Source organism: Nansenia antarctica (genome assembly GCF_963989245.1).
Source record: "Nansenia antarctica genome assembly, chromosome: 3".
NCBI lineage: Eukaryota > Metazoa > Chordata > Actinopteri > Argentiniformes > Microstomatidae > Nansenia > Nansenia antarctica.
In genome coordinates, this window is record NC_137688.1 from 49,065,270 (window position 1) to 49,137,358 (window position 72,089).

The 72,089-nt window shown below is 44.0% G+C and overlaps 3 protein-coding genes across 4 annotated transcripts; all 3 read left to right on the forward strand.

Annotated features, from left to right (window-relative positions):
• The first annotated feature begins 4,965 nt into the window (after positions 1–4,965).
• On the forward strand, positions 4,966–9,278 carry tmem106bb (transmembrane protein 106Bb). Its single transcript, XM_080526830.1, has 8 exons — positions 4,966–5,055; positions 5,651–5,860; positions 6,137–6,200; positions 6,291–6,450; positions 6,673–6,813; positions 7,006–7,055; positions 7,243–7,296; positions 7,418–9,278. The coding sequence occupies exons 2-8, from the start codon at positions 5,659–5,661 to the stop codon at positions 7,554–7,556; spliced, it is 810 nt and encodes a 269-aa protein (XP_080382956.1). The 5' UTR covers positions 4,966–5,055; positions 5,651–5,658; the 3' UTR covers positions 7,557–9,278.
• An 11,695-nt stretch (positions 9,279–20,973) lies between these two features.
• Positions 20,974–37,443, forward strand: scin (scinderin; the record flags this gene model as incomplete). Its single annotated transcript, XM_080527349.1, has 16 exons — positions 20,974–21,166; positions 25,523–25,677; positions 26,810–26,971; positions 27,707–27,856; positions 29,729–29,821; positions 29,960–30,092; positions 30,394–30,482; positions 30,785–31,000; positions 33,858–33,979; positions 34,167–34,257; positions 35,109–35,279; positions 35,540–35,717; positions 35,983–36,104; positions 36,489–36,566; positions 36,661–36,721; positions 37,271–37,443. 16 exons carry the CDS (start codon positions 20,974–20,976, stop codon positions 37,441–37,443), a joined length of 2,187 nt encoding a protein of 728 aa, XP_080383475.1.
• A 1,738-nt stretch (positions 37,444–39,181) lies between these two features.
• arl4ab (ADP-ribosylation factor-like 4ab) lies at positions 39,182–41,944 on the forward strand. Of its 2 annotated transcripts, XR_013937364.1 has the most exons (3): positions 39,182–39,277; positions 40,046–41,333; positions 41,644–41,944. XR_013937364.1 is itself a non-coding variant. In XM_080526507.1 (2 exons), the coding sequence occupies exon 2, from the start codon at positions 40,161–40,163 to the stop codon at positions 40,764–40,766; it is 606 nt and encodes a 201-aa protein (XP_080382633.1). In that variant the 5' UTR covers positions 39,182–39,277; positions 40,046–40,160; the 3' UTR covers positions 40,767–41,944. The 2 variants fall into 2 exon arrangements, 1 of the variants encoding a protein (XP_080382633.1); XM_080526507.1 differs by having other exon boundaries at positions 40,046–41,944.
• The last annotated feature ends 30,145 nt before the right edge of the window (positions 41,945–72,089 follow it).

A 72,089-nucleotide genomic window follows, 5' to 3' on the forward strand; every position in this document is an offset into this window, starting at 1 on the left:
CGTAATGTATGGTGAACACATTGGGAGCGGTGTCCTGAAGAAGCTCGATAACCCAGAGTTTCAGGGTTATTTTGCATGAAGCATAATTTACTTTTACACATTTTCCCCTTGTCATTTCTCACTTAATAGAGGGTGGAGTGTGGAGAGAGAGAACAGATAACCTGCTCTTCACTCGATCCCTTCTCTCCAATCCAAAACTGGTTTTGATGTCCTGCCACTCATCCTCTTCACAAATTAATTAATTAATTAGCAATGCAGGATATGTTTAATCATCAAAAAAGCAAAGGGCAGGAAACACAATGTGGTGTCAATGTGACATGGACTCTGTGTGTGTGTGTGTGTGTGTGTGTGTGTGTGTGTGTGTGTGTGTGTGTGTGTGTTTCCACATCAATGTCTGTTTATGACTCCTTGTTGAGACTGAATGTGTGTGTCCCAGGTGTTGTCATTATGGCCTGCTCTACAATGGAAGGTCCTGGTCCCCTTCCTCCGCTCCCGAATCACAAAACATCCCAAAGGAAGAGCCCAACAAAAGAGATGCATGTCATCCTTCGCCACCATGGCGACCACCCTATTCACAGCAGCATGGCTTTACACTGACAGAGCATGACAGACTCAGAGAGAGAGTGAGAGAGAGAGAGAACGTCTGTCAGTCATTAACCTCTCCCAGCTGCTAATTGCACTACAGCGCCAATACTCATTGAAGATAGGGGGAGTCAAACAAAGAGGAGCAAGCTCGGGTAGTTAGCTCAACCTGAGAAAAAGCACAAAACATCCACCCACACCCACCCACACCCACCCACACACACACACACACACACACACACACACACACACACACACACACACACACACACACACACACACACACACACACACAGAGACACACACACACAGAGACACACACACAGAGACACACACTGACACACCCACCCACACCCACCCACACCCACCCACACACACTGACACACACACACACACACACACACACACACACACACACACACACACACACACACACACACACACACACACACATACCCTCTGTTCCTTTCTCCCCTCCCCCACAATGGGAATTGTCATTGTGTCCCACCTCTAGCTTGTGAAGGTGAGAAAATATCTGCTGCCGTGGCATTTTCAGCGTTGGTCCCCTTGAGCGCGAGCCAGAGTGCTCTCCAAGGTCCTGATTTAATGATTTAACCAAACGCTCCGTCTTTCAATCACAATAGCTGTGTATGGTAAACGTTATTTTTTCCAAAGTGGCCTCTCAACATGAACTCTAATCAGTTGGAGTTTGCGCTTGACTCTGATTGGAACCCATCAGGGCCACTTTCTGTAATATGAGGGTTGTGCAGCTTAATAGGGCTGAACAGAGCAAAGTATCTGTGTCTACGTCCCCCAGAGGTCTTCCTGGTCACTCCTTTGCCATGTCACATGTTCCATCATAGCACTCTCCCTGGAGAGACAGAACAGGCTCTCCTCTGGCCTAGGCTGACATCTAACACAGACCACCAGACCACCACAACAACACCTACACACATAACCACACACACACACACACACACAAATATATATAACCCCCACACACTCACACACACACACAAACTTCATATCTTTCCACAAAAAGAGACAGAATGAACAGCGGGAACACATCATCGCCAATGCAGCAAACACAAAATCATCCATGTGCATCCAATACTGGACAGGGCTCCGTTTTCCTCCCCAATCTCACTAGTGCACATGGAGGGCTGATCCAAATAAACAGTGCAAGAGAGAGGTGGAGGAAGGAGGAAGGGAGAGAGAGAGAGAGTGAGAGAGACAAAGGGTGGAAAGTCAGTCCACACAAAGAGCACAAACTTTAGCTTGACACAGCAAAAACCTTTTAAGATGAATGCTCCATTCTCCACATGTGGGTTGAGAGAATGACCTTGGACATGTTAGAAATACCCAAAATATCATCATTATTTATTTAGCATGCCTTGAATTCAAATTCAAATTCCATCTATTATACTAATAGCTCGGTGACTACCCCTCGGTCTAACCAAGCCAGTGGTGACACTCTTGTCTCAAAAACTGTTTTGAAATAGACATTGTTACTTTTATTAAGTTTATTTAGAATCTATTGTTATGGAGGGACTGAGCTTGTGGATAGAGCTGGTCCTACTGTATACTCCTGATGGTCCACCAGTCTCTTGGTAGACACAGACACAACATGCTAGAGCAGCAATTAATCATAGTCCTACAGAACAGAATGATCGGCCAGTGGATTAACCGCATGAGCAATTACACTTGACCGCCATCACGGTTGAAAACACAGTAATGACAGAAAAACCACATTTCAGAATTGGTTTGTTAGACAGTGACACGTGCCAAAACAGCTGCTTTTTTTCCTCAGCATGACAAGTGTGTGTATGTTATATGACAGCTCTCTGTAGTGAAGGGAAGGTTGCGACCTGCACGTTGATTTGATACGAAGTGAGCATCCTGTCATGAACGGCGGTATGAAATATGACAGCTTTCCACTGCAGAGCATAACAGAAATCAAATCTCCACTCGTGCTCTGTTTGGACAACCGGTAACCTATGGTGCTCATACCAAATGCAGCTTTGCTAGCCATAATAGAGGGGAAAGCGAGTGGAATAATCTCTCTCTCTCTCTCCCTCTCTCTCTCTGGCGGTTTATCGTTTCCATTACCACCATGTTTGTCATGCATCACTCTCTCCAGTCTCCACCAAATAATCCATGGACACCATTTGGACCCAAGTCTTCCTAACATATTTTCAACTGACCAAGTTGCCATAGACCTTCAATGGCCGGGGTTTGGCAGAGGCATTGACCTGAGGGTGCACCGAGGCCCTGTGCTGACTGCAGCCCATAATGAGCTCCTACCACACAGCTGAGTCACTCCCTTCATTAAGAGCCGACTATCCCTCTGCCCAGAGCACTAGGGGAATTACCAACCAGACAGCCAAACCATCTTGGAGATGTGCATTAATTTAACTTTAATCATTCTGCTTAACACAGCTGGTATGGTGTAGCACCTGGCTATGCAGGTATGGACATGGGAAAGCTGTTTCTTGACTATTCTTTGGTTTGGTCTGCGTTTTTCCAAACCAGTATAGATAATTAAACCAACACTGCACACCAAGCACATAAATATGCATTAATTCCAAAGGTTGTGCTCTTACTTTCCTCTGACTTGGTCTCAATTACAAATTCATGTAAACTCTTTGACTCCATTTTGCAATGGGAAAACAATTAAATATTTCATGCTAGTTAGATACACAAGTCTTGAAGATGACACAATTAAAACAAAAAACAGGTGTGTGGATGTTTACTTAAAGGGTTTGTTTAGTATTTGGACAACAATTAGAAGCCAAGATCAAACCAGGATGAAAGGTCTGATTGAATATAAAGACATTCAGTCCGTTTGTAAAGGCTACTTGTCTACAGTAACATGGCTGTATTAGGTCTTGTTTATATATCTTGTGTATAACCGAACAAGTTTAACTTCCTATAGAATTATATCATCTCCCTCTTTTACAACCATACATTGCACTAAACCAATCCTGACCTGGAAACACCATGACAGGGCTAAAGTCCAGGACCACATGATACAATGCAGATTAGCAATCTGGATTAAATGTTTTGTCACGTTCTCTTTGTCTCAGTGACAGATGATAAAAAGACTAACCTGCCGTTATGCAGAGCGAAAATGAGGACAGGAATAAAAAATATATATATACAAAAAATGAAAAATAAACAATATGACAGACTGAGTAGACTAATTAGCTGCTGCTCTTAATGCATTGGAAAAGAGAACTTCATGATGAAAGTGTTTCACCAGCACCGAGCCACCATCACAACACGACAAAAACACATCTATCAGTGGGACAAATGAGGGCGGAGAAAGCATGCAAACAGAAATGGAGAAATGGTAATATTTGTGCACCAACAAACACTGTTATTACCAAGGCTGTTATACCTCTTGCTGGTGCATAATTGCATGTCAATTGATTATATTTGGGGTGAATGGGGCGCCATGGGTCTGGCCACTCCCAGTTCCCCTCTGTGTGCCTTAGCTAAGACACTGCTTTATTTATGTCCCTCCATAGGGGATACCCCATTCATAAGCATGTATGGAATAGATTAGCCTAAATGTAAATTCTGTAAACTAATAATAAACTTGATTTTCCTGTGGTATTTGACTATGGCACAACAGCATTATTTTGATTTGATACATGGTTAAGTGGTAAAAAAAAATTAAAAAAAATAATATTATAATAATATGGCAAGAGCCTAGTTACTGTACATCTCTTTTTGAGGGTGTGGCTGTTCAATAACAACTGTTCTGCAGTGAAATATGGGTGATTTTGTTCAGCAGATAACCGTGGGAGAAAGGGCTGGGTAAACATTGATATAACAGGGATTAATACCCACATGTTTTCATATGATTATTTATATCACAAATGACAAATCACACAGATGGGATTCTGCAATTTGGAAGAAGGATGTCAAACACTAAATACTACCACCATCATGTGGCCGAATACAGAACTGCACCCAATATTTTTTTCTGTGGGTATTGTCTCTCCAAAAAATAAAATAGCTTAAGGTGAAATAACGTTTATGTAACGGTAATCTCATGCGCACACGAACATAATACAAGGCTACTATTGAGCCCTTAAAAATGACATTCATTGCTATTAACAAAAGTGTTCTTGACTTTATAGCCGATGTTACCTCTCAGTGACATTTCTGATTCTTCTTCCTGGGATAGGATAGTTCAAAATTACTTCTAAACATATGATACGTTGACAATGCTAAAAACTATTTGTTTAAATCATTCGTGGTTGTTTACTTTCATGTTGACAGGCGCCTCGATAAACACGATGCTGATGATGAGATGATTCACAGGACGAACCTCCACTAAAACATGAGGCGTTTTTTATGAACTGCGCATGCGTACGTTCTATCAGTTTGTTTTGTTGGAGAGAAGATCAGCAAGAACTGGGGAAATTGCTAAGAAACAAAAAAACATCGTTGTCTCGTATTCTGGTAAGACATTTACTGTTGCATAGATATCCATAATCAAAATACTGTGATGAATATGTTAGAGATAGTTACGCTCGGTCTGTCTTTCATTTCATAAATTACCTAACTAGCAACATGTTAGCGACGGTTAGCCGGTGCCTGCTGCTGGGATGCTGCTGCTGCTGCTAGTTAAATACTTTAGCTTCTTGCTGCCATTTTGCGCCATCAGTTTGGTCGCTTGTTTCCTGTGTTCTGCTCTTACAAATAGGCAATACGAGTAAACTGGGTTAGCTAGTCTCATCCATCCAGTATCTATCTCATATCAAGTTGTGCAAAGACAGATGCGTTTCTCCCGGCCTCTCTTCTTGAGCACTACAGGACGTTAGTTAGAACTAACTTCAGACGTGACGTTAACAATCTATTCATGTGTACCTGCATTCATGTCGATACATGTGACTCATTTGCCTGACTTTTGTCATGCCCAACTCCACCCAAATGAGGCATTAGCAACGACCTACTTATACCTTGTATGTAATATGTACATTCATGTACCTACTTCTGCAAATCTTCTAATAAAGTTTTCAATCAATCAATCAATACCTGTCGTCTCTTGTACCAGGCGTGACCATGGGGAAATCCCTCTCCCACCTGCCTAAGCAGGCATGCCATGATGAGTGCCAGGATGGCCTGATGTCTCCTCCGGAGTGCAACGGCGTACAGGGCGAGGATGGGAAGGGTGGCGATGTGTCCCAGTTCCCCTATGTGGAGTTCACAGGCAGGGACAGCGTCACATGTCCTACTTGCCAGGGTACAGGGAGAATCCCCAGAGGTGAGTTTCAAGTAATTAAACGTATGTACACTAATGCTGGCTTTGCCCCTCTTCAGCTCAAACACAAAATAACCTTTTTTGACAGAATTATCTCTTGAACTAATTCCCATTTTCTAAAACTAACTGTGTGTGACCGTGACTCACTGTGAGTCAGCTGAACTGGGGGCTTGAGTTCATCAAAGAATGTCAAATGTCAAATGACCCATGCTGTCCATATGCGCACTTTGGAAACTAGTTTTGGCTGATGAAGTAGGTGAAATGTTTCCATGCATACAGGCCAAGAAAACCAGCTAGTGGCTTTGATCCCATACAGTGACCAGAGGCTGAGGCCCAGAAGAACGTAAGTGTTTCATGTTTGTTTATTCTGACCCTCCACTGAATGTACTGAGGCGAATTTGTTCTGACCCTCCCTTGCACCTGTCATCCCCAGAAAGCTGTATGTCACCGCCTCAGTCATCGTCTGCCTGCTGCTGTCCAGCCTGGCTGTGTTCTTCCTGTTCCCTCGCACCATCGACGTGTCCTACGTGGGCGTGAAGTCTGTCTTTGTCACCTACGACCAAGACAAGCGCATTGTCTATCTTAACGTCACGGTGAGCTCCCTGGTCTCGCCCCACCTTGGTGTCTGAATCCAGGTTCATGGGTTGGCTGTACGGACACAGGGGAAAACTCTTCTTCTCCTAATCGACCTGCCGTTAAAGTTGACAATCAGTAGACCCATTTTGATCGTTGGCTGAACATGTTTTGGGTTGCGCTGCAATGGGTAGACATGTTTAATAACTGCGTCAATGGTGTCATGATCTTGTTGTCTCCAGAACACTATGAACATCACCAATAACAACTACTACTCGGTGGAGGTGGCCAACATCACAGCGCAGGTGCAGTTCTCTAAGACTGTGATCGGGAAGACCCGCATCAACAATATCACTGCCATCAGTCCACTGGACATGCAACAAGTACGACCAAAGCTTCTCTTTGTATACCCTGTTCCCCAAGTCTCTCTCTCTCTCTCTCTCTCTCTCTCTCAATCTCAATAATTAGATGGCCACCTTACTAAACACCATGTAATGTATTAAGGTTGACTTCTCTCTCTCTCCAGAATGTATAATCATAACCCTGACTCTTTTCATTTGTTTGTTTGTTTACAGATTGACTACATGGTGCCCACCATCATAGCAGATGAGATGAGCTACATGTAGTAAGTAGAACTCATAGTAAAGTATCAAGGTCTCACTTACTATGTCATGTTTAAAATATGTTTCATAATAATTCTAAGGCAACATTAAAACCATGCCATATGCTTGGTATAAGCTATGCTGGTGGTTTTATGCGAAGTGATTATAATAGAAAGGTCTGACTGAAATGTCTATCCTTTTATCTTCCAGTGATTACTGCACCCTTCAGACAATTAAGGTGCACAACATTGTGGTCATGATGCAGTAAGTACAGTTCACCTTCATCTAATTACACACACATACACTCATGTACACAGTGTATTTACAACACCCTCTGAACCTATTTCCTTTATCATTTATGACCTCACCATATTGTTATCTCCAGGGTGACTGTCACAACGACTTACTTCGGGCATGCAGAGCAGGTGTCTCAGGAGATGTACCAGTATGTGGACTGTGGGGGGAACACCACCTCCGTTCGAGGGCAAGCCAAGCCATCCAATGTCCTGCTCCCCCCAGAGTAACTACCCACCTTGGAAGCTAGCCTTAGATGGTTCACTGTGTTCCCCCCCTCCTTTTCCTCCTCCTCTTTCTTCACTCATCTTATGGAAGATCCCACTCCAAATGTCATGCATTTCTGTGTGGTAGGTGACCCTGGTGGTGGATGTAAATGCCTAGTGGGCAGTGTACACTGTCATGCACAAAGCAAATATGAAGTGGAAGGAAGAATGGGGTCGTCGTTAGCAATAATGACTGAAAACTAAGTATACAGTAAACGTGTTTTACTACCAAACCTTGATGCACTTTATCAACGAATTTCAAATGCACACCTCATTATCGAAACGAGACGAAGAGGGTCTTGTGTCCATGTTGTTACTTCATGCCCCTCCAGACTTTTTCAGAACCACTTTTTGGCACTAAACATGAACAAGAGTAGTATCACTTTCCTCTCACAGTCCTCTACACTTGGAAGTTTACACCCAGACAATATCAAGCTATTATGATGCAGCAAGAGCGTGGATTATGACAAATTGATCTATTAAGTTACCCTGCTGTTGCCTCAACCACAGCTCCGAGAGGTTGTGTCGTCGCGATCTGTGTCAGCTTGGATTTGTTGATGATTGGGTCTCTAGGGGGCGCCACACTGTACAATCTGATTTTCTACCTATTTGCGTTCCCATAGTTGTTTTGGTGATTCATCTCAGTGTTGAAGTTTGTGAGCTGTTATTTATGCACTCAAAAGGCTCATGTCCCTGAAATATAATTATTTTATTTATTGAAATTCTGTTCTAACATGCATTAAATGCTGTCATATTTATCAATTTGTTTGACCTCTGATTCTGCGACCACCAGGGACTTGACATTAGATCACATTCTCTAAATATTATCATAGCTCTGTAGTCTTAGAAATACTAAGATACGTGGCTGGCACTGAGATACCAAATGCTTATTTGGATTTGACCAACATATTTGTTCATGAGATTAATAACATTACAACCTTCAAGGAACTTTGTACGTTTTTGATAAAATACTTATTGGCATCTCAAACCATGTTTTTTTGTTTGTTTGTTTTTTCCCCATATTAACATGATTTATACCTACATTGTGGAGAACTTTTGAAACATTGTCAGTTGTATACTAAGTACCTTGAATCTAATACTATGAAATGTGCAGTTTTTGACATGAATCCTTTTCAAGACAGCAGTATCACTAAATTACCCAGCTAACTTGGAAAGAAATCCAATATTTCACATGATTTTCTGTTTTGACAAGATACTTAAACTTGAGTTGTTGAGAGTCTAGTAATGAATTAAAGTAAAGTATCTTTATTCACTTTTTTTCAAGATATTTGGTAGTTAGCTGGCTTTCTCATTGATCCTGCTTTTCTAACAGCCCCTTGGTTTGGTTTGTCCTGAGCTGTATGTATAGAGCACAATTCTTAACATGTGTAAAGTGATTTGACCCTAATAAGCACCATAACCATGTGTGAAATATTTCAGACCTTGAGAATGTTAGGATTGAATTAAGTCGCAATACTACCATCAACTAGAATGGTTTGCTGCTCTGAAGAGATTTCCAAATATCTACTTTTGCTGTGGGTACAAGAAGTTTTCATTACCAACTCTATTTGACTAGATGTAAATACAAGCTATTTTTTAAAGAGTATAACAAGGTTTTTTTTGTCATTTGTTTGGGGTTTGCGTCTCATCATTATTCAAAATGGTTGGATCCCAGTTGTATGTGTTGTGCTGTTCCCTTTCTTCTGGAAAGCATGAATAAAGTTTTAAACCCAACATTTGTTTGGCCCTTTTTAATAAATAAAATTATTATTAATTGAATAAACCTTTTACTACAGAGACAATGCTTTGCCACATAAACCAGTTTTATGACATAACCCCTTTATGACATCATAATCACCTACCAGTATAAATAGCCTGTTTTCACAGTTTTTTTGCAGTATTTTATTTCCATTGGTGGCTGAAGGTGCATTAGTAAATATGAACTTTCAGCACAATTTGGAAGGTAATCTTATAAAGAAGAGGAGGCGAAATAGGAAACGCTACCTGCCGAAGAACAGAGGTAGGAAGAGGTGGCGGTTTTGGATAGCGAGGAGGAAGGACCTTGAGGATGTCGCCCGGTCCCAATCTTTGGTCACAAAGACCTTTGGCTCACAGCAAGATGTGGTTAGCATTCCAGTGGTGAGGCCAGCAAAAGAAGAAGAACATCACCATGACACTGACTGGGGGACATTTCCCCTCCAGGTAGACGCTGAGCTGGATGACATTCTCTCCACGCCAGTAGAGGGTGAGGCAGAGGAGGCAGGGAGGCTCTCAAGCCTCTGTCAACAACTCTCAGAGGTTCTCATCTACCCAGACCTCTATAAGTTGCTCTACGGAGGCCTACAGGGTATAGCCCTCTCTCCCTCCCAACCTGGACAACAGTCAGAGTCAAGCCAGGAGTCTATGAGCGACTTAACCCTTTCTCTCACAAACCTGTTCCTCTCACAAACACCTCAGTGTTTACCCCTAGCCCTCCACCCACTTCAGCTGACGCCAGACTTTGGCCCAGTTGATGTAGACAGTCTAGACGCATCCACAACATCCAACCATTGTGACTGGGTGTCCAAAGACTACCTCACTGATGACCTCCTCACCAATGCGTTCGGCCATGTGGACAACCACCATGCTGCTTCCCAAGAGCCCCAGAGGACAGAGCTCAGTGACTCGAGGGAGGAGATGAGGAGGGAGAGCCAGCGGCAGCGAGAGCAGATGGCCAGGGTTACGTCAATGGGTGTGGACAACAACATACTGGCTGACAGGGAGCGGTATTCACTGAAGGCATACCTGGACTCGCTGGACTTGTCTGAATAATGACCTCAAACATTTTACTTGGCATGTTTAGTATGTTTCTAGAAATTATTTCCATCAGGCATCAATCATGACAGACAGTTCTACTGGACAGAGAGAGTGACATACCAACACACACACACACACACACACACACACACACACACATTCAGGCTGATGGTCAATGTATTGGAGAAACTGGGGTTATTTTTTGGAGCAGCACTTCCTTCCTCACCAAAAGCAGAATAAGACACGTCATGGCAGGGTCCTCATGGAAACCAGATATTTATCTGATGCAATCAAACAAATGATAAATCACATGAAACATCATCATGGGATAGGTTTCATTATTATTTATTATTTAATTATTTATTTTAATGCAATCACTTTGCCAATGTGATGTTTGGAATGTTGATCATTTAGTTCTATTATGAAGCCATAACCATACCATATTCCCATAACAAAAACATCATCCAGAGATCTTTTCCCAGTTTGCAAGTTAGATGTCTGACAATGTTTCTAAACAAGGGATTAGTGGGCTTGCTTCAGCAATTTATTTAAAATGTATTTATTTTATTTTATTTTATTTATTTTATTTTGTGCCTCACATGATTTAAATTATCTTAGTTAAATTAAAGAAATATTCGAAGAAAAACGTTTTGGTGTTATAATCACCAAAACTCTGAGAAACAAGACACTGTAGTTGCAATTACATTTGATACAACACAAGTTACAATAAAGGTGCACTTTGTTAACCAAGTCATTCTTTAACAAAGACAAAACTTTTTGCAGATACTGTACAATAAGTATTCAACAATTTACATTATTGTATTGTACTGAATGTGTGACGCATGTGACAACCATACTAAAGATAATGATGAATATTAGTATAACCCGTAGGAAACACTAGTGTTCCTGTTACTGATATACTGTGACAACGCCACTCCCAAAGGTAGGGTGGGAGACCCTAGATAAAATCTATTCGTTGACTTCCCCAGAAGTGTTCAGTTTGAATTTGAATTGAATTTCTTTTTAATTTTGAGTTTTCAAAATTAAACGTTACAAAACTATTTATTTGCCTGTTTGCTATGGAGAACAATACAGAGCATTCAAGACAGTTAAACAGATTTAATTAAAGTAACCTAATCAAAGAAAAGAAAAGAAAAAAACAGACAAAACTCGTCCGGTTATCCAATGTTAAATAGGACTAAAACGGGACCACTAAAGGTAAACATGAGGTAGTTCAGATGAATGCATTGTTGGCTGTGCCCAGAATAGCAGTGGACCTTTCACACACAGTGTTGGAAATCACAGCAAAATAAACAAGGGGCATATAATCACACACATAGGAGTTTGAAGACTCTAGAGACAACTGCACATACAGCCAATCAGGACTAAGGTCCATATCACACACGCATAAGGTAGAGCAATTAAACACAGCAACTAAACAAATGCCCTAGTCAATGGGCCTGGTTTCATGCCAATGTTATTATGGGCCAGCTTTATACAAATATACTTAAAAACACATTAGCAGCATTAGAATCAAACACTACTAGCAGCATAAAAGTAACCCGTATCATAAAAATAAAAACTGTCAATGAACAGCACTGTGCAAAGATGCAATATCTGTAGGGAAACATTCCATTAGTCTCCTTATCAACCACATTACAGTTTCCATTGTGCAATGATTGGCCAGAAGAGTCACATGCTTTAACAGGAGCTGCAGGGAATACACAGGTTGGTAAAAACGTTCAGTCGTAGTGTGGGCTAAACAGTAAAGACATTGCAGAGTTATATTACTCTTCTTGCTACGTTTCAGTCATAGAAAGGCCGGCAGTTGAAAGCAAACCTACCTTCATTCGTTCATTGCACCAGTGCAAACATTCGTTGGCACGACTAGAATTCCACCGGATACCAAAACGCATCTCTACCAAAAATATAGCAAATATGCTGTACATCTGAATCATTTGGACTAAAAGCAGATAACAGTGCATCATTAAAACGAATGTTTGCTAACGTAACCAGGAAGCAGTGGGAGGATTCAGCAAAAAGTGTTTATGCTATGCCTGACTGAATCTTATGTAAGCGCAAGTAGCCTTCATTGGTCGCACCGGCTTCATTCGCCCCCCCAAATGCATCTGCACCCCGACGATGAGCTAACTGAGAACAGCCATGGTAGGGCCTATTAAAGTGGACTACCTGCCTGAGGCTAGCAGCCACCTCATCTCCCCCTGGTGCTAGTGACCCATGGGTTATCCTCTGGTATAGCAACCGTGATTCTCAGTGTCTGGTGTCTGTACTACTTCTTCTTCTTCTTCTTCTTCTTCTTCAATGTCCTATGATGCAAACCATGCTCCAATTGCCGCCGAACATGATTGTGCACCACCCTTAAGGATTTCTGATGTTATCGTATCCATTCCTCAGGGGTCTCCTCGCCGGGATCTTCTTTGAAGAAAAGAAAATCCACCAGAAGCTGGGATTCATGGCCAAACATGATATAGTGTGGGGCCAAGCCAGTATTGTGATGGGCAGTGGTGTTATAGGAGTATGTTACGTAAGACAGATACTGAGGCCAGTGTTACTTCTTGGCCGGGTGGTATGGTGTGGAGGAGGTCGTGGAGTGTGCGGTTGAACAGCTCACACTGCAAATGGTAAATGGGCTGACTTATATAGCGCCTTATTCCAAAGCGCTTTACAATGACCTCTCATTCACCCATTCACATACACATTCCCACACCAATGGCGACAAGCTATCATGCAAGGCGCCGGTCCGCTCATTGGGAGCAATTTTGGAGTTAAGTGTCTTGCCCAAGGACACTTCAACATGTGGCCAGCCGGGACACGAACAGCCGATCTGCCAACCTTGCGATCATTAGACCCCAGCTCTTTACCTTCAGGGTGGTAGGGGGTTGTTCTGGCTTTCTTGATGCCATAGGTGTCCCACAACTGCTTTATTATCTTGCTTTAAAAATTCCGACCTTGATCTGAATGAATACAGCTCGGGTGACTGAACAGGTAGAACCATTGTTTCGCCAGCACATCTGCCACCATGCTGGCCCGCTGGTCTCATGTTGGTAGGCCCTGTGTAAACTTTGAAAACACATCAGTGAGCACTAGTACACTTTCTCTCCCATCACTGGCCGGTTCTATTATGGTGAAATCTATTGCCAGGATCTCATTGGGTCGAGATGCCTGTGGACTTCCCCAATATGATCAAACCCTAGGGCCTTCCTTTGTCAGGATCTTTCACACAAAGTGTTGGAAATCACAGCAAAGTAAACAAAATCAAGGTCCATATCACACACGCATAAGGTAGAGCAATTAAACACAGCAACTAAACAAATGTGAATCTAAAACTACTACTTTTCCCTGCCCTAGCCTGGTTTCATGCCAAAGTTATTATGGGTCAGCTTTATACAAAAGAAAATATTTAAAAACACATTAGCAGCATTAGAATCAAACACTAGTAGCAGCATAAAAGTAACCCGTATCATAAAAGTAAAAACTGTCAAAGAAAAGCGGCTGAACAGCACTGTGCAAAGATGCAATATCTGTAGGGAAACATACCATTAGCATTAGTCTCCTTATCAACCACATTACAGTTTCCATTGTGCAATGATTGGCCAGAAGAGTCACATACTGGTTTTAACAGGAGCTACAGGGAATACATGGGTTGGTAAAAACGTTCAGTCGTAGCGTGGCCTAAAGAGTAAAGACATTGCAGAGTTATATTCAGGGGTGCACATAACTGGTGCGCCAGTGCGCATGCGTCGCCAAAATGCATGCTGCGCGGCAGATCAGCTGCATGAAGGCGCTCTTGCGCACCAACAGCTGAGAGCGCTGGGAGAGGAATTTACTTCCTCAAAATCCACCTGCTGACTGCTGACTGCTGCATCACTGAGGCACCCGACGAGCCGTCAAAATGTCCAAGAAGCAAGCCCCACTAAGTAACTATTTGCCGGCGCTTCCCCTCACGAAAACATTCGGAAAGTATCGTAACTCGTACTTTCATTCCGCGTATCGCACGGTTATCACGCCGACACGTGAACATTCAGTCCCGAACGACTCGTCGCTAAAAGGAAAAACAACACCAAGGGACTTCACGTTTCTTTACTCTGAAGCTTTCAAACGTTCAGACATTTGTTTTACAGCGTCATTATCGCACCTAGACCCCTGACCCAGGGAATATGGTTGGGAATTCTATTAGAAAAAGAAGAAAAAAAGACTTCGTTGCACAATCAAAATAATGAGCTATTTAAAGTGATAGCCTACAACATCCTCTACCATGGTTGAAATTGAGGACAGTGATAACTTACAGCAGTCAAGAGAGCAGTGATGATGATGATTAAGCTTGTAGCATAAATAAATGCTTAGGCTGTAACTTTTTGTTGAAAAGTTGATTTCAGTGTTTACAGAACAGAACAGAGCAGTGCTTAAAGAGATGTCAGTTGATTTCATTGTGTTTAAAGGAGTCTGACAGACTTTCATGCTTAAAGAGCAGTCATTTGATTTTGCATTTGTTTCTTTTGTTTTGCACACAATAATTTGTTCGTTCATCTTTATTTATGAATAAATGTCGTTTTGCTAATATAAGTTATCCATGTATCCCTTTTTCATCCATCCTGTGGGACGGGTCGTGACTCGCAAGCTCGGGGAGCACCAAGCAGCATCCCTAGGTGCTCCTCTGAGCACTGGCCCCAAAAAGTTATGTGCACCCCTGGTTATATTACTCTTCTCGTTACGTTTCAGTCATAGAATGGGCGGCAGTTCAAAGCAAACCTACCTTCATTCATTCGTTCATTGCACATTCTCACAAGTGCAAACGTTCGTTGGCACGACTAGAATTCCTCCAGATCCCAAAACGCTTCTCTACTAAAAATATAGCAAACACGCCATACATTTGAATAATTTGAACTAAAAGCAGATAACAGTGCATCATTAAAACGAACCTAGGCTTACCTTGAAACTACACTTCAAATCTTCTAATGTGTCACGGCTTGGTGAAAAGGTCCACATGTTCCGAATTGTGAAACCTTGCAATCGAATCGATTTTTTTTCCAGTTTTTTGGGATATGACGAAAATGGTGATGAAGAACCCACTCAATATCATAACCAACAGTTTTACATTCACTAATTACCTACAATTTGTTACCAAACTCGGGTGGGGGGGGGGGGGGGGGGGTAGTACCGGTATTTGTATTTGTGTGAGGGCATATCCCCTTCGGTACAGCCAACCCACATCCTCATAAATAGCCATGTGCGTGTGTGTCTGTTTGTTGACAAGACTGACGCTGCCATCAAGGACTATTATCCACAAGGACATTTTTGTCGATCAACATACTATTCACGGGACTGTGGTCTGTCGACATACCTTAGCTTTGTTTTTGGTAAGTGTGAGTTACATGCGTTATTTACTACGCTGTGTGTATGCCTTCTAGGCTAGCCAAGCAGGTGTTAGCTTGTTAGCTAGTTAGCTTTGTTAGAGAGCTGGGGGCCGTTCCACTAAAGTGGATTAGTATATAGGCGATTGAAATAAATCAGGCGATCAGGCAACTCAGGATTGGAATTCAAGCCTCAGGTGATTCCTCAAACGAGGATCAGGCTCAGGGCTGCCAAGTTTCACCAAAAGTTTGGAGTGAGATTTTTTGGCGGTGGAGCGACCCAAAACTGTGCACGTTTTGGCAGCGGCGGCCCCTCTCTCCCACCCAATTATTTGTGCTAGTTTCCTGCAATTTTACATGTTGTTCATAATAAACCAGCACAAGAAATGAAAATAATAACTAATAAATAATAACATTTTATAAAACAAGAACAAAATTCAGACAATATATCATATTTATGAAATCTTAATAAACAAATACAGTAGCCTACAGACTCTAAAATAAAAATTGGCCCCATCAACAGGACTCAGCCCCTTGTTCAGCAGCAGAAAGACCCGTGGTCATCATCTTATATACAGTGCATTGCTCATAGATGGCTATCATGTTATACAGTACATACCAGGGTTTTTCCTGGGTCAGAATGAGGGCTTTGTGGGTGATTTTGTGCGCGCGCAGCGCACCCACATTTTTTTTGAAGGACCCCCAATTGTTGTATTTGTATTGTAAATTGGTGACACGATCTGGTGGAATGATCAAGGAGGGGGCAAAGTAATTTTTCTGTTTTTTACATATTCTTAAACTACAGATTGTAAGCTTTCAAATGATGTGTCATACATAGACATCGGGAAAAAATGTAAGACAACATGAGTATTTGAAACTTGTTAACCCTGAAAACTAAATCCTGAGGAAACGGCCTTCAAAGATTTCGTACTTTTTCACACCTTCACACAGGCAGGTAATGGGCGGTAACAATAGCTGGTCAACCCCACCCCCAACCACTCCCCCTCCGCTATCAGCTGTCAATACTGGTCACTGGGTCAGACAGCTATAGTTATACAGCTATAACATTATTACCTAGCAAGGTATTACCTAAGCTAATTACCCAGCTTATTATTATTCATGGTTGTTGTAACTGTTATTGTTAGTCTTTTAATGGTACAAAAAAGTCTTCAATCAGAATCAGAATTTATTTTACAGTACACAAGAATAAAAATATTTCGCTTTGGTTCTTCAACAAGGTACATAGTCACAATAATAAGTAATAAAGTGATAAGTATAAGTGATGGTAGTCGCACTACAGCAGAACAATGGTGCGACAAGCTGTGAAAAGTACAATCAGTGTGCAAACATTAGTGTTAGTCACTGGGTCAGATAGACTTTTCAAAGAGAACTTTACAGTACTTAGCTAGATATTGCTAACATTATCACCTAACAATGTTATTACTGTAGCTATTTAGCCAGCTTATTATTATGGAGGCATTAAGAGTAATTTGCTGATGTCTTGTGCTGGAAATAGTGTAGTGCTCAGTAGTCAATGTCCAGCCTTATAGTTCAGTTTCAAGTTTCAAGTATAGTTGGAACTGAGAACATACAACAGACTATACACAGGTAAGCATGCAAGGTCTGTGAATTGACTATCAATAGATAATAAACCATGACACAGTTCAAAATGCTGTATCTATGCCCAACTGTTCTTGTTATTCAACAAAATATTGCCAGAGTGTGTGGTGTACTTCAATGAGCCAGTGAGATGTTGAGCTGCTGTGTCTGGTGGGGTGGGGGGCATCAAAGCTGCAACAAAAGGAAGATAGTACATAAAAATATTGCCTACAGTTACTGGCACTCCATGTTCATACAATACTACCATATAAAATAGCTAGCCTAATATATGACAATGATAATTACCTAGTGCTCAGAGTAGTGTTAGCGGCTAGCGGCTAGCTCGTTCATAACAAACAAAGGAACACATGTTTTTAAACTTTTAACATTTCTGTAATCTATTACACTTGACATGTTACAGTATTCCAGTATTACACACTGAACATGAGTCTAAAGCCCAATGCACACAGCGTGCGATTTCTGTTGCACGACAACATTCCATTTTGAAGTTTGAATGGAAGTCTATGAGAACATCGCATCCCAACACACACGGCCCCGATTTTAATCGCACGCGAAAATTTGATTCCATTCATTTTGAATGGGACAAAGCACACGGCGTGCGAGTTTTGTCGCACTGCCAATAAGTGTAATGCGGGAGTGGTTGTCCTGGGGGAGTGAAACTTAACTTTGAACTTTTGTTCCCAGCTATTGTTCCCACCCATTACCTGTGTGAAAAGTGTCTGTGAAAACTTTGAGGCTGAACTTCTCTGTTTGTTGATTTGGGGGGTATCAACATTCAAATATGCATAACTTCTACTTCTTTAATTGTCGTTGTATGACACATCATTTGAAAGTTTACAATCTGCCCTTTCATAATCTGTAGAAAAACTGAAAAATGACCTTGCCCTACTTTTTCATCAGACCCTGTCACTGGTTGCTAACGTAACCAGGAAGCAGTGGGAGGACGCGGCGAGAGGTGTCTCATGCTATATCTGACTGAGACTTATGTAAGTGCAAGTTGCCTGCCATTGGTCGCAACGGCTACATTAGTTAATATTAGGTTAGGTTTCCCTTTATAGATAGCCCTGAGAGTTTAGGTGACTTCCACAGAGACAGAATTGTTGCACAAAGCCACATTGCATCCCCTTTGCTGAACTCACTTCAGTGATCGACTTCCTGTAAACTCATACTGAAACTCTCAGACACATAGAGGCTAATTCAACTATTAATCTCCTACAGATATAGTGACCTAGCTCACAATAAACCGAAATGATCTACTTCCATAGAACACCACCTGAACTTGTCCACACCTTTATCTCCTCAAGACTGGACTACTGCAATGCGCTCTTCATCGGGATTCCTGGCAAAAGCATACAGAAGCTGAAATACATCCAGAACAGCGCTGCCAGGATCCTGATGAGAGTCCGCAAATACGAGCACATAACCCCCGTTCTACACTTACTACATTGGCTCCCTGTCTCATTCAGGGTTGACTACAAAGTCCTGCTTCTCACCCACAAATGCATCAATGGACACGCACCTCCCTATCTACAAGAACTCCACAAACCTCAACCTGCACCCTCAGGTCTTCAAACAGTTTGCTCCTCCAGGTCCCCAATACCAGGCTCCGCACCATGGGGGACCGCGCCTTCTGCTCGGTTGCGCCACGCCTGTGGAACAGCCTTCCTAGCCAGCAAAGGGCAGTATAGAGCCTGGACTCTTTTAAGACAGGCCTAAAAATATTTTTATTCAAAAAGGCCTTTGACTGTTGAACCTGTGTTCATTCTTCATTCTCTGTGTTTTTTACTATGTTTTTAACTCATAATATTTTAGGCAGTGTTTTTGTTTTACTCTGTAGCCCACTGAGATTCTTTTGAATGAAAAGTGCAATACAAAAAAAAATGCATTATTATTTATTATTGTTACCACCTAGGGGGGATAACACACATGAAGCTAAAGAGACATACTGTATACATACAGCTTCTGTAAATTATTTTTCAGAAGACCAACATAGGACAGATAGGTTGAAGAAATTCATGATAGAATAGATACGCCTCACTCGCGTTTTGATACGATATCTGCCAACAGGATGTCCTATGATGCAATGTTTGTAATGCAAAGCAGCAGTTGTGTGGTTACTTTTTGTTCGTTTTCTTTACAAGGTTTCTTCATTTTCTGAAATGAAGGTCCCTTGCAATGCTTTTTCTCAAAACATGAGGAAGTCTATTTAATACATGTTGTTGTCCTTCTCAGTCAATTCAGATAGAAAGGAAAGGTCTGGTGTTATTTGCTGGTTGTGCAGAATGTACATTGTCTTCAGAACAAAACCAGCTCCCCCAGCTCCATGCCCCAGCAATAGACCTTCCTCTTATAGTGATGAGCCCAAATCAATTTACAAGTGAAAACTGGTGACATGAATCACGGATGGAACCGAAGGACAGCTTTGAAGACTTCTGGGAAGAAACCATCTACTCTATATGTATGTCTATAAGTATGTCTGCAGAATGAACCGCTGTGTTGATAATCCAATGCTTTTTCAAAACATGTTTGAGATTCTTTGGCACCCCATATTTAGCCATAAGCTAGGGTGTACACAAATGAAACTGGTTTGATTACAGTGGTGAGAATTTTATTCAACTTGAAATGCCCTTAAACCTTAGCTGTTGTTTTAGCCTTGAAGTATCATTAGAGCCTCGCCCACATTTGGGAAATAATCAACCAAGGGAACTTAAAAAGCCTGTCTCATAGGTATGTCTCATGTTTAAAACGTGTCTCATGTTTAGAAGAAGTCTCATGAATTCTGAACTAATGCAACATTTTGGTGCTCGGTATATTTATAGGTGCAGAGGAAATAGCACATACTGCCAAATAATTTCCTGTATTTTCATTATACTGTGTGTTACGTTGGAATTACAAAATAAACATCTCTATAAACGTATTAACAACATGAATAGCAAAGTTTTATTTATTTAGGGCTACAGTGGTGGTCACTGTTTTGGAGAAACTGGTCTTCTTTTGGAGAAGCCTACCTCCATTCTCCTGAGGCAGAACCACACAAAGCAGAACAAGACACAACAGGATCCTCATAGAAACCTAGCGAGTGGTGTGGGGAAGGTAATATAACTTTGAATTACAAAATAAACATTTCTATAAATGTCTAAACAACATGAAGGGTAAATATAGCCTAATTTTAGTGATTCCATAGTCAACTTACAGTGACTGCATAAACGCGAATCTTGGAAATACTGAATGCAGACTGAAGTGAGTTAGTGTGTGTGTGTGTGTGTGTGTGTGTGTGTGTGTGTGTGTGTGTGTGTGTGTGTGTGTATGCTTGTGCCTGTATGTGTAAGCCAGTGTGTGTGTGTGTGTGTGTGTGTGTGTGTGTGTGTGTGTGTGTGTGTGTACTTTGGCTATGTTTAGCCACACCCACCCACTCTCAGCCTCAGCAATAAAGGGCTTTGGCTGCACAGAACTGCTATTGACTCAGTCTTCCTCAGGAACAGAGCACCACTCTGTTCCTCTCTCTGCAGCCTCTCTCCTCCTCTCTACCCAGTCTCTGCTCACCACTCCTGGGATCCAGATCCATCTGCTTCCCCCCTCAGCCCAGCAGCAACATGGTGCTCTACCACAAGGAGTTTGAGAATGCGGGCAAAACTGCTGGTCTCCAGATCTGGAGGATTGAAAACATGGACCTGTCCCTTGTGCCTAACAGTCTGCATGGGAACTTCTACGTGGGGGACGCCTATGTGATCCTCTCCACCGTCAAACAAAAAAACACATACTTCTACGTCCTGCACTTCTGGCTGGGTGAGTTGGAGTGGCAAGGGCACATATCTCTAAGCTGTTATAGCTGAATGTCAAACCATACGCTTTCAGTTTCTTTACTGCATGTCTGAGGGAAATTAATCAGTAATGACGTTTTATTACATAGACATGTTTGGTATATGTTAATATTTGATTGGACAAGACAAAGCAGGAAAGGACTGATTAAAAAACAATCGAAATATACTGTAGCAACAGATAAGGGATGCTGGAAAGTCATAAAAAATGGGGAAATACTTTTTTTTTTTTTTAAGCAAGATTATCTAGATTCTAGATTGTCTAAGAAATAAAACAAGTAAAATATATCTTAAAACTAATGCAGTCAGACCAAAAACTTATTTTTGCAGTGAACACTATACTAATACTGTGTAGGGCAGGGGTGCCCAATACGTCGATCGCGATCGACCGGTCGATCGCAAAGGTAGTATGGGTAGATCGCATGGCATTGAACAAAAAAATAATAAATAAATAAAAAAGTAAAAAAATAAAAATAAAAATAAAAAGTTCGCCTATCATCCATCCTCACTATGGCTTTTGCCACTTGATTGACGTACAGGTAAGCCAGTCTGCGATCTGATCTTTTCACCTAACACACGGTTCACCACGCATGCACAGTCAACAGCGCCAACTACAAAATACAAAATACCGGCGAGACTAATTAACTAGTTAGCCTTCCAATTTCTACTATTTACTACTAAAGAAAGGGTATACAAATGAGTGGGGAAGCTGGACCAAGTAAGAAACCAATAACGTATAACTTCCATCCAGAATGGGAGGAGGACTTTTACACGATGTGATATTGGAAGTGCGTCTGTCTGATCTGCAGATCTACGATGGCTGTTAGAAGGGAAATGTGTCTGGGACTGCCGGCCACGGGGTCGTGCGGCGGATCCTATGCAATAGGCAGGGGATAATTGGATGCTAAATTGGGTTAAATTGGCTACCAAATTGGGTGAAAAAGGGATAAAATCTGAAAAACAAATTTGAAAAAAAAAAAGAAGGGAAATGTGGCAAAAGAGCGAAAACGTACAGCTGTAACGATAGCTTCTTATCGCGTCAGTCACGTTCTTGTTAAACACAAGAAGTCATTCAAAGACGGCGAAATTGTGAAAAAAGCGTTTCTCGAGGCTGCAGATTGCCTTTTCGATGACAGATCCACAGTGGCTGATGACACCTTGCAGCCTGTCTACACCTTGCAACCAGCTCCTACAGCCCTGACTACTAGAAACTAGCTGCCTCCTCCCAGTGCCAGGTCTCCCACTAAGGTAGAGAAATGCATTTATTTCCTCCTTTCAAACTAGGGAATTACCTGTTTTGTATCTGGTTTATTTTTCTGTTTGTTGGATCAGTAGTTGGCTATGGTACTGCAGACTGGCTGTCAGTGTGTGAGTGAGAGAAAGTGAGTGTGTGTGTGTGTGTGTGTGTGTGTGTGTGTGTGTGTGTGTGTGTGTGTGTGTGTGTGTGTGTGAATGTGTGTGAGCGAGATGTGATGGTCTTCTCCTGTGGCTGTGTGACAGAGAGAGGGAAAGTGTATTGTGAGTTTACTATGCAGGCTGGGAACTGTGTGTGTGTGTGTGTGTGTGTGTGTGTGTGTGTGTGTGTGTGTGTGTGTGTGTGTGTGTTTGTAGTACGTGCATGTACGTTTGCGATGTTGAAACTAGACTGGTAGATCTTGGCAGACTGGCTACTTGAAAAGTAGATCTTGGTTCCAAAAAGTGTGAGCACCCCTGGTGTAGGGCTTCCCTTTGCTCTCAAAACAGCCTCTTCATGGCATTGATTCCAAAAGATGTTGGAAACATTCCTTTGAGATTCTGGTCCATGGTGACATGATTTTTCTACCACATCCCAAAGGTGTTTTATTGGATTCAGATCCATTGACTGGGAAGGTCACTGGAGAACACTGAGCTCACTGTCATGTTCATGAAACCAGTTTGAGACAACTTTTACTTGACATGGTGCATTATCATGCTGGAAGTAGCCATTAGAAGATGGGTACATTGTAGCCATGAAGGGATGCACATGGTCAGCAACAAGACTCAAATAGACGGTGGCATTCAAGCGATGATTGATTATATTATATTATATCAACAGGCCCAAAAACGTGCCAAGAAAACATTTCCCACATCATTACACCACCTCCACCAGCCTGGACTGTACAGGTGTTCCTAATAACGTGTCGAGCAATGGTGATGGTGTGGGGAATGTTTTCTTGGAACACTTTGGGCGCACAAGTCTTGTCTCGTAGTCTTCCCTCGTAATGATTCCATGGAAAGAAATTATTCTGTAATTTCAAAATTCATCTCAAATTCCAGGCTGAAGTCCCTGAATAAGACATATTTTCCAAAATGTCTATACCATAAGAATAATTAAGCTGATTTGCTTTCCAAATCCAGGCTGCCCTGAAAAACAGCATGCCAGCCCAGTGGCACATTGCACTTCACTTGGTGTTAGATAGTTAGATCTTTTTTTTTCTCACCATTTACGGTGTTACTACATCTGTGTGCGGTGGTTTGAGATGTTGAGTGACAGTGACATGAGTATTAATGCAGAAGTGAACTATGCATGATTCAGAGATTCAAAGATAACAGCGGAAGTCAATAATAGCAGAGGCCATGACCTTTATCCATGACTGCACAACTCATCTGGTGATCATATTCTGGAGGAAACATTTTTTTTTAAACAGTCTCAGAATAAACTGGATCACACCTGAAACCTCTCCGATGTCAGTTTCAGATGTAGAAATATCAGCTCCAAACATGCAAGGCTACTTCCTTCCTGGATACATCAGTGTAGTACTCTCCCTCCCCACCTCAGAGCCCAAACATCAATAGCACTAAGATGCTGTGTTGTCCTTGATCTCTCTCCGTGAAACCTGCAAATGAACATCTAATGGATTTACTTCACATTTTGTTCAGAGCTCTATAGCATTAAGCAGCGTGGGTAAGGCTTTACATTAGGGCCATGGTTTATAAGTAATTTATTGCTGTTGATCAGTTATTTATATTATTTGTATGTTTTGTGTAAAAATCATAAAAATCAACCAATCATCATTGGTTGTAAATGATGTGATTGTCATTTGGAGCTTGACAAATTAACTTTTATGTGGCTTGTAGAGCTTCTACTACCTCCTTTGTACTGTTTCTCCAAAACAAATCTTCTAGCACGACGACTGCCAATGGCCCCGGGCCTGAGCTAGATTACTCTTCCTGCTAAGATTGGTGGATTGATGATTCACTTACTTAGTCAAATGTATTGATTGTAAGTCGCTTTGGAATAAGGTGTCTGCTAAATGCCAAAAATGTAAATGTGAATGTAGATGCTGTTTGGGAGTGAAAACGTGTCAACTACAAATGCAACGATTTCCCCTACCCAAGCAACACCCCAGAGAGTGTGACAAAGACGGAGGATGTGGTGTACAGTAGGCCTGTAGAAGAGGCTAAACATGCAGAAGAGTGTTGAAAAAGAATACCATGTACATGATCATGTGACTGTGAAAACAAATAGATCAAAGGCAGACTACAGCGGACCAATCGGTTAGCCGCGAAACCGGCTATATATTATATATATATATATTGTAACGATCCTGTATGAGGCCCCGTTAACAGCTCCACCAAGGGAGTTAACTCTCTTGGTCTAATGGTTAGCGCAGCCGTCGGTTATGCGGGAGGTCGGGGTTCGACTCCCGCATGGGGCGAGTTACACTAGAAGATTCCCGTTCGCTACACTGGTGTCTGAAGTGGGATGGAAGGAAGGCCATCGGAGAGGCGTGTCCACGTGAGGGACTTGACATAGTGAAGCGTGAGGGCACGCTCTTCCGAACGGTGAGGATAGTGTAACGATCCTGTATGAGGCCCCGTTAACAGCTCCACCAAGGGAGTTAACTCTCTTGGTCTAATGGTTGGCGCAGCCGTCGGTTATGCGGGAGGTCGGGGTTCGACTCCCGCATGGGGCGAGTTACACTAGAAGATTCCCGTTCGCTACAATATATTATCATCGCTGATCCTTCCCATCCCGATTAGCCTCGCACAGCCTCGTACATAATTTATTGTTCTTATCTTTACTATTTATAAAATTATTTTGCTTATATATTGTTGTTCTTATGTCCTATGCACATAAGTCAATTTCCTGTATGTGCAAATCAAATAATTCCGATTCTAATTTTGATTCTGATCAACATTAAAAAAACATTTAAAAATAGTTAATTGCTCAATATAACTAATGGATGCTCTCTCAATTCATACTAATATCCTTGTCCTTGCCTATTCATTTAATCTCGACATTCATTCTAGAACTGTCTGTCCTGAATTCTAACTAGAACACTTGTTATCCCTGCATACCCAGGCAAGGAGTGCACCCAGGATGAGAGCACGGCAGCGGCCATCTTTACTGTCCAATTGGATGACTACCTAGGGGGGAAGCCAGTCCAGTACAGGGAGCTGCAGGGGGTGGAGTCCACTGCCTTCACCCGCTACTTCAAAGGAGGCATCACATACAATGTACGGCCAAGGTCCAACTGCTACTGTTCATTAGATTTTTTTCGTCTTATATACAGTTAGGTACCAGAAATATTTAGACAGTCACACAATTTCCATAATTCTGGCTCTGTACGCCACCACAATGGATTTCAAATGAAACAATCGAGATGTTATTGAAGTGCAGACTTTCAGCTTTAATTCAAGGGGTTGAACAAAAACATTGTATGAATTGTTTAGGAATTGGAACCATTTTTATACACAGTCCCCAATTTTCAGAAGCTCAAATGGACAAATTAACATAATCATAAATACAATGTTCATTTTTAATACTTTGGTGAGAATCCTTTGCAGACAATGACTGCCTGATGTCTGGAACCCATGGACATCACCAAATGCTGGGTTTCCTCCTTTGTGATGCTTTGCCAGGCCTTTACTGCAGCTGTCTTCAGTTGTTGTTTCTTCATGGGTCTTTCTGCCTTAGGATGGCCTGTTGTCACTTGCATTGAGAGATCCTTTGACTGTATATATTGTGCGTTCACAGCAACAGCTTCCAAATGCAAATGCCACACCTTTGCCACTCAAATGCCACTCAGACTTTTTACCTGCTTAACTGATAAAGAAATAACAAAGGAATAGCCCAGATCAAACAGCTGTTGATTGAATTATCCAATTACTTTTGGACCCTTGAAAAAGAGGTGGCCACATATTAAAGAGCTGTAATTCCTAAACCCTTCCTCCAATTTGGATGTGAATACCCTCAAATTAAAGCTGAGAGTCTGCACTTTAAGCCCATATTCATTTATAACTGTAACTTGAATAGGTTTTGGTAAACAGCTAAAAGAAAAAAATTCTGTCAGAGTCCAAATATATATGGACCTAACTGTCTATTTGGGCCCAGTATTTCAAAACGTTTAATCAAGATCAGAAGGATTTGATCTAAATTAAAGGTTTTGAAATACTGGGCGCAGGACATCATAGACTATTGCATTTTTGTCTGATATTGTATAAACAAGTTTCCATGAAACTTTTGAGTCATTTTGTTTGCCCGTGGGATACAGTGACTCATGGAAATTGAACTTGGTGTCAAGGGGAAAAAGAGGGAGAGACGAAAAGAAGGAAAAACAGCACGGTGTGTTCTGGTTCTACCCCACAGGCCGGAGGCGTGGCGTCAGGGTTCAAACACGTGGTCACCAACGACCTCTCAGCCCAGAGACTCTTCCACATCAAGGGACGTCGGGTCGTCAGGGCAACCGAGGTCCCCCTCAGCTGGTCCAACTTCAACAAAGGGGACTGCTTCATCGTGGACCTGGGAGCGGTAAGGAGTTACTCCCTCTCACGACTTCTGCGTTCACTGAATGATAATGCTCTCGGCTATCATTTGGTTGAAAGGCACACTCCCGATGTGCAAATTCTTATTCCCAAGAAGACCAAGACATACTGTATGCAAACCAACTGATAAACAGACAGGGTTGAAGGAAGACAAACACGGGTTGATCTTCATGCATGTCTTTTAGTCCTAACACAAACATAAAATACTCTGTTTGCATAAGGTGGGTTTATTAGACTAGATAATTTGGTATAGTGACGAAGAGGTCATGTTTACATGGTAATACCAAGGTACGAGCTTACTATTAAGTGTCTATTAAGTGTCAAATGTGACCATGGATTTGTGTTCATGTTTAAGAGGTGCAGAATGGAAGAGTGGTCAGAAGTTCTAATAGGATGTGACACACTGCCCTCAGGCCAGCACAAGGCCTACCCTAGGTCAGCACCAAGACTACCTACTGAGAACTGAGACAGTTGTTAACCAAATGCAGCTGCACTAATATCAAAACATGCAACAGTGGAGACTGGTGGAGGTGGCAGTTGGAGGACGGCTCATTGTAATGCAATGGAATGGAACGAGGAATGGTATCAAACATGGTTTTCTGGGATGTCTTTGATGTGTCTTGTACTTGAAGTGTGTGTAGCATTGTTAACGGCTTGTTCATGGTTGACTTTGAACAAGTGTGTTTGACCTCTGAGTCTGACCCCTGTTGACTGTCTATAGACCATCTACCAGTGGTGTGGATCCATGTGCAACAAATTCGAGCGACTGAAGGCCACACAGGTGGCTGCTGGTATCCGGGACAACGAGAGGAACGGCCGAGCTAAGCTGGTCGTGGTGGAGGAGGGACGCGAGCCGTCTGAGTTTACTAAGGTGGGTTATAGAGGAGGTCAGGGGCGGATTTAGGATCGTAGGAGATCCGGGGCTTAGCCCAGAGGGAGAATATAATGTGCGCGCGGAGCGCGCCGGAAAATTTTGCCTTCAACCTTCAACTTACCACCACCTTAAAGCGGACAAAAGGCATTGGAGAACACATATACATTCACACCCTTTAATGAAGCAAACTAATTGTGGTGGTTCTGGGCACAGAGGGAGGTCAGCACACGTAGCTCCCCCTGTCAGTCACCATCATTTATATTTGTATAGAATTACATAATTGATGGGCTGAGGCTAGTTATGTTACAGTATGTATATCAGGGCAGACTGTGCTCACCACTTATATTGTATTTAGAGTCTTGTCCTGTGTTATATGACGATATATTACATGTATTGTTGGCCTGTGTATAGTACTGTGAAATCAAATCCCCCCTGGGACATTAAACAAACTTAGTTAGTTAGCGTTACATCTTAGGATAGATTTGAGTCATGTTCTGTATACATACATACTACCATAAGGGCATACTTAATGTGGTTACTCCATGTTTACTAGCTTTAACATTAACGTTACATCATTCTTTTTCACTTGTTACTCAGTCAACCAGAGTGCAGATATCAAAGACTATCAGCCTGTTATTCACTTTATTTGTATAAGTATTATCCTTTGTTTGATTTCTTACCATGTACTGTAACAGTACCTTGCTATGTTTCATTTTCATTATAACATAACGTTATGTTATGATAGCCAGCTAGCATTAGCAAACCGGAAAAGTAGTGTCAGTGAGTCAGTCACCTTTCTAATAAGATTCACAAACCTGAAACATCATCTATGTCATCACTGCTGGTGATGTCATTGTTGTCAGCTGCTGATATGGCTGCTGCAACAGTTCTTGGCACTTGTTTTGTTGAAAACAACTTTCGGATATCCATCCTTACAATTTTGCAAGTCAGGCACTGATTGAGATCACTTCTTCTTCAGGGCAGGGTAGGCTACGCAGTATGCAGGCTAATGTCGCGCAGCTGCTGCCTCTCTGTTGGACTCCGGTACTGCACGTTACTCACGAGAGTTTTATTTTTATTTTTTATTTTTTAAGTAAAACATTCGGGGCTTTTCAGAAAACATCCGGGGCTTGAGCCCCAGTAGCCACCCCCTAGCGCCGCCCCTGGAGGAGGTCAAACTCAGTTATAGGCTATGAGTGGTAGCATTGAATAAGATTTGTTACAACGAGCTTTCTTTCTAATGTGCACTAGGACACTCTATGATTGTGTTTTTTATCCGTTTTTTTAGCAGTTACTGGCAATAACAACAGACGATTAGATAAGATAAGATAAGATAAGATAAGATAAGATTCTAGTATGCTTAGTCAGGTCTATTCGGTTGTTAAGTCATGACGTGTTTCCGGGTCCAACGTTGGCTGAGGCGCTCTCTTGCCGCAGTAATAATAATAATTCATTATATTTGTATAGTGCTTTTCCGAGGCTCAAAGATGCTGATAATATGGGAAATTGCTAAACGTCACACGTGAAGTCAGACTTAACAACCGAATAGTATATATATCACGCTGGTGAACAACAACTGATCAACTAGAGTGAATATGGAAAGAGCCATCATAAAAGTAGTCATAAAAGTAGTCATAAGACCATCATCCGCTGCTACATCAGTCATGTGATCTTAGATTATCCCATACAAGGTGATAAACACAAGCCACGTTGTCCTTCATTATTTTTTCCGATCATACGTATGTTTGATACAAAATATTAACATGGGGCAGGAAATAGAAGAGAAGTCAAGTCTCCATGAACAATGAAAGTAACCCCAACCCTAAAGTTGATATATTTCCGTTTTTCTTTCACTTTTCATACTAATAGGTTCTTGGCAACAAGCCAGAGCTGCCAGAAGGAGATGACCATGATGATACGGTGGCAGATATGTCAAACAGGAAGTTGGCAAAACTGTACATGGTAAAACATCCATGATACATCCTCATACACCGTACAAGTAATGACACACACACACACACACACACACACACACACACACACAGATGTAAATGATAATGCTGTTTAAGCCCATGACCAACACTGTTTGCTTTTTGTTAGGTGTCTGATGCGTCGGGGGCCATGAAAGTGACCCTTGTGTCAGAGGAGAATCCTTTCCCCCAGAGTCTTCTCCTATCAGATGAATGCTTCATTCTTGACCATGGGAAAAGCAAGATGATAGTTGTATGGAAAGGTGTATATGCCATCTACCTATTATAACCTAATAATAATACAAATAAGTGATACTTTCACATCTGTATCAGACATTTATCAACAATCTATTGACATTCATCTCCCAAAGCCTTGTGTCTGTCTATGTTTACATACTGCACTGTAGCCTACGTACTATATCCCCATGGCAACAGCATTATTCTGTCTAGCTCGCTGTCACATAACAGCGGCCATTGTTTGTTTGGTAAACAACCAGAATTCATCTCATCGTCCTTTTGTGCTCCCATCCTTCCATTGCATGACCTCCCTCATCACTCATAAAGGGCGCAACGCCAATCCCAGTGAGAGAAAGGAGGCCATGAAGACCGCTGAGGGCTTCATCAACCAGATGGGCTACCCATCGAACACGCAGGTTCATATCCATGACCATTCATCATCACTTCGCTCATAAATGTGTCTGGAAACCAGCTTCTTGTTTTCATTCACTCATCATAGTGTGTTATCAAAAAGTGGGAACATGGATTAGACATATGATCATGTCACTCATTAGATTGTAATCATCAGACCAGTTCCATTTGCTGACAGGATATTGCTTTTGTTGGGTCATTTCGACTATAATTCTTCTCTCTTTTTTCATTTTTATTTCTTGCGCTGTCTGAAATTGAAGTGGAATCAATGCCCTAACCCTGATATGTATGACAACGTCTGCCACAGATCCAGGTTCTTCCAGAAGGGGGGGAGACTCCCATATTCAAGCAGTTCTTCCAGGACTGGAAGGAGAAGCACCAGAGCGAGGGTTTTGGGAAGGTCTTTGTCACAGAGAGGATCGCCAAGATCCAGCAGGTGAAGTTTGATGCCTCCAAGCTCCATGAGTCCCAGCAGATGGCTGCCCAGTACAACATGGTGGACGATGGGAGTGGCGACACACAGGTAATGGAACCAGCATCAATGATCAGTCATGTGTAATACAAATATATGTTTCAATTGACAGAGGAGTTCAGTCAGGTTGATGTTGAGGTTTAAACAAATAGATCTACACCCACGAGCATTTGATCAGGCTGCCTCTGCTGTGGCCCTCTGCTGTTGCGCGTCAAGGTTCGCCGCTTTGTGCAGTCTGAGATGCTTTTCTGCTCACCACAACCACCGTGGCTCCCAGGCTTTGGAATTCTCTTCCCTTGGATCTTAGATCAGAGGTCTCGGTCGAGGCTTTTAAAAAACAACTAAAGACTGTCTTGTATAGACAGGCTTTTGGATAGCCCCAAAAGCCTGTCTTTCTGTGTCCTGTTGATATTGTTGTCTGTTACATGTTCTTATTTTCACTTGTTTGCCTATTTTAACCTGCTATGACTTTCGCTCTTTTATTATGTTTTATTATGTTTCTTCTTTATTATGTTCTCTATATGTAAGCACTTTGTGACCCTTGGTCTGGGAAAGGTGCTATACAAATACATTTTACTTACCGTATTTTCCGCCCTATAAGGCGCACTTAAAAGTCCCAAAAAAAAAAAAAAAAACGACAGTGCGCCTTATAACCCGGTGCGCCTTATATATGGATCAAAATGTAAAAATTACATGACCAATATTTTTTTTTAAATAATAATACAATGTTTCAGTACGACTGGTAAACTACAAAGCCGCACCGCTTGCAGCATTACGGTAATCAGTAAACGACGGCCGCCATCTTGGAATCTCCGCGAATGCTATGCTTGTGGTGGGTTAACATAATTCACCCCCGGAACTAATAGTTGGGAGTATTGTTCCGTACGGAGGGTTAAGTGGGTGGTACTGAGTTTTAGTTCCTGTTTTAAGTGTGTGATAACAACTGGTTCATGTCTGTCAATAAACGTCTAGCTGTGACATTTAATACGCCGCCTCCGACTCCCGTCTCTCGGCACTACATGCTATTGTTATTCTATCATGTGCTCTGAATGGATGCCGTACTCACCCAACTGTTCAATTCGGACACTCACACCGCTTGCAGCATTACGGTAATCAGTAAACACCGGTGTTGTGCTTACTCACAGTCCCACACCACAAGAGTAAAGAAGACTAAACAGAGTTTCCGAGGGAACAAAGTGAGATTCTTGGTGCTTTCAACTTGAAGTTTTAAAGTACCCACTCGATATAATAAACAACAGTTTAACGATCACTAAACACTTATCATTTGTGTATTGGATTCATTATTCTCGTTTGCCGGAGGCTACCGGTAAGGGAGGGTTGATTTGTAAACATACTTTCGTTTTAGCTCGTGTTCAAAAGCAAGAACTGTGTGTTCATCTAGTTATGTGTAGTTATGTGTTTTTAGCATGTCGATGTTCTCCCAGTATGTTGTCATGTTATTAAAATACAGTTTAGACCTTCGTAGCGATGTGTTTTGTTAGCTGTTAGCCGCTAGCAGCGTTTGTTGTGGTTTGGTCAGAACACGCCTGTCGTGTTCAATCTTTCTCTGATTTGAATGTATGACACATCATTTGAAAGCTTACAATCTGCAGTTTAAGCATGTGTAAAAACTGAAAAAGTACGTTGCACATTTCACCAGGAGCTGTCACATATTGGTTGTTGGTTATAATTGTATAGCCTATTGGTTGTTTTCTGCTGTTGTTTTGCTCTGTTTGTAGTCTACTTGATGTATTTTTATCAGCTGTTAAATCACCACAGCGGTTAATCCACTAATAGAGATAATAGCAGATTGAAAATGCTTGTAGCTAACTACTCTATATCTCGTGGTTGCAGCTATTGCGAATTGCTATTCACGCGAGTCAGCTGTGAATCACCGCAGGTCCTTGACGCTTGTTGCAAAAATGGATGACGAACGGCTGATACTTGAGGTGGAAAAAGATATATTTTTGACAGTGGAGCAGGTAGAACGTTGATGGTGACAACGCTCAGGTGGAGCTTGGACAACGGGAAGTTGACACAACACCGATGGAGAGGTGACGCAACGCAGTAGGTGGAGCTTGGGCGTAACGCAACCCCAGTCAAACGTTTGACTGCAGTATCTATTCTATGCGCCTTATAAGCCGGTGCGCCTTATAAGCCGGTGCGCCTTGTATATGAAAAAATTTCTAAAATAGGCCATTCATTGAAGGTGCGCCTTATACTCCGGTGCGCCTTATAGGGCGGAAAATACGGTACTTACTTACTTACTTACTTACTTACTTACTTACAATTGTACAGAGTGGTTATCTGAGTTACCCTAGCCTCTCTGTCAGCTTGACAGACCTCTCTCATCAACAAGGCGTTTCCGTCTGCAGAACTGTTGCTCACTGGGTCTTTTTTCTTTATTGTACAATTCTGAGTAATCTCTAGAACAGTGATGTCGTTAGGCCTGGGTATCTGGGGCTCTAGCCCTGAATGTTTTATGAATAACCCCGGATCTCCAAATGAACATTTAAAAAAAAAAAAAAGTCACCCCCCTCTACTCTAGAGACTGTTGTGTGTGAAAAGGCGATCAGCAGTTTTAGAAATACTCTAACCAGCCCGTCTGGCACCAACAATCATGTCACAGTCAAAAATGCAGAGTCATCATATTTTTTCCCAATTCTGATGGCTGAAGTGAACATTACCTGAAGCTGCTGACCCATATCTGCAGGCTTCTATGCATTGTGCTGCTGCCACACTTGGCTAGATAATTGCATGAATGAGAATGCATAGGTGTTCACCTAATAAAGTGTTCGGTGAGTGTATTTCTCAATAGGCCTACACTGCCATAAAGTGCTGTACAGTGCAGAACAAGCCATGACAGTGTATTGTAAGGATCCATGGTAATGTGGTTTCCATGTCCCAGATTTGGCGAGTGGAGAGCAGTGGAAGAGTTCCAGTTGACCCAAAGAAATACGGTCAATTCTACGGAGGAGACTGTTACATCATTTTATACACATATAACAGAGGACAGGTCATCTACACATGGTGAGACTCATAAACACCTTGCCTCTGGCTCCATTGAGAACCTACCTGCCCTATTTCTGACATCAAAGCCATTCAGTTGTGTTGGGACTTCACATTTGACTACCAATATATACGGGCCTGCCTGACTACTGAACTTCCTGTTTTAGGAACAACGATTAATGCTTGTCTGTCTATTTCCTGTTCCCAGGCAGGGGGCTAGCAGCACTATAGATGAGCTCACAGCCTCCGCTTTCTTTACAGTGGAGCTGGATCGCTCACTGGGCGGATTCGCAGTTCAGGTACACCTAATGTCAACTCAAAGGCTTACTAGTACTTATGAGAGACAGTCTGCCTTCAAGACTGTGTGTCTAAATCTGTATTTGTGAAGATAAAGATGTTTGTAAATGCCTGTAGGTCTGTTTATGTTAGTCTTCATCACAATTGGGAAGTCTAGCGCTAAAGGAGGTTATCCCTGGCCTTTCCTGCTGGCATGTATTCTTCCCTCATTTGGTCGTCATATTAGAGATGTTTTCCTTAGCTGATGGGCACGACGACAGGAAAGTTGTCTTTACAAGGTACAAATCTGCATCTCATTACATCTCTTCCAAAGCCTCTCACACATAATTGTGATGTAGATCTTGTATGTACCTCTCCTCCTGAGCTGTCATTCTATTTGTCTGATCCTTTCATGTTTGCAATCGTTCCAAGTTTCAAGTTTCAAGTTTGTATTGTTACGTCACAGTACACAAGTGTAAGAGAGTAAAATTCTTAGGCTTCGGTTCCTGACATTGCACCACAAGACATAATTCAAGATAAAAAAGTGACAATAGTACAGGACATAAGTGACAAATAAGACAGGATACAATTAGCAGTACAACTCATGAAGTATTTGTCATTATGCTGAAGCACTGCAGAATCAACAACTTCCCCAACATTTGTATTAAACTTTTAGTAGTCACTCTGTGCTACACTGCACAGAAAAACAAATTCCAATCAGACTGAATTCAAAACAATATTCAAAGTAATATCTTAAACTAGCTATGGTGCCACCTAGTGGTTGTTAACACCTGAGCTTTTCTCACTTGTTCCGAGTGTAGTATCGAAGCTGTCTATCCCTCACGTTTCTTTTCTGACTGTGTCTGGACCATAGGTCAGAGTGTCCCAGGGAAAGGAGCCTGCCCATCTCCTGAGCCTGTTTAAAGCCAAGCCCCTCATCGTGTACAAGAATGGTACATCACGCATTGGGGGCCAGGCCCCTGCACCCCCCACACGCCTGTTCCAGGTGCGCCGGAACCTGGGTACCATCACACGCATCGCCGAGGTGAGGATTCTCACACACACCAACACACAATAATGCACTCATACTAGTTGTCAGAGGCTGTGCTGTCAGTATAGACTAGCATACTGTTGCTACTCTCCCCTCCTCTCTTTCGCCAATAAAAGGAGTTAAACCAATTCCTTGATGTATCGTTTTATAGGCATGTGGAAATCAGTGATATCTTGCTCTTTTTGCATGATGATGTTTAATAGACATTTGCACTCATCATTGTTTCATTGGTCCATGTGTGTCTCGTGTGCCAGGTTGAGGCTGACGCTTCTAGTCTGAACTCCAACGACGCCTACCTGCTGAAGACGCCCCAGGACCAGGGGTACCTGTGGGTGGGCAAGGGGGCCAGTGATGAAGAGGAGCAGGGTGCGAAGTACATGAGTGAGGAGCTGAGCTGTACGACCAAGCGCATCACAGAGGGCCAAGAACCAGGTGAGCACACAGATCGATAGATTAAAGACTTGAGATTCTTCAGAGATTCCTTGAGACACTTGGAGTCCACACTTTGGTTGCCGCTCCAGTCCACTTACACTGGTGATACACTGCCTATACTGTACATACAATCAGAATCAGAATTATTTTTATTTTTATTTGGCCAAGTATATTTGCACAGACAGGAAATTGACTTGGTGAGGACAAGTTCAAACGTCCAAGGTTTGTAGACCAGAAATCCTGAAAGATTTGTTTTGTTTTGCAGCGGACTTCTGGACAGCATTAGGGGGAAAGAAGGAGTACCAGTCATCAGAGGGACTGGAGAGCAAGAGCATCACCAACCCACCACGCCTGTTTGCCTGCTCCAACAAGACTGGCAGGTTCACTGTGAGTATCGCAGCAGTTCATATTGTTTAGACCAGTATCATCACTTTATCTTAACCTTCAATGCATTTGTCTATCCGCCTACCTTTTTAACAAAGTAGATCATTCTGAGATAGGGATGCATTAACAACCTACAGGGTGTGGAATTTTCAATCAGGCTGTCCAGATAATTGCAAGACGTAGAATGAATGAATAAAAAAATGAATGAATTAACTACTGATTGAATGAATGGATGAATGAACAAAAGAACGAATGAACGAATGAACGAATGAACGAATGAACGAATGATTGAATGAACTAATGAATATATAAATGAACTAATTAATAAATTAATGAATACTCATCAGTGGGATTCTTTTTTTTCCCCCATCATCTTTGATTGTGCAGATCGAGGAGGTTCCAGGAGAGTTCACTCAGGAAGACCTGGCAGAGGATGACGTGATGTTTCTGGATGCCTGGGATCAGGTGTGCTAGAGGGCCTGAACCCATACATCGAAGTCCCATATTCAATGCTGTGGAGGTTAGACTAGATATTGACACTGTTTATGGTTTGTTTTAGGTGTTTGTCTGGATCGGAAAGGATGCCAATGAGGTGGAGAGAACCGAATCAGTCAAATGTGGTGAGTATTGGCGGTGTATGAAGTAAAGGGCTCTGCACACAGCGTGCGATTTCTGTTGCGCGTCAACGTTCCATTTTGAAGTTTGAATGGAAGTCTATGAGAACATCGCATTTACCCACACACGGCCCCGATTTTAATCGCACGGCGAACATTCGATTCCATTCATTTTGAATGGGACAAAGCAGTGCGACAAAACTCGCACGCCGTGTGCTTTGTCCCATTCAAAATGAATGGAATCGAATGTTCGCCGTGCGATTAAAATCGGGGCCGTGTGTGGGTAAATGCGATGTTCTCATAGACTTCCATTCAAACTTCAAAATGGAACGTTGATGCGCAACAGAAATCGCACGCTGTGTGCAGAGCCCTTTAGACAACAGATTTCAGTAACATAACATCACATCAATAGCACAGTCAAATACTTATCGTTAATATGTACTGGCTCAGATATTAATAAAACAAACAAATATCCTTTTATTTTATTTTATATGTAGGATATTTTTCATTGTCTTGTGTTGTTTGTTGAAAACATGATATTTGTTCTCTGTGCAGCCAAGAAATACATAGAGACAGACCCAGCGGGCAGGGACAAGCGGACTCCCATGGTGATCATGCAACAGGGCCACGAGGCGCCCACCTTCACGGGCTGGTTCTTGGGATGGGACGCTTCGCGCTGGGACACAGACCCTGTGGCCAGGTCCATGAAGTCACTGCAGCTTCAATGAGATCCAACAGAACATACATGAATAATAACAGGGAGGCGGGTTTGTTATGTTGCCTTTTAGATTTATTTTTGTAGCTTTTTATGATTCATGGCAAGATGATGTGCACTTATTGAACCTCAGTAGGGTTTGTTTCCGTAAAGTCTTGACTCTACGACTGTTTGAAACCTTTACTTTTCTAATATTATTCATTGAAAACGCATTGCTTAATAAAATTACAGAAAATGCATACTGTACATTATTTGTAAGCATGACTCTGTAGCCCAAGCAGAAAATAAGTATCCTTAGGCCACAAATATTGAACTTTGTCTCATTGCCCCTATCGCTCCCAATGTTTTTTGTTAGACGTGGCTAAAGGTAGCTGTAAGTAGTAGTTAACACCTCTGAACCATGAATAATGGTTTCTCCTGGCCCACTACTTCTAGGGTAAGGAATCACCTGACATTAAGGTGTAAATTAAAAAGAAAAGAACAAGTTAAATATCCGTTTATGTATCCTATTTTTATTTTATTTTTCACTTCGGAGCCTCAGCCTACATTGATGAAGTCAATAAACATAAATTCACCTTATGTCCCATCTTGGTTTGAAAATGTTCCCCAATTCTGTAAAATCCATCACTTTACTACTTTATCAATGTAGGATTACATTTTTACGTACTGATGTTACTTAGTATTATTGTGTTATTATTGTGTTTTGTATCTGAATGCTGCGATATCAATGTTGAGGAACCAAAGCCAAAGAATTGTACTCTTGTGTACTCTTACTGTACTGTCTACAATAAGATGTAATAAAAGCGATTCTGATTCTGATTTTGAAAGGCTATGTTTCTACCACATGGTGGTGCAAGTAGGCTGCAACACTCTTTTGGCTGCCTTCACCAATAGCTTTAAAAAGCCTTCACTCAATTCCCGAAGTGCTCATTAATTTAATAGAGGAACACCTATTTCATAGAGTTGGCCTGTAAGTGGTTGTTGATGTTGTCGTTGTGATGTTGTTGATAATGAAGTCTCTGGGGCTTTGGATAACCTGAAAATGTATCTTCTTTGTGTCTGGATAGCAGATGACAAGCATCAACGATGACCATCGTGGGCTATCTCTCCATCATTAGTTGAGTGCACGGCATCTCAATAGGGCCTGTTGACTCTTTTGTCCACTGACACCAAAGTCATTTCCCGCAGTCCTTGTGTCTAGGTGATCTGTGATCAAACAGCCGTAAACAGTTAGGTGATCCGAGAGACTATCAGGGTCACTCAGAGTAACTGATATAGTAAATGTGTTATTTGCTCCAGGAATTTTTGGGGGTTTGTTTTGATCTGACATGATGATTGTTTTTATTTTACATAAGGCATGTTGTTTATTCAATCATTTTCAATCAAAAAAATAATTTACATTTGCATTTAGGCTTAGGCTATATCATGGATCATAATACATAGATGAGTTCAAATTCGCTAGCAGATGATGATCTTTGATTACAATGTAGGCCAATCCCCAGGTAATTCACATAATTCGAAAGAGCTACAAGTCTACAAGGCGGTTACTTCAAAGTTGACGACTGACAGAAACAGGTGGTGTGGAGGTGTGTCATAGAGAACAGTGACAGACGTTGCTCTCCACCAATCAGACAATGACAAAATCGGAGCGCTATCTGCAAAGTCAACCAACCAGCACGCCCGCTAATTACTGGGTTGAACCTGTGTTGCGGGAATGGAGAGGGGAGTCAACGCACTTCTCTCAGTGGTCTGGTGGACTGTGGACGTGACAGTGTGAAGGTAAAGGGATCAAGCGAGGATAAACTGTTGCAACGGTTTTGTGTTTGAAGAGTCGATGTATGGTAAAGGTAGGTACAGGCTATACATTTATATTTTTCTTTCCACGCGCTCAGAGAATTATGAATTGTATCTCCATATCAAAATCAATAATATCTGAAATGATGAACCATCGTCGTCAGTTTTTTTTATGAAGCGCATTGAAAGTCTGTCCTGCATGGTAAGGTTTAGAGCGGAATACGGTGGAGTGTCCTTTTAATTCTCAGTGTAGCCTATTTTATTGATGGGTTTTATTCGTAGCACTTGTTGGCATACCACTTCTATCAATCCATTTGTTTTTTTAAAGGTAGGAGGCTATGTTGCCGCGCAACAGCCTTTTTTGGGATGACCAGCCCTGTGCGCTGTTGTCCTCGCAATTTATCAGACAGGCTTCGCTAAACAAAAGCTAAACTAATGTAATTCCTCCCTCCTTTCCCAGTGCACTATGCGTAAACCCAGAGACAGTAAATGGAATTTGGGTTGGAATCGAAAGAGCCTCATTCAATATCGATACCGCCGCTGAATGGGAATTAGCGTATCAAATCCCCGTGCGCCGCTGTAGCAGTACATGTGCAAATAGCCTGTCCTACATCCCGCTGTTTTATTTCTTATTCATCTCCTTTGACTCCTATCTCCTTGGAATGCCAAGCCTATTTTACAGATGTAGATTCTTTAGAATGGTAAAAAGAGAGGGCAGGCCTACATATTCACTTAGAGACTCTGATTGTAAAGCAATAGACTGCTTCTTGTGGCTGTGTGCTTTTACAGTTGCCTTCATTGCGTTCTTCTTTTATTTGCAGGTTAAAGCTGCAGCCCCCAGGGAGGTTATGAGAGAAGCCTTGTGAATATTTGGTGAAGCAACGCGACACCTCCTGTCTCTATCCACTCCTGTCCCTTCAAACGTGGGAGAACAAGATGGGGAATGGATTATCGGACCATCACTCTCTCTTTCCCAGCCTCCCATCCTTTCAGGCCCTCCACATTGTTATTCTAGGGCTGGACTGCGCTGGGAAGACCACCGTATTGTACCGACTGCGCTTCAACGAGTTTGTGAACACTGTCCCGACGAAGGGATTTAACACAGAGAAGATCAAAGTGTCTCTGGGCGCCAGCCGGCGGAAGGCAGCCTTCCACTTCTGGGATGTAGGTGGCCAGGAGAAGCTGAGGCCGCTGTGGCGCTCGTACACGCGCTGCGCCGACGGCATCGTGTTTGTGGTGGACTCTGTGGACGCAGAGCGCATGGAAGAGGCCAAGACGGAGCTGCACAAGATCACGCGGCTGGCGGAGAACCAGGGGGTCCCCGTGCTGGTGGTGGCCAACAAGCAGGACCTTAGGAACTCCATGGCCCTGCCCGAGATGGAGCGCATGCTGGCGCTGGGCGAGCTGGGGGCCTCCACGCCCTGGCACCTCCAGCCCGCCTGCGCCATCATTGGGGAAGGCCTGCAGGAGGGGCTGGAGAAGCTCCACGCCATGATCATCAAAAGGAGAAAGATGCTCCGGCAACAGAAGAAGAAGAGATGATGACTGTCGCCGTGCTGGTGGAACTACACGAGGAGGACACGTGTGAGATGGATACCATGCCTGCTGGTTCCTTGTGTTGTTTACAAGGAGCTGGACACAGTGGTCCCTCACCCAGTCAGCTGACTGACTGACTGACTTGTCCTGGCTGATTATTGGCTGAGTTGTATCAGCCGGCTGGAACTGGTGTGGTGGTGTGGTTCACATTGAAGTGGATGGTATCGATTTGCCACAAGGACTTTGGATGGCAACAATCCCGGTTGTGACAGCAACAAGAGACACTATCAGTGTTTTTTTTTTATTTTAAAGGAAGTATTATGCCATACAGTAGCTACACGGATCAAATAGCTCTTTGTGAGGGGGCACACCGAACATTAAACGTGTCAAATAAGGAATGTTGACACCCGTGACTATGTTCTCTCTTCTCACAAGTGTTACAAATGTATGAAGCCAGCTGTTCAGTCAGTCTCAAGCGTCATGGAAACAAAACAATGAAATGAAAATGGGTTTACCAAAGCCTTTGTTGAGATGATCAAGTTGCAGATGTCAATCCTGTCGGGTGTGGTGCAAGTTAGTTCCAATCCAAGTATTTTTTTGTCTCCGTGTTGCACAGTGGATGTTGGGGGGCTAAAGAGGAGTTCAGAATCATAAGCTTAAAGAGAATGCACAGATGGTTACATTAAATGTCAAAGGAACAGTGTTTTGTCAGTTAGAAATTCTTAATATTTACAACCACTATTTAATGTGATCATCATTTGAGTAGGGTGGGGTGGGAGTGGTGGTGGTGGGGGGAGGGGGGTTTAAGTTCAGCACCAGTTTCAATCCCAGTGGATCTGTCTTGTGTAATGCTGTTGATTGACAGTCTCAGTTGGCTCAGCAGGAATACTCCCAGGCTGGCTGTCAGAGTCAAACCCCCCCCCCACCCCACCACCACCCATCCTCAACAGCGGCAGGCTGGTGTCAGCTCCAGACTTTAACTACCTAGAAGACACAGAAGACAGTGACAGTGACAGTGAAATGCACTTTATTGGTCCTTTTTTCTGACCAGAGAACTTGCATCATCAGAATTTTTGTATGAAGTTTATGATACAAAAAAAAAAAAAAATATTGCTTCGAAGGAAGCGTTTTTATAATTCGCACCCTGTTACCACATGTAAGTGTCACCCTTCAACTCAGTTTGTGTGTCGAGGAGTGTTCATATTTATGTTTGTCTGAATTTGTTCACCTTGAATAAAGAAACAACTAGACACAATGGTATCTCGGCAAGTGTTTCTTTCTACATGCATCGGATGTTGGGGTAATAAAAAGGGTATTTGTCCATGACAAAGGTCCAGACCCTAGTGGTCTATAGAAACCGGTGAGCATAACTGCTCTATGAATCAACAGGAGGTGACACCTTTAACTGCAGCAGATGCTTCCCACCCCACCCATAGTCATGTGCTTTTAACATGAGGTGTACTTTACCCTTCACTACTCTACTCTGGTATACACTTGTCTGTGTCCAAACACAGGAGTTCTATAGCAAAACAAATTCAAGTTCATCAAAGATGAAGGCGTATAATGAGTGTTTATGCTCATGAATATTCCTGTGAAATATACTGAGGGAAAGGCATTATGTGCATGTCTAATGAGTTCTGGTCCACAGGGATTCCTACTCATGTCTGTCAGGATTTCCACTCCGCTTCTTTACTTCTAGTTCTGCAGCTGGCGCTGTATATATATCCATGGATCACATGACCTTTTTAAATATTTAATAGCAAAAATAAATCCCCCCCTTTGTTATCACCTAGTGGGAAGTTAAGCTATAATTTCAAAGTTGCTGTATTAGTGAAACAAGTCAAGATGGTGAGCGCAGTACGTATCCATTTTTTTCATGTTGTTCCCTGCAACACTGCAGACAAGTGTGTAAGGTGATCTTGTTTTGGTCTGTTTGGAAGAAAGTGTGAAAAGTTGAGTTGAGCTCTCAGATTTGTATCCACAGCTGGTTTCAGTGGTCTTGGGTTGTTGGTTTTGGTGACAGTGCTCATTGAGGCGGCATGTTTGGAGAAGAGCGGGCACAGCCAGTTCTGGCCCGAGGAACGGCCCCTCTCAGAACAATAACAGACACAAACAGAGAGCGGGAAGCTGGGAGGGAGAGAGGGAGGGGGAGGGGGGCATCGGTCAGAGCAGATGACCCATTAAGGAGTGATTTCGCTGGACTCATTTCCCCTGTTTGGGGCTACTCTGGCTGCTCTCTGGGAGGAGAGGGAAGGGTCTAGTCATGTAACACACACAGGCACGCACACATGCAGAACCCCCCCTCCTACACACACACACAGACCCCCCCCCCCCACACACACACACACACATGCACACACACACACATACACACGCACACACACTCACACATGCAGGTTGCCCAGGTCTGTGTGAGCCCAGAGATAATCATGGGCAAACTGGCACACATTTAATTGTTTCAGAGATAATGGAATATGCAAAAAGATTCTCTTTCTAACAGAGCCAGTGTGCTCTCGGAAAGCCTGGTCCCAATTTCTGTCATGCTCTGAGACTATACACCAAAACCTCAAAGAGAATTTCAAATAGGGAGTTATTTATGTTAATTTATTTATTTTACTAAGTTTACATGTAATAGAGAACCCATTGAGACTTTGGGGATAGCAGTGAAACAGAAATAACTTTGAACTTTGCCATTGATTAAAACAATCTTTTTGACTACATCTGCCTTCTCGAAACAGTATTCATTGGCAGCATTCCAGAATTACACCTGAACAAAATGGAGCCTCCAATTAGATTCTAGTTCTGAGGTCTCTCCATGTAAACAACGGCACACAGTGTGTCTATGCCATCCCTGTTCTGGGGGGGATATGGCGGCGTGCCCAGTACCCCTGGAGTTGTTTCCATTATGGAGAAGTCATGCAGCGCTGGATGGCATCGGAGGTTAAGCCTTTCTCCGTTCCCATGGCTGAGGGGGAATCAACCCAGTTTATCAGTGTCGGGAGAGCTGCGGGGTTTAGTCGTTCCCATACCCTCCTATCACTCTCCCTCCCTCCATCCTTCCCTCCCTCCCTCCATCCTTCCCTCCCTCCATCCATCCCTCCCTTCCTGTAACAGGGCTCACCCTCCACAGGCCCCTTCCCTTTGATCCTGTGATGTAATTAACATGGGATTAGAGTACCGACGGGGCAGAGTGCAGGGACTCCGGTCCAGACCTTGGTGTGGGTTTCCTCCTCTCTGCCCTGGTCTCTGAACATGCTGAGTCCCAACTGTCCTGCCGTAAGCCGGGCCACACCCGCCCGCCCACACACACACACCCCCGCCCCTCCCGCCTGGGCCCTCCACTCCCCCCGCTGGCACGGAGAACGACGACACGGTACACTATGGTCATAAACATACAACTCATGGCCATAAAGAGGGGCACGGCACACATGGTCATTATGGGATTCCAGGAAGGAATGTTCTGGGGGCAAATCTGGACTGTAAACCTTTTCATTTACACCAGCTGTTTACTATGACTTCCTCTGCCTGTGACGCCTGGCACAGCGCAATGGAAGGCTTAATGAGACTCAAACGCACGACCCAGTGACGTCACGATGAAGATCCCCCCCCCCCATCTCTACATTTACATTTACATTTTTGGCATTTAGCAGACGCCTTATTCCAAAGCGACTTACTATCAATACATTTGACTAAGCAAGTGAATCATCAATCCACCAGTCGTAGCAGGAAGAGTAATCTAGCTCAGGGCCATTGGCAGTCTCATCACACTGGATAAAGTAATGTGACCGAAAATAGATAGGCCGTAGAACTGCATACAGTTAGTCTAGCGTCAACGAAAAAATAGATAGGCCTTTGTGCTATAGTGTCATCAAAGGAAAAGCCGTCTTGAATATCAGTGTGCCGTTCCTTTGAGTCGTGTCTGGTCCAATCAACCTTTGATCTCGTGCTAACCTATTGCTGAGGAAATGGCCTGTGCTGTAGGATTACCATGCATCTGAACCGTGTCTTGTCTTTAATGTCTAGAAGCTCTGCAGAGGTGTGAATGTACCAGTGGAAGTCATTCATGTTGGATGGGTATCAGGGGAGGCTGATGGTGGACAGGCTCATTGTAATGCATGAAATGGAATAAGGAACGGTATCAAGCCTCCACTGATGGGTGTACTGTTTCATACGTAAGGGATGAAGTAGAAGCCGCACACTCTCGCTCCAGATGCAAAAAGTGTATATTTATTGACAACGGTTTCGGCCGTAGCCTTTGTCAAGTCTAAGACTTGTCTAAGACAAAGGCTACGACCGAAACTACACTTTTTGCATCTGGGACGAGAGTGTGCGGCTTCTACTTTATCCTTTAGTATTCTGCTCCGTCGCCAGCACCTCGCCCAAGTTTTCTGCGGTGTGCGTTCTCTTCTTTTTCAATTCTGTTTCATACCTTACCATCACTTCTGTCTTGCGGTGTTTTAAGACATCCTCATACACAAAGAGTAGATGTCTTGAGACATTTGGTTATTTCAGAATGTCTCATAATGACATCAACAATTATTTTTTCTTCCCATAGTATGGCCTGTTTAAGACGTGTCATAGTGTGTCTTAGCCATGTCTTGAAGACATTTATAGTTAAGCTTACACACTATTACAGTGTTTTCAAGGCATGGTTGTGTAATGACATAATGCGTATCTGAAAATGTGTGTACTCTGCAGCTCTGGAGCTCTGGCCCCTGACCGCCCTCACCTCCCTCGCGCCCCCACCCTGGGCTGTGTGAACTGTGGCAGGGTGGGGGTGACGGTGCAGCCGTCAGAGAGAGGAAAGGACACGGTGATAAGAGAAGAGGGGGACCACTCCCTGTCCTTCCTCAGAAGAGGCCTGGGCCCCCCGCACCTCCTCGGCTGTACTCAGGGCGAGAGACAGGAAATGACAAGGAGGTTTTTGTCACTTTGGAAAATGTAGGCTAACGGTTATCTCATTGTCTTGTCTTTGGTATATTTCAGGTCACAGGGAAGTTTTTATACTAGAATTAAGTTAGATTGGAGGTAATTTCTTAAACTGTACAAAGTGTTCTGTTGTGAAATATCAATTATTTTCCCGGTGAACGAATATTAGATTTGATAGGATTAGAAATGAGCCTTCATAATAATAATGACTAATGACTGTGGCAAATGACATAATAATGTTCAAGAAGTGTTGTAATATGTTTTTCTTAACAGCAAGAAACAAAGCTCTTATTGAGCTCTTATCAAGGTGAAACCATTTACCATTTACCGTTTGAAACGTCAGGAAAAATAATCGTATTTTTGCTTGAGGTGAAACAAGGGCCACCCCAAGACTTGTATTTCAGGCTTGAACTTGACCCAGAAATGAACCTATATGTATTTGATTGGAATGTTGTTGTTGTTGTTGTTGTTGAATGCTGTGACATGGCTTGACTCATCGTGTGTAAAAAATATTCTTATGTGAACCGACCAGTTATGCCTTTAGTGGTACTTAAGGAACACCTCAAAAGGCAAAGAAACAACAAGTCCCCCTGTTAACTCATTACATAACCATGATTCGCCAGCATCATTAATATCCCTGTTTAGATCATAGTTCAACCACAGCAATCGCAATCTCATATACTTTGAGCGTTTATAGAGAACTTCAGAAGTGTTCTAGAGTGTTTATTTTACTGGGTGCTATTCCAGTCCGGTTCTCTCCCCATGGCTTCTGTCCACATGTGATCCACGGGAGCCTTGACTCTTGTGTGCCTGTGTCTGAAACTCGAGAGAGGAACAAAGCAGGTTTCCGTCCTGTGAGACAATGGGAAGAGAGAGGGAGTGCAGAGGGTGTTGGCTGGATCGCTCTGTGGATGTATTCTACCAAAGTGGACTCATTAGGGTGAGGGTTGTGTTAGTGTGAACTGGCACATTAGCGGTAATGCGTCATTTCGGCAGTGCCACAGCAGTCAGGAAGCAGGGTGACAAACCACCTGGTTCTAGTCCCTCATCCCTGTGATAAAAGGACATGATGTGGTGTGTTTCAGATGTTCTAAAGGAAGCACGTACCACATTGACTCTGGGCCTCACTTAGATCACAGTGTTCTGTGTTCTGTGTGTGTGTGTATGTGTGTATGTGTGTGTGTGTGTGTGTGTGTGTGTGTGTGTGTGTGTGTGTGTGTGTGTGTGTGTGTGTGTGTGTGTGTGTGCGTGCGTTCGTGCGTGCATGTGTGAGTGTGTGTGTGTGTGTGTGTGTGTGTGTGTGTGAGAGAGAGTGTGTAGTTCAAAGAGATTAATATCAGGGAGAAAGTTACTGTGAGTTCACGTAGGAGGGAATTTGCTAGATATTCAGTTTGATGGTGTTCTCTTTACTGTCATGGAGAAGATCTCACACTGTTTAGTTTTATTCCATGCAAAAGTAATTTGACAAGTGTGTTTGACAGTGGGCCTAACAAACTAAACGTCTCAACTCAGCTGACCATGAACTCAGTAATTTTGTTATATGGCATGACTTATTTTGTATTTGTTGTTGATGTTGAAGAACAGACAGTAATCAAAGACAGGAAATTCAATTAAGAACCATGTCTGAGGAGTAATCTAGAACAAAGTCCAAAACCCTGACTCATTACTGCTGGTGACACACTCCCCTGGTCAATGAACACTCAATTACCCTTTGCACTACTGCTGTTTACAAACACTACCGTTGCACCATATCTTTGCACATTGCACATACCTCTTTGATATAGCCTCTACTTATAAATCTGTACATACCGTACTGTACATAGCTACATAGCTCATAACTGTATATACCTCTAATTAGCCATACTGTACATATCACTATCACTATAATGTTTTGATATCATGTTTTATATCACTATTTGCACTTCTGGTTAGACGCTAAACTGCATTCCGTTGTCTGGTACTTGTACTCTGCAATGACAATAAAGTTGAATCTAATCTAATCTAATAGTACAGCAGTGGGCAAACGTATTGGTTCAAGAGTCCTATAGAGTTATAGAAATGAGGAAGCAAGCCCCATATTGTTATAGTACAATGGGTCCTCTCTTTATCCATTGTGTTTGGTACAGCGTCATTTCAAAATGTAAAGTCCAGTAAAGTGAACACACTTGGCCAACGCAACAATAACATATTACGCGGGTCAGGACATTGATGTAGAGACAGTCATCATAGCAATGTTTTGTCTTTATTCCTTATCTATTTGTTGTGTTTTACAGTATGTTCAGGATCAGCAGAATACTATAGGCACTGGGCAGGCACTCATAACAAGCCCAGTTATTTATATAACCAAGTAGGCTGAGGCAGTGAAAATGTATGTGTCTCCATAATGGAGTGTTTATCTTTGGTGGCTCCAGTCTGTTAGGGTCACAGTATTTATATCAGCTTTATTAGAATAAACTTTGGGTGAAACCGTTGAACTAGAAGGGTGGGGAAGGGGGGGGTACGAAGAGGGAGGGATGGAAGCGGAGGGTGCTGGAGGTCAGTAACAGCAGCTTGCCGAACCAGACCAGGAACCGTGTTGCTCTATTTTGTCTGAGGGGCCTTTGTTAACTTAGAGGGTGGGAATGTCCTGAGCTTCCTGCCCCTGCCCCGGCCCTCGGCCCTCTGGGTAACTGTAGGGTTCAGAGGTGGCGTCTTACTCGAACAGAGAGTAGCCCACAGAGAGGACATGACCCCAGGATCCCAGGTTTCCTCTGTATGTCCCTCTACCACTACAACTGCTGTCCCTCTACCACTACAACTGCTGTCACTCTACCACTACAACTGCTTTCCTATTAGTCCGTTACATTGACTTCTTCTAAACAATTTGTAAAATTTTTGAATTTCTAAACTCCATAAAGCATCAAAATAACTTACATGACTTTTTCTTTTAATTCAAGTGTGAAATGATGTCACCAATGTAATGTTATTATGGCCTAATATGAAGCCTGTACGCTGTGCCGTGTCTTTTCCTTCTACTCAAGCGTAACTCCTTCACCTCTCAGAAACCGCCATGGCTTCACCCCTTCACCCAACCTGATCTAATGTGCATGTATCACTCCCAGTCCCTACTCCGTTTCAAGGTGTGTCGTGTCAGGAGCAGATTGGGTTGTGTGCCCTGTCAGGCCTCTATTAAACTTGCATTCCCTTAAACAAACAAAAAGAAAGTCACAGGTCGTAAAACGCACTCTGGCAAAGTGCTTTTTAATGTTTCCCTCCCTTCTCAGCCACCAGTCTATAATCTCACACCCACACCTCTCCTCTCCTCGCGTGCTGCTGTGACCCAAAGACTGCGCTCAGCCCTTAAAAGCAACAATGACCCCCCTATGATAACCAAGACTGGGGGCAGTGGAGGCTTTTATTTATTTGTCTACTGTTTCACTCATGCATTCCCATACCACCACCATCTTTGTTTGATGGTGTAACAGTCTGGGGCTTGTTCGTCTTTGAGGCAGATATGAATGTGGTTATGCAAAGCATTTTTTGGCACGGTGGTCAGGCAGACCCCTGTTAAAACACAGACTCTGGAGATAAGCCTCTACATAGACACAATAGTGGGTATACCTATCAGCAGGCCTGTACCTCCAGCCAATCCCAGTCAAGCTAGAGAGAACACTGGCTGGGCCTGTTCAGGTGGTTGGAACGTTACAGAAAGTTCAGATGGAGATGGTGTGTGTCGAACAGGTATGGGAGTCTGTCATGTGAACAAGAGAGTCGTGCCAGCTCTATACAGTACATATTTCAGAATATTTCACCTCACTGAATTACATCCCTGGCTGGGCCTTTTGGAAAGTGATTGACAGCTGTCACGTGTGATAAGAGGTCTGTGCCTGGAGACCCTGGCTGGGGCTGGGGCTGGGGCTGGGAGGATATTTACTGAGGTGAACCAACAGGATTATCCTCTCTGCAGGTAACAGAGCTATCCCACAACACAGCGCCTCATTAACACCTCTGACTGACACATAGAAAGGAGGGAAATCTCTAGCCTCCTTCAAATAGTGACTTCTGTTTTAACAGCCTGAGATATCCTACTTCCACCCCTTTGAAAAGGTTCTGACACAAACACATCACAGCTGGAATGGATTACATCCTTCAAATCGCATCAGCAAAATACCAACACGTTTTTTTTTTTTAAATGCCTGCCCCTTCTAATCCCCTGCTGTTTGAGACAACACAGTAGAGAGAGAGGGGGGGGGGGGCAGGGAGAGAAAGAGAGACAGAGACAGGAGAGAGAGAGAGAGAGAGAGAGAGAGAGAGAGAGAGAGAGAGAGAGATGGAGAGAGAGGGACAGGCAGGAGAGAGAGAGAGAGAGAGAGAGAGAGAGAGAGAGAGATGGAGAGAGAGGGACAGGCAGGAGAGAGCGAGAGAGAGAGAGAGAGAATGAGAGACAGAGACAGGAGAGAGAGAGAGAGGGGGGGGAGAGAATGAGAGACAGAGACAGGGGAAAAAGAGAGACAGAGACAGGAGAGAGAGAGAGAGAGAGAGAGAGAGAGAGAGAGAGAGAGAGAGAGAGAGAGAGAGAGAGATGGAGAGATGGAGAGAGAGGGACAGGCAGGAGAGAGCGAGAGAGAGAGAGAGACTTACTTCAAAAACAATCCCACTCGGTTATGATAGTGTATACAGATCCGAACGGAGTTCCCGAGATGACAGAACAACAGGGCTATCTCTGCCAGGCGGGTTACGTAAACGCTTATGTCATTTCCCTGTGTGGCGTCTCCGGTGGCAGGTCCTGATGAGCGCTTGAACAAGCTCCAACAGGAGCCACCTGTGTTGTTGTAAGATAGGCCTGCACGCCGTCCCAATGTTCTTGGCACCGACACCGAATCACACGCTCAACCTTAAACACGCTTGGCTCCGACGCATAATATTTTGGAAGCGCTGTCTAATGGGTATTTCTCATGCCATGTTTGAAGAAAGATGCTTTTACTGGCAGTACGAAGGTACTGCTCTCACCTCCCTCCAACCCTATTAAGATATCATTCAAAAGCATTGTCTGATGAATTTTTACAGTGACATACACATCAAGTGATTATCGAATCATTTGTACACTACTTACTAAACAGTACACTGCAAGAACGACTAGCTAAATTCACAGCAGATATTCTAGCAGTGACTGAACATTGTCAGTGGCCCAGATTCGTACCACATTTGACTGTTATTGTATATCACAACCATACAGGTTAGAAACAGTTAATATCAAACACACGCAGCCCATTTCATAAGAAGCAGACCCAGGTCACATGTATTTTGACATCGATGTTAATGAAGAATTTACATAACGGTCTTCTCATTGGTTAATTAGTAGACCCTAATCAATCAGATAATAATAATAATAATAATAATAATAACTTTTATTTGTATAGCACTGTTAGCGCTGCAAACGTTGCAGCTATGTATATATATATGTAAGTATGGCCCAACTGATTGACATTTCAAAAAGTCACCCTGAAGTGAAGCATGGCAGTACTACCTCCAAAACGTGGCCAAGATTTACTACATTGAGTGCATGAAATGTAATAAATCGTGCGCACGATGTAGTAAATCGTGTGCACGCAAAGCATTTGCACAAATACATTTTATTTTATTTTATTTTATTTAAGCATCCCCATTAGAAGCACACTGATGTACCTCTAGCAGGGCCGGTTCTAGAAATCTATATTAGGATGGGCTGGAAGAAGTTAGAGGTGGGCAGGGTCCCTGGGACATTGAATATGTTACCTTTTTTTGTGCCCTCGCAAAAACAAAACATGATGATATACGTTTTAGGTCGTCTGAGTATCATTAAAGGTTTATGAGAACAAACAACTGTCACAGATATGATGTGTTATTGCAGCAAGATATACTATACTCCTGATTTGCATAGGCTACTCCTGATTGGTCTAAATCTCATGCTACGAACGGACACACACGGATGGACACGTGATGAGATTGTTTCACAATGAAAAGGGCTCTGACAGGATAGTGAGAAGATGGTCTTCATTCTCAACAATGCACCTTGTCACATCATAATGGCTTGTCCAGTGAATTTCAAGCAGTCTTTTGAGACAAGGAGCATCATACTTTTGTGACACATAGTGGTGACGCCTCTAGTCTTCCTGGGGTCCTGAACATACAAAATACAGACATACAGACAATGTACAGTCAACAAAAGATAAAAAGACACTCAGTCAAGCTAAGTGTCTAGAGTAAAAACATAGTGTACGAGAGATACTGACAATTGACATACCGATTGTGAGCAATACCGGCATGTGGAATAATCAGGTACAATCAAATTGTGCGCTCGATGTAGTGAATCGTGCTCACGCAAAGCCTTTTGTGCGCTCAATGTAGTAAATGGCTGATATAAATTTGTCGGAAATTCAGTCTTTGGATAGTGAGGATGAGAATGAGGATGAAGGCGTACCCTTGACAGCCAGGTTTCGGAAAGTTGGTGAGTGTGGAATTTTAGATAACATATGCGAGGGGCCCAAAACTATCCATCCATTTTCACTATGAATATGAATATAAATAATCTAAATGGTTATTAGACATACACATACATGTATGTAGGTAGACATGCATGAAGATAGTGTCCACTAGTGTTATTTTTAAGAGAAAACTACAAATATCAATACAAATCTAGTTGTGAGATTTCACAACTGTTCAGACCCGACGTCCATTGCAATGGACATGAAATAAAGTAAATAAAGAATTGACGTTTAAAAAATTATACATTTATACACATAATATGAGTAAGAAAAAAGATATCAATAATTTTTCCCATGGCTGGAAACAATTCAAGTCTGAAGGGGTGGGCAGCCCATTTCATAAGAAGCAAATCTTGACAACTTTGGCCTGACTTGTATCAATAGCCAGATAACTCAATCTACTGTAAATGTTTGCAAACTGAGGTATCTTCAATCTTCTAAGCCACCTTGAAACCCTAACCCTTCTCCTCCCCCTTTGCCCTCTGCTCATTTCTCCTCTGTAAACCCACCGTGTTGATGTTAATGTTAATGACCTCAGAGTGGAGAGAACAATGGCTGGGGAGGGATTTGTTTTTCCTTTATAAAGAGGGAAGCAGCAGGGGGAGGATGCTGCCAGGGACACAGTGAGGGGCCAAAACCCATGGCCATTAGTGTAATCTGGGGGCTGGGGGGCTGGAGGCACAGATTTTAAGACATTGGCTGGGGCTGTAAGGCAGGAGCTAGGGTGGGGACATGGGTCTAGGCCTGGGACTAGGGCTAGGGCTGGGACAAGGGCTATGGCTAGGGCTGGGACTAGGGCTAGGGCTGGAGCTAGGGCTAGGGCTGGGACAAGGGCTAGGGCTGGGACTAGGGCTAGGGCTAGGGCTGTGGCTAGGGCTGGGACTAGGGCTAGGGCTGGGACTAGGGCTAGGGCTGGGACTAGGGCTAGGGCTGGGACTAGGGCTAGGGCTGGAGCTAGGGCTAGGGCTAGGGCTGTGGCTAGGGCTGGGACTAGGGCTAGGGCTGGGACTAGGGCTAGGGCTGGAGCTAGGGCTAGGGCTGTGGCTAGGGCTGGGACTAGCGCTAGGGCTGGGACAAGGGCTATGGCTAGGGCTGGGACTAGGGCTATAGATATCTATCTGCAATATATCTACAACATAGCTCACATGGTGTGTCTGTCAGTGATTCACAACAGGGGTGTATTCAGTGAGGTGAAACATTAAATGTTACGCTGAATACAGCCCTGCTGTGAATCACAGACAGACACACCACGGGAGCTCTTATATCGGCCTGTCCCCTGAGCCTACCATCACCCCTTACATCACCTGATGTACTGCAACACAGTCAATCTCTTGTTCGTCTTCTCCCTCGGGGTACCTTGGTGGTGTAGCTCACTAGTGCATGCCATGTAATAGCAGGGTCCCTGGTTCGATTCTTTCGAGGTCATCCACCTATCCTGCATGTCATCCCTCCTCTCTCTTCTCTCTCTCTCTCTCTCTCTCTCTCTCTCTCTCTCTCTCTCTCTCTCTCTCTCTCTCTCTCTCACCCTCACCCATCCTTCCTGTCAATCTCTACTGTGTCTATCCCAGTAAAGCAGAAATTCACCCCCAAAAAACATATCCCTGTATAGATTTTTCCTAATCCTCTTTTAAAAGCTGCGGCCCAGTATTACCAGAGAGAATGGAAGGTAGACATGCTGTAACACTTTACAGGAGAGCACTACAGTAGGGCATGATCCGAAAAAGCTCTGTCCCAATCCCCAACACAGAGCTGCTGATGGTGAGGTAACTAGAATAGAGTCGACTATGAATAAGTCAGGTGATTTTCACAGATAAGTGGTATGTGCGCACACCGAGTCTGAAATTACCCCGTTGCTTCAGTGCACCTACACTTAATTAGATGTGCAAATACTTTTCTTTCACTTTTCGACGGTTATGAATAGAATGTTATTTTAGGGAGCTTGGATCTAATGTAGGCTACAAGGCCCTGAGGTTGTGTAACTAACACAGCTGTGAGTCCCGCTGAGGATCATGGGTAATGGGTTCAGGACCATTACAGTGAGAAAGAGAGAAAGAAAGTGTGTTTGCAAATAGAGTTGCAAATAGACAGAGAGAGAAAGAAAGAAAGAAAGAAAGAAAGAAAGAATGAATGAAAGAAAGAAAGAAAGAAAGAAAGAAAGAAAGAAAGAAAGAAAGAAAGAAAGAAAGAAAGAAAGAAAGAAAGAGCAGGGTGAAGTCAAGGAGAGAGTGTGTTTGCAAATAGAGTTTGCTTCTTGCTTGGGGCATGATGCTATGGTCCTGGGCGCTCCGATCCCAGCATGCTATGCAGCTGCCAGTGATCATACAGAGGACGGGAGAGGAGGCTGAGAACAGCTGCTCCTCCAGATCTCTGCCAACAACAGCATTGTTATACAGCAGGGGAGGCTGGTGTAGGTAGAAATCAGAGGACACCTCCAACAGCCTACCCTGTTATACAGTATGTTCTTATCTAAAGCACCAGAATAGAAAGTAACATTTCTGCCTCATCAGCCTCTGTCTCCCTACTTGTTATGACATGGGGATATCAATGTTTAAAGAGCTGAGGCCGATGGGTTTCATTGTGTAGGTGCAGGATCGCAGTGGATTAGTAGGCGATATTTCACACTGTGTCAAATGTATGTAATGACTGGATTTGTCACCTTCTTAATGGGTGGAAAGGAGGGGGGAGAAGGAAGTAAGGAGGGAGAGAGATGGATAGAATAGGAGGGAGAAGGAAAGAGGGAGAGAGAGAAAGAGAGACAGAGGGAAGGAAAGAGATAGAGAGAGAGGTGGGGTGAATGATTCTCTTGTTTATGCAGTTTTCTGACATTTTTTTTCTCCATTATGAAAGAGGCTGACTCGTACAATGAATTCACTTAAGTATACTTTTCTTTCTTAGCTTGGATAGTTCTTAGTTCCTATAGAACTGGGGCCAGAAGCAGTCTGTGATTCCCTCTGCATTTCCTCCTGCATCAGGCTCTTTCTGCTTATCCCCACAGGAGGAAACAGATAAACCCCAGTGCGCTCTGGGAAGGTGATAAGACCAGAAGCCCTCATCACTCACTGACATCAGGACCCCTTTGAGCTACACAGGGTTCACATGGGGGTTGTGTGTGTGTGTGTGTGTGTGTGTGTGTGTGTGTGTGTGTGTGTGTGCGTGTGTGTGTGTGTGTGTGTGTGTATGTGTGTGTGTGTGTGTGTGTGTGTGTGTGTGTGTGTCTGTGTGTCTGCCTACCTACCTGCCCATCCATCTGTCTGTCTGTCTGTCTGTATGTCTGTATGTCTGTATGTCTGTCTGTCTGTCTGTCTGTCTGTCTGTCAGTCAGTCAGTCTGTCGGTCTGTCTGTCTATAGCAAAGTTAAGAGGTCCTCCCAGCTACGCCTCCTCTTCAGCTCTGAACTTTTACTCTTTTGTCAAATCCAGTCCACATTTGATGTAAATGCCTGACTCCCTGCTGACTCCCCCCACATGAAATGAGGAATGGTGTCAAACACGTGTGTGTGTGTGTGTGTGTGTGTGTGTGTGTGTTTGTGTGGGTGTTCTAAATGACAGTGTGTTTCTGTGACTCATGAAGTCATCAGATTTAGAGATTACGAAATGATGCCAAAGGTAAACAACATGTTCCAAGGTCTTTTAAATCCACATCCCTGTAGGCTTGTTCCTGGAATTCGTAAGCTTTCTGTTTTGTTTTGATTTCTTGCTAGCACTTTTCTCAAATGTGTGATAAGTCTCCCCCTCTATTTTTGATTCTGCAATACATTCAACATGACTCATGATGACGCTTCCTTTGAGCACAGCGTATCGTTTAAATTCAATAATCCTTATCCTGCTTCTAGTTAAACAGATCAGATATGGCTCTCTGTTTCTGATCCTTCCAATACTTAGTCAACCTCCTGGTTAAACATTAAGCTACATAGTGGTGTGATGTGGTGGGTAGAGCCTGGGGAGGCTGTGGCCTATATCAACAGCATGAAGAAGCATATCTCTGAGATGCAGGACAGGGATTACCTCATAGGGACACAGGGAGAGCCCTGGGGTCAAAGGTGTGTTTGCCAGAGGACAGCTGCTCCGCTCCGATCACACTTGAAGTGTGGGAGAGAGAACAACAATCCCCCCCCGACCTCCCTCCCTCCCTCCTTCCCCTCCCCTCCCCTCCTCCCCCTCTTCCTCCTCCTCCTCTCCTTCAACCATGAACAGAGGTTGAGATAATGACAGTGTCTCTGTAGGGCAGCGGGGAAAAAACCCTGTTTCTGTTTGTCTGCCTCTTCCTCAGTTGATTAATTGGATATCACAGTCCTACAGATGTCTGTGAGGCGACACTGTCTGAGCAGAGCTCCTCACAAGCCGCTCAGCAACGTCAGAGCAAAAGATGACAGCATGTTGTTTTTATCTCAAGAGAGATGCAATCCGGCTGAATTAAGAAGAAAGTCATTTCTCTGGTTCCCCTCTGAGTTATGTGTTTAACACACATCACAGCCTAAAGGGCTCAAACGTGAGGAGGGTAAATCCTCCACTAAGTTATTCAAAGAATGCGTGCATGCCCTTGAAATAATCACCCCAAAATACCTCTGAAACATATGTTCACGGACGCAAAAACATGGAGTTATTTTTACTTTACAGTCCTTAGCACCCTGTAGTGACTGCACGGTTGGGGAGTAGCTCCACTACATGTAGCTCAAAGATTACTTTAATTATATTATTCAATGGCTGGGTGGAAGTTTTTCGTTTGGGAGACTATATTTCTCTCAAGGGTAGCTTTAGGGTAGTTAAACTTCTGCTTTTGTTATGTCATTGATCATTTTGTGAAATAAAGAGTACCTTCCCTAACACTGAGTGTGTGTGTGTGTGTGTGTGTGTGTGTGTGTGTGTGTGTGTGTGTGTGTGTGTGTGTGTGTGTGTGTGCATGCGTGGATGTGTGCGTGTGTGTATATGTGTACTGTACTGTATGTGTGTGTACATGTGTTCGTGTGTGTGTGTGTCTCTAATCCCAGATGAAATGAGACCCAATAAGGCAGCCAGATCTCCTCGTCTGTGGCAGGCATCGTCTCTGTGTTTTGGACTTGCATCTGCTGCCCCCCCCCCTCCCCCCCAGCTCCTCTCTGATAGAGATTCAGCTCTAATTAACTTCATACTCCAGATCTCTTCCATGCTTTGCATTATTCAAAACACACACACACCCACTCTATGGAGAGAGTGTGCCTGTGCCCGGGCGCCCAGAAGGGGCTTACGCCCGCCCCAGTGAGATGACTCTAAATAGAGGGGTTGGATGGCAGCCGAGGGAAGAGATTGAGGCGAGGGAAGGGGGTCCTTCTAAGGACACTGAATCGTCTCCCCTCAGTGACAGGGGGCAGAAACAAGCCGATCTGTGCCCATCCGTGGTGGCACCTCAGGCACCAGGCCAACAGGCAGAGGCCAGTGGCCTACATCCCTTACCTAACTCTCCATTCAGGGCCCGGATCTATTGAACCACTGTGGTTTCCAACTTCCCCCTCGAACTAATTGGACAAACTGACCCCATTTACATTATAGGTTTCAGTGTATTGGTCAATTCAATACACACACATGCACGCGGACACCCACACACACACATGCACGTGCACACACAAACACACACACACATGCACACAAACACACACATGCACACACACACACACACGCATACACACACACGCATGCATGCATGCGCGCACACACACACACACACACGCACATGCACACACACACACACACACACACACACACACACACACACACAGAGATACAGACACAGACACCATTTTATGCCAAAGTTCATGACTGTGTTACATGGAACACGTTCATCCTCTTTTATCTCCTCAGTTGTTGGTAGTCAGGCCAGGGGGCGGGGGGCGGCGGCGGCCGGGACATGTAAGGGGAGAGACAGGATTGAGTCTGGAGCCCAGAACTGCTCCTCCATAAATACACCCAATAAACAGCAGCGCCTTCATCTATTCATGGAGACGCAGACCTCTCACTTCCTCTTCCGCCACGTCCCAAATCACCGGCTCGTGAATCTCCTGATGATTCCATCACTCTGTCAGGGCTTCAAACTCCCAAGTGAGAAAACTGTAAACACACCCCGTCTCTTCCATTTTGAAGACTATTCCGTTTTATTGTACATCATTTCCTGTCTTTCTGAAAGATTATTCCTGTGATTTCATGATACGCTATACTGTTGGGCTTTGTTTTGGTTTGAGTATTCTATCCTTTTTTTGGGGGGGGGGGGGGGGGGGGGGTTCATTGAGACTAAACTAAGTCTCTCAAGACTGTATCTCAACGAGACTAAATATGGACAGGTTCAATTGAAAACAGAATCCAGGTTTCATTGGACTCCATGTCACCACATAAAAGAGCACATTCCTTCCCACTCTCCTTTATTTCAGGGACGCCCTTTCAAGTTTCCTGACCTGATTCGGGTAGTAGAGCAAAGAACTTCCCTCCATCCCTCTGTAATCTTCCTAAACAACCAGTTCAAACACCAGAGAGTTCTAACTGTGCTTCTTTTAACATCCACTGTAGCCTGATGGCATCGTCTGAAACCTAAATGTGATCATTGTTAATCAGCACTTTTTTTCTGTATGAGGCAGAAGCATGATAACACACTCATTAAGAAAACGAGGCGCTGGCCCACTATCTGGGATCTCACTGCGTTGCGTAACTGTGTCATCCATTTATAGATCAAACAAGTTTGTATAGTTGAGCTGTCGTTGCCTCGCCGAGGAGGATACAGTTGGGATGGATACTTCCTGTTTGAAGTCATCTGATAGGCCTAAAGTGCATCCTAGCATATCCAGCTATAACCTCATTAATTATTTTTATGAATTACTTGATCGTCTGCTTGCGCAGAAATGTCAACATATTAAAAAACGTAAAAAGACACCTAAGCATAAGCGCATGTGCAAAACGCAGTGTGTGTGTGTGCACAAACATCAAACACATCAAGTCAATGTGTCAAAATCAATTATACTGTATCACTGTTCCGTTGTTGCACCTTCTGGACAACAAAGCACGGAAAGTGGTGACGCCTTCTGTCACCACACGTTCTGATGATTGCATGTCAAGTTTGGTTCAAAAGCAACAGATGTCAGGATCAAACAAACAGTTTGTTTTTGATGTTTTTTAGTTTTCTCTGTAACATGTCACAATAACCTCCATCATAACATATTTGATATTACATTTATTAATCTATATTAATGACGCTAAACCAATCAGAGAACACACTGACTCTCTCACCCCTCACCTATGCCATTGGCTCTTTTCCGGCAGAGGCATGTTGAAGGATAGGTTACACTGGACACTGGGATGGAGACATTAATACCTCCACACGAGTGTAAAAGGGTTTCAGTTCAGGCCCGCCCACATATGCTATGTGCAACATACCACAGCGAGCCTGGCCGATGCCTTCATCGCCCTGGCGTCAACATCGCCTCTCTCTCCAGGACCGGTACTAATGGAGAATAATGGACATTTTCACAACTTTCCTCACCGCTGCTCCACAATGGGCTTTCAATACCAAACCAATCCCCGCCCGCCATGCTACAAAGTGGATCTGAACACTTCCCTATTACTCTCATATTACACTACTACTTTTTTTTATTGTGTCAGGACCAATTCCCCGGACAGTATCACCTACTCTCTAGACTAGAGACATTTCTACTGTGTCAGGACCAATCTCTACTAACTACTCTCTAGACTAGAGACATTTCTACTGTGTTCAGGACCAATCTCTACTATCTACTCTCTAGACTAGAGAGACTTCTACCGCTCCGCCATAAATACTCCCAATAAACAGCATAGCTTTCGTCTATTCATGGAGATGCAGCTCTCCCGTCCAGTTCCGACCGTTCCCTAAATCGCCAGCTCATTAATCTCCAGATACAAACATCACATCATACCAGATACAAACATCACTCTCCTACGGCTTCTAACCCCCAAGTGAGAAAAAAAGAGAAGAAAACATGATCAAGACTATTCAGTTTTTATTGTACACCATTTCATTTACATGACAGAGATCTTTCTGTAAGATTATTGTTGTGATTTCTCTCTGATCTGTTTTTCCTCTCGCTTTTATTGAGAGGAAATGAAGTCTCTCAAGATTGTATTTCAGTGAGAGACTCCAACTGGAGACTTCTACAGTGGACGACTACTACTTCTACTATCTCCCATATCAACATGGTAAAAGGACTTCTGCTGTTTCACAATATAACCAGTACTCAAGTTGTAAAAGAAAATCAGGGGGGATGGTGGATTTTATCATATGGGGACAATTTTAGCATCCCCACAGCGTCAGTGACTTCAGTGTCAGTGACTTAGTAAAAATGTCATTACATGTGTGCGGCCACAGTATTTTACTCAATATGCACCAAACTAATTGTTGAAATAGCAGTAATACCATGTTCATTGATAAAATGACATAAGGGATGGAAAGGGGGGATGGCAGTTTTAGAAGGGGGATGATTTTGACTGTTTTTATTTCAGGGGGGATGCCATCCTCCCTCATCCCCCCTCAACTCGAGTGCTGAATATAACCTCTCCCACTGTAGCCCCTGCCTTACTGTACATCACTGACCAGATCCAGTCTGCCTGGCAGTCACCACACAGTATCTGACTGCTGCTTTGCTGCAGCCACACATCACCCCCGGGCCTTAGCCCACGTGGTGGACGTGTTTGCTTGCACAGTGTGTCTGAATAGAGGCCTGGTCCTGCTGGGGTGGGGAACGCGGTGGCCTGGCAGGCAACTGACCAAAAAAAAGAGAGTTGAATGGAAGGAAAGACAAATGGCGCAGAGGCAGGAAGCCAGTCAGCCTGCAGGAAATGTGTTGCTCATTCCTCCTGAGTGTGTGTGTGTGTGTGTGTGTGTGTGTGTTTGTGTGTGTGTGTATGTGTATGTGTGTGTGTGTGTGTGTGTGTGTGTGTGCGTGCGTGCGTGCGTGTGTGTGTGTGTCTATGAGTTTGTTTGTTAGTCTGTCTGTCTGTACGCCTGTCTGTCTGTCTGTCTACCTGCCTGTCTGTCTGTCTGTGTGTGTGTCTGTCTGTCTGTCTGTACGCCTGTCTGTCTGCCTGCCTGTCTGTCTGTCTGTCTGTCCGTCTTTCTGTCTGTCTGTCCGTCTTTCTACCTGCCTGTCTGTCTGTCTGTCTGTCTGTCTGAGAGTCTGTTTAATGAAGCAAGTTGGCTGCCTGCTACCAAAACGAGCTAATCTACAGCCTCTGCCATTGACTACCAGACTGTTAAACTCAGTGTACAGACAACTTAAGTGTCTAATTATCCAATCCACTCTTAAATGCCTCCTTTCCAGCTCTTTTGTAAGCAACAAAGAATTGTTGGTCTTTTGTAAGATTTAGAGCACAATCTTCTAAATGTCTTTAGAAGATTGAACCTGAGAAGCCAAGCCAACTCCCTGCTGACTCCCCTCGCCCCTCTTCACCCCAACCAAACACACAAACAAACTCTTATACATACCCATACACACACACACCAGGGGAGGCTGCTGGAAGTGGAGGTCGAAATCGGAGAACAAACTGATTGTGATGCAATGGAATGGAATGAGGAATGGCTGAAATGGAATCAAACACACGTCGGTGAGCCTGTCCTCTGACTTCTACCTCCACCAGCCTCACCTGGCATACACACATACACTCGCTCACTCACGCACGCACGCACACACACACACACACACACACACACACACACACACACACACACACACACACACAGACACACACACACACACACACACACACACGCACGCACGCACACACACACACACACACACACACACATACACACACAAACAGCTGTCTACCCCAGGGGAGCCATCCATGCTGCTCTGAGCCGCAGCCCAACGTGACCCTGTCAAAAATCGAGAGCAGTTCAAACAGTTCAACACAGGGTGTGTATGCATGTTTGTGTGTGTGTGTGTGTATGCATGTTTGTGTGTGTGTGTGTGTGTGTGTGTGCATTTCCCGACGTCTGACATTTTAGTGAGGACCGAGGTTCAGACATAGACACAGCCTGCAGGTGTGTTTTGGTTACACAACCATCCAGTGTCAACAACAGCCAGCCAACTACCACGTTCTAAGTGTGTGTGTGTGTGTGTGTGTGTGTGTGTGTGTGTGTGTGTTTGTGTGGACAGGCATGTCTCTGCTTGCCTCTGTGTGTGTGTGTGTGTCTGTCTGTGTGTGTGTCTGTGTCTGTGTCTATGTCTATGTCTGTGTGTGTGTGTGTGTGTGTGTGTGTGTGTGTCTGTGTGTGTGTGTCTGTGTCTGTGTCTGTGTCTGTGTCTGTGTGTGTGTGTGTGTGTGTCTGTGTCTGTGTCTGTGTCTGTGTCTGTCGTCTGTGTTTGTCGTCTGTGTGTGTGTCTGTGTCTGTGTGTGTGTGCGTGTGCGTGTGCGTGTGCGTGTGCGTGTGCGTGTCTGTGTCTGTGGTCTGTGTCTGTGTCTGTGTATGTGTCTGTGTTTGTGTCTGTGTCTGTGCCTGTGTCTGTATGTGTGTGTGTGTGTGTGTGTGTGTGTGTGTGAGTACAAGCACAAGGTAAGGAGCAGCTCCCAGCCCTTCAGAGAGAGAGTGGGGAAAACCCATTTCGCTGTCAAACAAATTGTTCATTTTCGGCAGCGGCGCCTGACACCTGGGTGTGTGCGGCAGCGAGCGCGCTGTCGACGTGTCACACTCAGGCTGTGATGATGGCAGAGAGGCAGGATTCTCCCTGGCAGCGCCAGCTACCCTATGAAGGTCACACAGCAAACACTACTAGGGTACAAACGAGGTCAAACGCTTCAATCAGAATACATTGGAGTCCCCGTGGTCAGAGGCTCAACATGTAGATGGAAGCAGTCAAGGTGCCTGAATAAACAATGTCCCTCATTTTACACTGCCATCTCACACGCCGTGTCGAGCAGGATAGCGGCTAAACAGACACGGTACCTGCAATCTCGCCAATCACGCCATATCGGGAAGAGCAGCGCTTGAATACAGTTGCAGTAAAAACACTTTTATCTATATCTTTTTATTCATTGTCTTATTATGTTGTTCAATGTTTATCTATTCATTTTCTATATATATGTATCTATTCTTACCATTTTTATTTTTATTCAAAATGTTCTTCTTACTACTACTACTACTACTACTATCTACTACTACTATCTACTACTCATATATATATATATATATATATATATACTACTACTATTTTTTTATGCCATAATTAAAGCACTTTGAATTGCTCCTGTTGAATGAAATGTGCTATACAAATACACTTGCCTTGCCTTGACCCTGGGAGGTCAGAAGCAGTAGACTGCTGCTGTCTAGACAGTAAAAGCATGGAGTCGTGTGTACAGCGATACAGGATAAGGATTGTCGTGTCTGATGAGATTTTGATTGGCACTGAATGTGATGTGGTTTTAGATGACACCCTGGAGCCAATCAGGTGGGCGGATTGGTGTCAGAGCGACAGCAGCTGGTCGTCTGCATCTGACAGGTCACATGCAGCTACGAGCCACCGACGCCACCTCACAAACCTTACACACTCCAGATATAAAAATAGCCATGACGACAAGGATATGATTGACCCCTGTGGCAAAAACACAGCCCCTTAATGCTCCACCACCGGGCAAGGAATGATCTGGCACGTGCGTGAGCCCAAGTAGACATTTGAAATGAATGGATCAATGAAAAATTTACCACCAACATTTTACTTTGAATAGTTAGAGTTTCAGTTAGAGCTGCCTTCGTGGTGAAACACTAAAAACAGCCACTATATTAGTAATAGGATCTTCATGTGAGTGCTTGGTGCTGTGCACTTTTCTCTGCTAGCTTCAAGAGCAGACAAACAGATCGCGTGACAAGTGCAGCAGGGTGGGACTGTTACTAGGCACGGGGAAACCAGGGGAATTTATACGGCTGAATGTTCACCGATGGATACTGTCCTATTTTAATAAAGTGGCGTAGAGGCAAATAGTGTGTGTGTGTGTGTGTGTGTATGTGTGTGTGTGTGTGTGTGTGCATGTCAATCTGTGTCAGTCTGTTTATTTGTGTGTGTGTGTGTGTGTGTGTGTGTGTGTGTGCGTGTGTGTGTGTGCATGTCAATCTGTGTCAGTCTGTCTATTTGTGGTGTGTGTGTGTGTGTGTGTGCGTGTGTGCATGCGTGCTTGCTTGCTCACGTGTGTGTGCGCACATGTGTGCAGTTGTGCAAACAGGGGCGGACAGGCGTTCCTCTGAGGTGGCGTGTGAGTGTGAAATGAAGACGAGGGTTACATAAATACAGCACATGTCGTAATCCGATTCCGTATGTAACTTTATTCACGTCTGTCAGAACCCGCACAGAACAGAAATTAGCTCATGGGAGAAGATGTGTATCCATGCTGGAGCCTTGCCCCGTATGGCCCACATTCATGACTGGAGCTGTGCCGGTGTGTCTGTATCAGGGGAGGCCGGCGGAGGTAGAAATCGGAGGATGCTTTCTGGATAGAACTCTGTCAGTGAAGTCAGCAGTCTTTCTGTTACAGTCAGTGAACTCTTCTCCTCTTACGTCAGCGGGCTGAGGAGGGCCTCAGGTGAATGGGGATGATTGTGTCCAGTGATCTGATACTCTGATTCTCTCTCTGCTGTGTTTACCTCTAGATAGTGTCCCGCTAGAACGGAGGCAACACCTGACACACTTTCCTCCAGGCAGTCCTTCACCTGTGTGTGCTACTCCAGCTCTCCTCCCTCCCTGCTCTCCCCAGTTTGTCCCCCCCCCCCCCCACCTCTCCTCTCCCCCACCTCTCCTCTCCTCTCGTCTCCTCTCCCCAGTTTGTCCCCCCCCACCTCTCCTCTCCCCAGCTCTCCTCCCCCCCACCTCTCCTCTCCCCAGTTTGCCCCCCCCCACCTCTCCCCACATCTCCTCTCCCCAGTTTGCCCCCCCCACCTCTCCCCACATCTCCTCTCCCCAGTTTGCCTCCCCCCACCTCTCCCCACATCTCCTCTCCCCAGTTTGCCTCCCCCCAGCTCTCCTCTCCCCACGTCACCTCTCCCCAGTTTGCCTCCCCCCAGCTGTCCCCCTGCCACCTCTCCTCCCCCCATCCTCCTGACCTGCTGTTGGAGAGAGGAGATGAATGATAGTGGTGTGTTTTCATTCCCTCAGCTGTCTCTCAGCAGGAGGGCCAGAGTGAAGGAAGAAGCTCTCTCTATCTTCCTATCTACTGTATCTTTATCACTCTCTCTCTTTTTCTAGTCCCCATCACTCCTCTCTCTCTCTCTCTCCCCCCTCCCTTTTCCTCTCCCTCTCACTCTCTCTACCTCACCATCCATGTCTCTCCCTCCTTCTCATTCTCATTCTCACTCTCTCCCTCCCTCTCCCTCTTCCTCTCCTTCTCCCTCTCCCTCTCCCTCTCCCTTTCCCTCTCCCTCTCCCTTACCCTCTCCCTCTCTCCCTCATTCAGAGACATGTAGGCAGAGGCAGTGGAAGTAGGTCAAATGTGTGTGAGTGATCCACACGTCCCCACAGACTCACAAGTGGAAGTGAAGGGCTTTTTTTCGATACTATGTTAGCATACAGAAGACGATAATATACAATGCTGTATGTTCTTCTGCTGTTACCTACATTCAGTAACAAATATCCACATATAACAATGTGGAATGAACAGGTACCCAATCACCAGCAGATCAAGTTTCAAACTAAGCCAACAAGACAGACTCTCTCCCCCTGGCTGCATCTTCAAACAGACGATACGGGAGAGGGGGGGGGGACAGAGAGGTGGAGAGTCTGAGAGAGTCCGTGCTCTGTTTGTGTGATTTGGGCAAGCTCACTGCCGGCTGTAATTTCAGTTGCTAACACGTACAGCAGCCAGGCAGGAAGATAATCAGACAGAAGCCATGTTTCCCATGATTGTGACACTCCCCCCTGTTTGGCCACGCTGCGCAGACTTGATAAACACATTTAAGACCACAACACTGGACTCTGGCCTAGTCTGGGTGATGATTAGTGTGTTTGTGTGTGTGTGTGTGTGTGTGTGTGTGTGTGTGTGTCTGTGTCTGTGTGTCTGTTTATGTGTGTATGTGCGTGCGTGTGTCTGTGTATGTGTGTGTGTGTGTGTGTGTGTGTGTCTGTGTGTGCGCGCGCGTGCGTGTGTGCGTGCATGCATGTGTGAGTGCTTGTGTGTGGGTTTGTGAGTGAGTGAACTGTGTAAACTGTACATGAACTGTGTTGACCTTTTAAGATGATAAATATAAAACGAATCTAGTCGGGAGGGAACGCAGCCGTACTACTGTGGAGTGAGACAGTGTTTGTGCTGCTGCAGACAAGGCCTCTGTACTAGAGGTACCTTTCAAGTCAGCGCTCGCTAGCAGAACTCTACAGGTGATATTATCCAGACACATGATTATATGTGCAGTAAAACTTCAACTTGTCAACCTCTGTAGGATGTCAGTGAAGTTTGTTCTGGCGTAGTGTGTGTGTGTGTGAGTGTGTGTGAGTGTGTGTGTGTGTGTGTGTGTGTGTGTGCCTTCAGACTACTTTAGGATTGTTTATTACCTCACAAACCTGCCACCCAGAAAGATTTGGATTGTTTTCTCATCCTAATAAGTTTGGGTTCGGAAAGAGAAATATTCTGTCATAAAACTTTCGGCTTTATTTTTTTAGTAACATTTGGGTACTTGCCTTCTCCGAGTGCCTTCATTGCTTCATTCCTTCATTCCTTCATTGCTTCATTCCTTCATTCCACACTTTTAGGTGTGATGAGAGAGAATCTGTCACCGCTTTGAAGATCTGCCTATCGCCTCTGGGTAGGAGAGACATCGTGGTGGGAATAGAGAGAGGGGTACCAACCAGGGATACAAGGAGATGGAGGAAGGAGGGGGAGAAGAGGAGAGGGAGAAGGAGGGGGAGAAGAGGAGATGGAGGAAGGAGAGGGGGAAGAGGAGAGGGAGAAGAGGAGAGGGAGAAGAGGAGAGGGAGAAGGAGAAGGAGAAGGGAGAAGGGAGAAGAGGAGAGGGAGAAGGAGAAGGGAGAAGAGGAGAGGGAGAAGGAGAAGGGAGAAGGAGAAGGAGAAGGGAGAAGGGAGAAGAGGAGAGGGAGAGGGAGAAGGGAGAGGGAGAAGGGAGAAGAGGAGAAGGGAGAAGGAGAAGGGAGAAGGGGAGAAGGGAGAGGCTAAAAAAATGTCTTCTTTCTTCTAAAATGATGAGGCTCCAGAAGAGTCCCCCCCAGTCCTTGTGTTATTGAAATACTTCTGTGATGGCTCCAGGCCGTGTCTGATCCCCCAACCAGATATGTTGTGTTTTCATAGTTAGAACCAGTTCTGTCTAAAGTGAATCTTTCACTTATGATTCAATTTAACTTTCTTTTGTTTATGTTGCTGTGTGTGTGTGTGTGTGTGTGTGTGTGCGTGCGTGCGTGCGTGCGTGTGTACGTGGGTGTGGGTGTGGGTGGGTGCAAACGGAATACTTTGTGGTCACAGCGGTACAGAGGGCGATTTCCTCACAAATAAATGAAAGGGATTCCAGTGAGGAGGCTAGCCCTCAGATGTGAGTGTGTTTATGTACATGGTTTTCCTAAATATGGTGATCTGTGGGCTCTCTGCCGTTAAAAGAGAAGGATGTAGAGAAACTGGGATAAACAAGAACACACACTGCTCTGCTCAGCCCTGATCCAATGAGGGGTTCTGTCTCCTCCGCTCTGGCCCAATAAGGGGTTCTACATCTGTCTCCTCACCTCTGAAATGCCTTCAAGCTTTCTTAGATACTATTCCACTTCTACCTACTGTACTATATTCCATGGAGTGGAGAGTGGGTTACTGACTGACTGACTGACTGACTGACTGGATCTTGTTTTGTAAGAGAGAGATTCTGAGAGAGGTTTTGTCTCCTCAGCTCTGATCCAATGAGAGGTTCTGTCTCCTCAGCTCTAGCTCAATGAGGAGTTCTAACATCTATCTCTACGCTCTAGCCCACTTTATGTTAGTGTTTGGCTGGACTGAAAGCTTGCTTGATGTGATTTGCCTCTCCAAGACCAGAGTTGCCCACCCTTGCCTTGAGGGGGGACAGCTGGGTGAAGTGTGTGGGGCTCATATGTGAAGTCCTCCCCTCTGGGTCCTAACATAGCAGAGCAGCAGGGAACCCTGGGGCGTTGGGCTGGGGTACACTGACTCTAGTGGCATCATGAGGTCAGAGGTCACGAGGCCAGGATCCCCTACAGTGGACATGTGCCGTAAGGTCAGAGATCGACGACATGATTTGAGGGATCAGCGGGCAGAGAGGGTCACTCAGGGCCCGTGAGGTCTGCCCTAACCTTTGACCCTTGACACTGCTGGGCTTCGATTAAAAAAGTGGCTCTAAGACTATAGTTGCCATTTAACGGCTGTGGGTGCATAGAGACAGATGGCATACGGTCCTCCTTTCTTTCTTTTTTTTCTGTCTTTTTTTTGGGTGTATTTCAAGCTGTGCTCAGTACAGTATATTCATTTATGTAAATTAGAGAAGGATAGAGAGAAGGCATTTGTGTTTTATCGCTTTTCTGGCAGGCCAAGAGATTGTACAGTACATACTCACTGCAGCTGTACTGTAACCTAATAGGCTCATGACATCACGAGACAGAGGTTAAAGAGTTGACATCATGTCAGAGTTCTCTGAGCTTTGCCTACCATAATTGAATGGAGTGGTCTGAAGCTTTATGGTTATCTTCTGTAACTCAATACCCCCCTAATATTTTCTTTTATTGGAATCCAATTATGGTCTGGCTGTAAGTTCATGTCAATAGAGCTTTTATTGTGCTATGGTATATATAATATGTGTGTTTGTTTGTGTGTGTGTGTGTGTGTGTGTGTGTGTGTGTGTGTGTGTGTGTGCCTGTCGCTCTGATGCAAGAGTTAATGATTATAACAACTTAAGACCGACGGAAATTCTTTGTTTGTTTCTAATTGGTGGCTTTTTCCCCCTCTTATAGATCACATAACATTATTGCAGTTGCCTGAAGCCTGCGTGCAATGCAGGGAATGAGGCCAGTTCAGAGGGCAAGCTCTGGGGTGGTGGTCTCAGCCAGGGGTAAAAGGACGTTTTACATTGGTTCTAGTATGTCAGGTTCCCAGAGAGCAGAGGAGGCTGGTGGAGGTAGAAATCGGAGGGCGGGCTCATTGTAATGCATGGAATAGAACGAGGAATGGTATCTACCATCCCATGCATGACAATGAGCCTTGTCCTCCAATTTCTACCTCCACCATCCTATCACTGTCAGTGATAGTATTCCTCCAATTGACCGGCATACTGTGAACCCATGTAGTGCTGTATCCCACATCCAGAGCTGATTATCCTAACTGCACAGCACTCCACTTCCAATTTAACACCAAATTAGATTTAGCTCACATAAACTGAAAATGCTGAGAGTTTCAGAAAGAAAATGAGTTGAGTAAAAAATGTAATATGGAAGTTTTATAAGTTGTGTGTGATTTTTTTTTGTGTGTTTTTTTTAACTGCACTGTTGGCCGAATGATGTTGTTATTAGGCTATCAAAGCACTATCGGACATGGGTTCAAACATTTTGGGAATAGAGTACATGTTCCCAGCCAGCTGTGAGTCTTCACTAGCCACCACAAAATCTCCATAGCATCTCTTTCCAAAAAAGTAAGTACATGCGGGCAACCTCTTGCGTTTAATTTATAGTTTTGGCTGCCATGTTGAGATGTCTACCATAAATTAAACATAGGCTATCCATCATGCAAAAATGCGATAAAATCCAACATGTGGGCTGCAGCCATCAACACGGCCAAGGACACACAATGAGGCTTCACATCACGGTGTCATCCCTGTGTCATCCCTGTGTCATGTCCGTTCACTGGGTCACAGTACACACCTCCTTGTCAGATCCCAGACCCGGGTGTGTGACATAACAAACTACAGTTCGAGGAGTTGAAACACCAGCCTAAAGACCACCCCCACCAGGCTAAAACACCAGCCTAAAGACCACCCCCGCCAGGCTAAAACACCAGCCTAAAGACCACCCCCACCAGGCTAAAACACCAGCCTAAAGACCACCCCCGCCAGGCTAAAACACCAGCCTAAAGACCACCCCCACCAGCCTAAAACACCAGCCTAAAGACCCCCACCAGGCTAAAACACCAGCCTAAAGACCATCCCCACCAGCCTAAAACACCAGCCTAAAGACCACCCCCACTAGCCTAAAACACCAGCCTAAAGACCCCCACCACCAGCCTAAAGACCACCCCCACTAGCCTAAAACACCAGCCTAAAGACCCCCACCACCAGCCTAAAGACCACCCCCACCAGGCTAAAACACCAGCCTAAAGACCCCCACCACCAGCCTAAAACACCAGCCTAAAGACCACCCCCACCAGCCTAAAACACCAGCCTAAAGACCACCCCCACCAGGCTAAAACACCAGCCTAAAGACCACCCCCACCAGGCTAAAACACCAGCCTAAAGACCCCCCCCACCAGCCTAAAGAACAGCCTAAAGACCATCCCCCAGCCCCCCCCTCCTCTCTCTCCATCTTTCTACAGAGTAAACACATTCTACCCAGCCCACAAAGCCACAAAGCCACAATCCCACACCATTCTCCCCCCTACAAGTGTCTGTTAACATTTCCCTGTCTATGATTAGAGAGATCCATTTCCAAGGCCACCCACACTCTGTTAAACCACACTGTGTTCTCCCACCGTAGGCTGTGTGTGTGTGTGTGTGTGTGTGTGTGTGTGTGTGTGTGTGTGTGTGTGTGTGTGCACTGAGTGTTTGGACTTCAACAAATGTGTGATCACGTAGTACAACACGTACTGTCGTTGCGAGAGTCTCACTTGGAAGACCGTGGCTTGTGTTTACAGTCAGGTCTCATGTGTTGGTGTGAACCAGTCAGGTTGTATAGATTCACACAGGCTGCTGTGTGGTTCGACTCCCTCCTGTCCGTGCAAGGCTCTCTCGTCATAGTGCGGTGGGTTGCGTGTGTGATAATGGGGCCGTGCTGAATCGGAGGCAGGTCATGTTTTCTGAGTCAACAGAACTGGGCTGGGTCTGGGTTTGTTATACGTGCATGAAAAGAAAACGTCGTCCGATTTACAGTGCAGACACATGGCACATTCTTGTGAATTGACCTACATTCTCTGTAATGTTGTAAAATGTAATACATGTTGTATATATATATATATATACATATATATATATGTTATGGTACATGTGGGAATACGGTTTATATCGGCATTTCCGGGGACATGGCAACATAAAACATCGACTTGGTACATGCTGGCATGTCTAACCCTAACCCTAGCACTTAACCCTAACCCTAGTTTCCCACATGTACCGTATTCCCACATACATATATGTAACATATATATATATTGTATAATTATTCAATAATATATTCTTTTTTACAGTCTATTTAGTTTCTGCTGTGATAAATGCAAAATTACACAAACTGTGAAATAAACATATGATGCCCCAGACAATTCTCAAGTAATAATCTCACAGCATTTAAAACAGTATATGCAAACTCTACCAATGGCAATTGAATGTGTCATGGAATTCTTCCAGTGGCTTCTGTCATTCATAGTGACAGTGCGTGCTGTACTGTTAAAGGGCAAGGTTTTAATCCAACCTGTGTGTGTGTGTGTGTGTGTGTGTGTGTGTGTACCTATGTGCATGCGTGGGTGCTTGCGTGCATGCGTGCATGTGTGCGTGTGTTAGTGTCCATTCAACTGCCCCTCCCGTCCCCGTCTCTCACGTTGGGTGGTAATGGCACCAACGTGCGGCAGGACTGTTGCATACACAGTAGTGGCCCAGATTGATTCCTCTGTCTCGGCCCTCTGGGTTCTATCAGACCCCCTCTGATCTCTTTCTCTCCTCCCTTATGTTAGGCAACAGTCCTGTCCTCTTGTCCTCTGCCTTCTATATGTACAGAGGCCTAAGATTT

Coding starts and splice junctions, on each gene's coding strand:
- tmem106bb (XM_080526830.1), top strand. CDS start 5,659: ATGGGGAAATCCCTCTCCCACCTGCCTAAGCAGGCATGCCATGATGAG. Junction 5,861..6,136: donor TACAGGGAGAATCCCCAGAG/GTGAGTTTCAAG, acceptor CCATGCATACAG/GCCAAGAAAACCAGCTAGTG. Junction 6,451..6,672: donor TTGTCTATCTTAACGTCACG/GTGAGCTCCCTG, acceptor TGTTGTCTCCAG/AACACTATGAACATCACCAA.
- arl4ab (XM_080526507.1), top strand. CDS start 40,161: ATGGGGAATGGATTATCGGACCATCACTCTCTCTTTCCCAGCCTCCCA.